Raw genomic sequence first — 72,089 nt, forward strand, 5'->3', positions numbered from 1 at the left:
AACATACACAAAAAACATGTTTGTTGTCATTCATGAAACTGACGAGGGGCTTATTGTAGGGAGGATTTTAATGACAGTCATACACAATACTTCTGTGTATTTCATCACAGAACTTTTCCAAACTTGCAGTATCCCTGATATGGTGTCACGTTCGTCTAAAGGAAACTGAGGTGCGAGGACTCAAGTGCAGATAAAGGTTTATTTTAACAAAATAACAGAAACACAAAACAAAAACCCACAAGGGGGAAAACATAAATAAACCAAACAACATACCAAACTAAGTCAGGGAGCGGAACACAGGGAAGGGAGACGTAGACATTACAACGATACCACAAAGACTGCAAACACAAAGGAACTTATGAAGGGGACAAATAAGGCAGGTAACGAGGGAACACAGGTGGAGGAAATCAAACACTAATCAGATAACAAGGGGGAGGGATCAGACAAAGACATGAGCACAGCCCAAAACAACAACACACCACATGTGCTCCACAAGACAGGACAGACATGTGACATTACCCCCTCCTTAAGGAGCGGCTACCAGACGCTCCACAAGAACAGGGCGGGACCGGGAGGACAAACCAGGTAGGAACAGACCAGGGCGGGGCGGGAGGGTCGGACCAGGGCGGGGCGGGAGGGACGGACCAGGGCGGGACGGGAAGGACGGACCAGGGCGGGACGGGAGGGCCGGACCAGGGCGGGACGGGAGGGACGGACCAGGGCGGGACGGGAGGGACGGACCAGGGCGGGACAGACCAGGGTGGGACGGGAGGGACAGACCAGGGTGGGACGGGAGGGACAGACCAGGGTGGGACGGGAGGGACAGACCTAGGGCGGGACGGGAGGGACAGACCAGGGAGGGACGGGGGAGACAGACCAGGAAGGGAAGGGGGAAACAAAAAGTTCAGGAACCAGGGCGGCCCGCGGAGTTCAGGCGGCCAGGGCGGCACGGGGAGTTCAGGCGGCCCGCAGAGTTCGGGAGGCCAGGGCGGCCCGCAGAGTTCGGGAGGCCAGGGCGGCCCGCAGAGTTCGGGAGGCCAGGGCGGCCCGCAGAGTTCAAGCGGCCAGCAGAGTTCAGGCGGCGCAGGAAGAGCAGGGCGCCGGGGCGGCGCGGGAAGAGCAGGGCGCCGGGGCGGCGCGGGAAGAGCAGGGCGCCGGGGCGGCGCGGGAAGAGCCGGGCGCCGGGGCGGCGCGGGAAGAGCAGGGCGCCGGGGCGGCGCGGGAAGAGCCGGGCGCCGGGGCGGCGCGGGAAGAGCCGGGCGCCGGGGCGGCGCGGGAAGAGCCGGGCGCCGGGGCGGCGCGGGAAGAGCAGGGCGCCGGGGCGGTGCGGGGCGCCCGATCGGCACCTCCAGCACAGCAGTGTCCGCCGTCCCTGATACCACCAGCACGGGGACCACCGGCACAGGGATCACCGGCACAGGGACCACCGGAACACGACCCACCGGAACACGACCCACCGGAACACGATCCACCGGCACAGGGACCACCGGCACAGGGACCACCGGCACACGATCCACCGGAACAGGGACCACCGGCACACGATCCACCGGAACAGGGACCACCGGAACACGATCCACCGGAACACGATCCACCGGCACACGGACCACCGGAACAGGGACCACCGGAACAGGGACCACCGGAACAGGGACCACCGGCACAGGGACCACCGGAACAGGGACCACCGGAACATGATCCACCGGCACACGATCCACCGGCACAGGGACCACCGGCACACGATCCACCGGAACAGGGACCACCGGAACAGGGACCACCGGCACACGATCCACCGGAACAGGGACCACCGGCACACGATCCACCGGAACAGGGACCACCGGAACACGATCCACCGGAACACGATCCACCGGCACACGGACCACCGGAACAGGGACCACCGGAACAGGGACCACCGGAACAGGGACCACCGGCACAGGGACCACCGGAACAGGGACCACCGGAACATGATCCACCGGCACACGATCCACCGGCACAGGGACCACCGGCACACGATCCACCGGAACAGGGACCACCGGAACAGGGACCACCGGAACAGGGACCACCGGAACAGGGACCACCGGCACAGGGACCACCGGAACACGATCCACCGGCACAGGGACCACCGGAACAGGGACCACCACCGGAATTGGGACCACCGGAACTGGGATCACTGGAACACGATCCACCGGAACTGGGACCACCGGGGCACGATCCACCGGAACACCATCCACCGGAACTGGGACCACCGGCTCTCCTACCCCCGAAGTAGGATCCTCTCCAGTGGAGGTGTCTGACAAGGTAGGCCTGCTCTTCCTCCTCCTTCTCCGTTTCCGGGTCATCGGAGGACTGGGGCCTCCACTGACAGTCGATGGAAGGGAACTGTCAGTGGGCTGGGATTCTGTTAGCCGCAGATGTTCCGACTCACCAAGATGGTAGATGTGGTGGACAAAGTCCCAGAATCCCAGATGCCCCAGCTTTTCCATCTCCCCCGGGCTGAGAGGCATGTCCAAACAAATGTTCAATACCTCCTTAATCTCAGCCTCAGTGTAAGTCATGTGGTCTACTTTAATGAGGAGACTGCAGGCGAAGTCCCTCACGTCAGCCCCCTGCTGACGGATGTAGTTGAAACTCACATACTTGGCAATTTGCAGGTAGTTGGAGGGAGATGAAAAAAGGAAGCTACCCATCTTCTGCTGAGTCCTCTAGTGGTGGTATCGTTCTGTCACGTTCGTCTAAAGGAAACTGAGGTGCGAGGACTCAAGTGCAGATAAAGGTTTATTTTAACAAAATAACAGAAACACAAAACAAAAACCCACAAGGGGGAAAACATAAATAAACCAAACAACATACCAAACTAAGTCAGGGAGCGGAACACAGGGAAGGGAGACGTAGACATTACAACGATACCACAAAGACTGCAAACACAAAGGAACTTATGAAGGGGACAAATAAGGCAGGTAACGAGGGAACACAGGTGGAGGAAATCAAACACTAATCAGATAACAAGGGGGAGGGATCAGACAAAGACATGAGCACAGCCCAAAACAACAACACACCACATGTGCTCCACAAGACAGGACAGACATGTGACATATGGGTGTTCACTGTTTGACACCAACGAATGGATCATACACTTGTGTTAATCAGAATGACCTTCTGGATTATTATCCCTTGTCAAAGTACACAGTGTTTGATATGTCTGTAATAGTTCTTCATCATTCTTTTGTCTCTATTTAGAGCAATGGCCTCCTTGGTGGGAGAACTGAGGGAAATCATCCTCAGGGCTTTGCCGTCAAATGATGAGGATACCACACAGCTTTTGATTGACAGACTTGTAGACTCTGGATTGGAATCCAAAGATGATCTTCAGTTTGTTCAACAAGAAGACATCAGTGACATACTACCAACTATCAAACTCAGAAAACTTCTCAATGCTTTTAAAATGGGTAATTATAATCTCTCATTAATCTCTTTAAAATTTGTTCTAAAAAGCAAGATGATACATTATTATTATATTGTTGTTATATATATATATATATAGTTTAGAATGGCTGAAGATGTAAAAGTTGTTAAGATGGGGTGATAATTTCCAATTTATCAGGTATGAGTGTTTTTCACTCAGTTACACTTAAACAATTTGTTTACTTGCCAGCTCACTCACCCCAGTATTAACATGCATAATGTGAATAGTTTTAGACATAAACAGTGCCTACATTTGTAGAAAACCGGCCATTGTAACAGTGTGAAATTGTATACATTTTATATGACGTTGTCTGTACAGATCAAGTGGGTTTAACTACCTGTTCAATATTTGTTATTACTCATAGAGTCAGAAACTGTCACTTTGGATCTCACCATCGTGCAGCACACTCCTTCCTTATCAGCTGGGAGCTCCTCAACACAGCCATGCTCTTCTAATATGTCGGTCTCTACTGATAGAGAATCAAGCAGTCATCTACAAGACAATCAGCCATCTACATCCCATATTAGGAAATCATGGTCAGATACCTTCCAGGTACCATGGCAGCTCATGCCTGCAGAAATTCAGTCTGCTATTTCATCTGGGAAGAGACCTTCACCACCAGCAAGAAGACAGATGGTCAGGGTTCTTGCAGATGCGATGAGAAAATGTGTGCCAACCCCAACACGTGCAGAGTGTGTTACTATTTGTAAAGCTATTGTACATCAATATCCCCAGAGCTTTGCAGATCAGCTTCATGATGGCCGAATTGTTGGGGAAGGTTACAGCTCCCTTGTGGCACAAATCAAGACAAGGATCGAAAACCTCAGTCGGACCACCAGCTTCAGAGAGCACCGGTCATGTGTCAGTGGTGTTAAAAGAGGACCCACTGACACATATGGTTGCACACGGTTCCAGCCTGATCTTCCTTTAGAGGAAACTGATTACTCAATTGAGAGTAAACGTCAGAAGCTGGAGGATCTCTACCGTCGTGAAGGAGCAAAGGGAGCTGAAAAGGCGGAAGTAGAACAACTGATGGCGACAACTTTCTGCCTGCAACGAAGCCAAATAAATAGTGTTCCAGCACCATCTGTCACTAATTTAATGGAAAAGTGGCCATACCTGTTCTTTCAGAAAGGCCTATTTGCACATTTTGAGCTTCTTACCGACATCAATGTGCTGCGTGCAATCGAGCTTTCTATGGAGGAGTGTGGAAGGAGCATTGTAGAATTTTTTAAAAGAAAGCCTACCAACTCCGAAGTAAAATCAGTCCTTTCCAAAGATGAAGCCAGTGATTCTTCTTACCTAGTGGTTCAACTCCTAATGGCTCACTTCGCAGAAAAGCAGGAAGGACTCATTCTACAAGAAAATGTAAGTTTGTCTTTGTGTTTGTCTTTCATTGTGGTTGTTAGTTCTTAAAATTACACCTGTATAGGAATGGTTCAGCCAAAAATTAAATTCACTCATATTTACTCACCCTTATGCTTTCTTAAATTCATAAGAATTTAAGGGGCACAGATGAAGATATTTTAATTAAGAAATTATGTCTGTTTCCCTATAAAATGCAAGCAAACTTGAACTTCAGACTCCAAAAATGTCATAAATTGTTCTCTTTGACAATAGATGTCTGCCACTCCTGCTGACCTCGAGAAGACGGATAACCTGCCTGTGACTCCTCGTTTGATCCTGCTTGGTAAGTATATCATATTAGACATATCTGCAATTTGTTTTACTAAAACAAGGCTCACACAAGTTTTACTATTAGAAGTTCCAAATGCCTTACATTTACATTTATGCATTTGGCAGAAGCTTTTATCTTACATTGCATTCAAGGTACACATTTCACCTTTGATCAGTTCTTGCTTTCCCCTGGGAATCGAACCCATGACCTTGGCATTGCTAGCGCCACGCTCTACTGTTTGAACAACAGGAGCTACAGGAAAGCCTTATTATAGCCTTATTCTATAATCCACTGTCTTTGAATCATGTTTTATTGCACTGTGCTGGGCTACGTTTCTCAAAAGCCTAGATTTATCTTATCTAGATAATCATTGCCACCAATTGGTCTCTACGATCAACTTAGGCATATGATGCTTTTGAGAAACGCAGCCCAGGTTTGAATTTAAAATATTTATTCAACTAAGCCAAGTCTTATTCTTAGTTTGAGAATTTAGTTCACCTATAGAAACCTCATAGTTTTTTTTATCACTATACACTTTATTGTGTTTGACCTTTTTTCCCATCTTGAAAGATGGCTTGCCGTTAAAGTGTTAGTTCACTCAAATATTTTAATTCTGTCATTAATTCCTCACCCTCATGTCGTTCCAAACCTGCAAGAACTTTGTTAATCTTCAGAACACAAATTAAGATATTTTTGACTGAGAGCTCTCTGAGTTCATTAAAAAATATCTTAATTTGTGTTCTGAAGATGAACAAAGGTCTTACGGGTGTGGAAACGATACGAGGGTAAGGAATTAATGAAAGAATTTTTGGTTAAACTATCCCTTTAAGTAAAAGAGACTAGAACAAGGTTTGATGTTGTCATCCTGTACTCGCAGTCAGGTTGTTACAAATCCATATAAAACATTTTGTCTATGGGTCAGCAATGTCACTTAGCATTCAAAGACATGACATTGTGTGCCGCTGTCAGGTTATGAAAGAATTTTCTCACTGCCTTTTCTACACTTTCTAGAGATCATAGAATAAACATTGTTCTATCCATTCCTTTATGGTGTAGGTGAAAATCCGGGGCAATGGATGAAACGGTGGATGATCAGCCTGGAAGGCCGAGTAATCTGCGAGGGTGTGCAGCCAACTTTTCTTACTGGACTTGCTGCATTATTCTCTTTGTATTATATATTTAATTTGCAGTACCAGGAGGAAGCAGCATCCACACTGGAATTCCTTCAAAGGTAAATTTGCACTTATATTATTTATTTCTAATTAATATGTTAGTATTAGTTTGGTGACTTAAAGGAATAGTTCACCCAACAATTTTATCATCTCATGATTTACTCATCCTCAAGCCAACCTAGGTGTATATGACATTATTCTTTCAGCCAAACAAAATCTGAGTTATTTTGAATAATATCCTGGCTTCTTCCAGCATTGTAATGGCATTACATTTTGTCCAAGTTTTGGAAGCCCAAAAAGTGTATTCATCCATTACAAAAAATAATCCATACGACTCCCGGGGGTTAATAAATGTCTTCCGAAGTGAAGTGAAGTGATAAGTTTGTATTAGAAATATATTTGTATTTATAGCTTTATAAACTATAATCACTGGCTACTGGCAATGGCTGTATGCACATTCATGAGAGAGTCGAGTTCTGGCAGAAGGGTGATCTCTGACCCCATGTAGGACGTAGCTCCCCTTCTCTTACAATTGAAAACCGCTGACATTTTTATTTTAACTTCTAATTTATGACTACCATTTTGTTTTGTTCTATCCTCTGTACAACCTACTTTGGGTCAGAGGTCACCCTTCCGCCGGAACTCATATCTCTCGTAAACGAGCATAAGGCTTTTGCGGGAAGCCAGTCATTATGGTTTATAAAGGTTTAAATATGGATATTTTTCTTACAAGACCCCGTTTCTTGACCTCAGAAGGCCTTTATTACCTTTATTAATTTCACACCCGTAAGACTGTTTTTCATCTTTGGAACACAAATTAAGATATTTTTGATGAAATCCGAAGGTATCTGATCCACACATAGACAGCAACGTCATTGCACCTTTTGACGTCCAGAAAGGTAGTTGAAAACATGGTTTAAAAATTGTCAACGTTATTGCAGTAGTTCAACCTTAAATTTTATGAAGTGATAACTTTTTGTGCACCAAAAAAGCAAAACAAAAATAAAGACTTTATTTAACAATATGAACCGTTGTCATACGTAGTGAACTCAGTGCAGGATTCCTTGTTTACATCCGAATGCCAACTCAGTATTGGCCGAAGCTGAACACATTAGCAGACATATACATGTGATTTTGTCACAGGAAAAATATCTTAATTCGTGTTCCAAAAATTAACAAAGGTTTTACGGGTGAGTAATTAATGACAGGAATTTTATTTTTGAGTGAACTAACCCTTTAAGAAATAGTTCCACCTAAAATAATGATATAATTTACTTAACTTTGTTCTCTCAAACTTGCGACTTTTTTTTTATTTAAAAGGCCATAGAAACACAATACAATAATATATAATTTGGCAACATTTGTGAATGCATTAAGTAACATGAACTAACAAAGAGATATACATTTGTTACAGTATTTAATATAGTTCATTGATTATGTTAGTTCAGTGAATTAACTAATGTTAACATATACACCCTTTTGATTTTAACAATAATAATGCAAATGTTGAAAATAATTAAGATTAATACATGCTGTAGAAGTATTGTTCATTCTTAGTTCATGTTAACTAAAATTGTTAAAAGAACACGTCAACTTTTTGGGACTTTAGCTTATTCACTGTATCCCCCAGAGTTAGATAAGTCCATACATCCCATTCTCATCTCTGCGTACCATAACTCTGTCTGACGCACCCGCCGCTAGCCTAGCTTAGCACAAAGACAGGAGGTAAACGGCTCCAGCTAGCCTACTACTCAATGAGTGACAAAATAACGCCAACATTTTCTTATGTACATATTTTGATGTGTATAGTTACATCGTGTACTAAGACCGACGGAAAATGAAAAGTTGTGATTTTCTAGACCGATATGGCTAGGAACTATTCTCTCATTCCTGTGTAATAATCAATGAACTTTGCTGCCGTACCATGAGTGCAGCGGCACATTAATATTACACAGCACCTGAAAATAGGCTAACTTCTGTCAACATAACCAACGTGACAACCTGCTTACACAGAGAGCGCTGGGGATTATTTTCAGGCGCTGTGTAATATCATTGCGCCGCTGCATTCATGGGATGGCTCAAAGTTCCTTGATCATTACGCAGGAATGAGAGTATAGTTCCTAGCCATATCGGTCTAGAACACGATGTAACTATACACATCACAACATGTAAATAGGAAAATGTTGGTGTTATTTTGTCACTTATTGAGCAGTAGGCTAGCTGGAGCCGGTCCAGTCTTTGTGCTAAGCTAGGCTAGCGGTGGGTGCGTCAGACAGAGTTATGGCACGGAGATGAGAATGGTGTGTATGGACTTATCTAACTCTGGGGGATACGGTGAATAAGATAAAGTCCCCAAAAGTCGGTGTGTTCCTTTAACAAATGACATTTTATTGTAAAGTGTTACCAAAATTTTGATAATCAAAATCATACCATATAAAATCATTGTTCACTGAAAATATCTCTCTCTTATTTTAAAGACGTTTTGTTGGAATAAATCCTGAAAAGGGGACCAAGGCTGCACGAGGAAAAGTGACATCCAAAAAAACTGGGAAAACGGTTCAAAAGAAAACCATAACTGTAAACACCAAAGTGTCAAACCTTTTAAAGAGACTTATGGACTTTGAGTGGGATTTCATTTAAAAAGTGTAGTTGACACACCCCACACCCATGCAGGTTGGTTTCTAAAAAATGTCCTGGCCTGGTGAGTTATATTTTGTTTATACCAAGTAGGTATTAAAAATGCTGATGCTTTGTTAAAGCCTGTTCGAGTGTTTATATTATTTTTTTTTTAAAAATTGGTTTGTTTCAGTGCAATTGTTTTTTTGGAGTAATGTTTGGTGAAGCCTGATTCGATTTGTATTTTATATACTGGAAGTTATTGTTTGTTTTTGTTTGTATGTTTGCTTTTTCATTAGCCATTTTTGCATTTTGATATGTTGATGGGTGTTTATTTTTTATATGCACTGAATATTACTTGAATACTTTTATATTTTTTATCATAATAATAAAAAAAAAGACTAACTTGGCTTTATTCCTTTTTGTTACCCATAGACAAGAGTTATTAGTTATTATAGCATTTAAAATGTGAATTATTGGGTTGTAACTAGTATGTCATTTAACAGATATCCATTAACCAAATCAAAGTATTTTCATATTGAATGACAGGTGCAGCTTCAAATCTGTTCATAGTCAATACAGGTTATAAGTAAACTAATAAAACTAATGGACAACGTTTTGATTATATGTTTTAGATAGCCTATACTGTGTGTTTTGTAAATGTATATGTTTATTATATTGTTTTCAATTTGAAAGTAAAGTAAATTACAATATTAATTTATGTTAGGCTATATCATAATCTGCACCCGTCGTTGCCTTTCTTTGATGACGTTGCAGGGCGTTCCAAATGAGCGATTATTGTCAGCGAAGTCCACTTCAACTGATATACCATGCTCAGGGAGTAGGGAGCATTAATCGTTCATTTGGAACACCCTGCAACGTCATCAAAGAAGGCAACGACGGGTGCAGATTATGATATAGCCTAACATAAATTAATATTGTAATTTACTTTACTTTCAAATTGAAAACCATATAATAAGCATATAGCCTACATTTACAAAAACACACAGTATAGGCTATCTAAAGCATAATCAAAACATTGTCCATTAGTTTTATTAGTTTACTTATAACCTGTATTGACTATGAACAGATTTGAAGCTGCACCTGTCATTCAATATGAAAATACTTTGATTTGGTTAACTGGGTCATTCTTACTATTCGGTGCCATTTCAGCTTGGTAACTTTCTATTCAAAAATGTAAAAATTTCTATGATTTTATCATTTTATCTGAAGAATGGCTTGTTACACTACAGTAAAAATATATTGGTCCAGCTCAGGATATTATTGTTTAATAATTTTGACCAAATTCTTCACACATGCAAAGGCAAAATGTCCACCCTGTTACCGGACATTCTCATCTCAATTAATATGTGTTTTAAATGCATAATTATTGCAATATTTACATATTCTAAGAGCTAAAATGTCCCTCACTCTACCCTGCAAATGTTTTAACAAAGTGTTCATAAACAAGCATTATCTTGAGAAAAGTTTTTTTTTTTAAGGCACAATGGTAATTTCAACATATTTCTTTTAGAACAAAAATACATTTAATTGGAATTTTGTCCCCAACTTAAATAATTTAATTTTGCCATTTCATTTTCTACAAGTAACCACAAAGATATGCATGACATTTGTTGAACTTATTTTATTAACATAAAAAAACTGAGGTAACAGGGTGGACAGGACATAACAGAGTGGACATCACGGCACTGAACAACAGGACATCACATCACAAATCAACTAATTTACCCTGCCACCCCCTTTTTTATTCCTTCCTCTCTGTCCTTTCTCCATCTCTCTTTCTCTTTATTATGGTATATCTGCCTTCTTTCTGGGTCTGCATCACAACGTTCCCTGTAGCGTCGCTGCTTTTCTGCAGCAGACAGCGGCGCCATTTCCTGACAAATACATGCATACTATTTAAGCTACTATTTCTTGAGATTATATAAATTATTAAATTATTATTAAAATAAATTCCTTATAAATTGATTATAAATACAAATAAATGCTATAAACACTTATTTATCTAGGTATTATGTCCACTCTGTTACAATATGTCCACCCTGTTACTGCAAAAAAAGTAACAGGGTGGACAGTAACAGGAGGGACATTTTATGCTAAAGTTAGCCATTGCTACTTATGTGATGAACAACAAGCTAGTGCGCAGTGATCACAGAGGAAGATTTTTAACATGTTTATTAACCATATTTTCAAAATTACAATCAATTATCAGTTTCCACTATAAATAAGCATAACAGGGTGGATATGTTATGCTTTACCACATGAATGAATTGTTGTAATACATTGAAAAAAAGTGTAAATTAAGGAAAGAGACTTACTTTGATTCTTGTGGATAGTTTGCCGCCAAAAGGTATTCTACTTTCTGAAAATCATGTGATTAGAGGAACAGTCAAGGGGAGTGTTCAGATGGATTTTCCATTAGAGTAACAGGGGGGACATTCAGTTCAGGGACACAACATATTTTACAGACTTTAAGCATTAAAAATGTTTTAATAACAAAAAATATATATTGGTGAGGAATATTATAAATAAGAATATACAACAATATTGAAAAATTTGGAATTTGTTTGATTTTTATTACTTATATTTGTGGCTGAAGTTAGGCAAACCTACTTGGGGACATGGCAGTTTAGAAAACTTGCACTAAAATCAGAGTAATTATTTTGAATTAATTAATCCTGGGTACATATTATTGTGTTCTATGGTAAAGGGGGATTAACTCTGTAAGATGAGCCTTTAAATACAATTATTAGCCCATTTTTACTCAAAATATACCACATTATGTCATGGGGACTCAAATGGCACCGAATGCTAGGAATGACCCAACTATGTAGGCTATTCTTAATGGTCTTTGTAGCGGTCTCATCTCGTGCGCTTTCTTTCCCAAGTGCAGCTGCACAGTTAACATTCCTGAGGTAAATAAAGTAAAATATAAAACATGACAGCCCTCAGGTGCTTCTCAACACTTTTAATTTGTTTACATTTTCATAAAATATAATATAGCCTACAAATGTAACAGTTATTGCCATGACCATTCATAAATACTCTAGTTTGTATAATAACTATGAATATTCAAATGCATATGTAAACTCCTTAATCGCAGAGCTGTTTAAAAACTCTTCCAACCAACGGCTCTGCACCATCATTAGTTCAGACAGGTGATGCACGCGACGCGCAAAGCCATTTGGGTGATTTTCACTCTCTACTTCCTGTGAAGTGATGTATCGATGTTCCCTTCTTCCCTGCGCCGTTCGCAGTACCCTTCGGACTGAACATGTTCGCTCCCTTTGGATTGGAATCACACTTAAAATGGCGGAATACCCTCTGAAGTCCACTTCGCAGTCCACTTACGGTCGAAGAGGCCGGGCAGGAACAACGAATTTAAGCGTGATTGGTTCTGCCCGGATGTACCATTTGCTGAGGTTGCCCGGGGGAGGAGGTAAAGTTGACGTCTTTATTAATAGATTTATTTAGTTGTACACTTATGGTATTTAATTACATTTTGCTTTTCTTTATCTTGATTTAATATATCTCTTTGTTTGGTTAAATTTTGATGTACTTGATTTGTTATGTTCAATGTAAAGTTTAATTGTTTCCCTCTTAATTTGTAATGGGTCCATCTTTTCCTTTATAAGCTGTTGCTTTTGTTCATTTGGGTTGGTCAGTTGTAGCTTGTAGGTTTGTTTGTGGGTGGGTGGTTCTTTCTTTCTGTTTGAACTGTTTGACCTGTTTGACCTCATTTTCTGTTTGTTTTTTTTGTGTTAAGAAATGTATGAGTTTGTAAAGTTTAATTTTGGGTTCAAATAAAGACCCATTTTTCAGTGGAAAGCTTGTGTGCCTTGTTCCTGACTTCTCGGTCCCTCACAGATGCTAATATACTTGTTATATGTTTAAAGATGGTACATTTTTTTACAATATACTATTGGAAAAAGAGAATATATTTGAAATACAATAAAGTATACTTTCTTTTCACCAGGGAAGCATCATTGAAAATGTACATATTTTTGTTTGTGTACATGACTACAAAATGTCATGCCTTTGAAAAATAAATAAAGACACTGTAGCAGATCTAAAACTTGATGCAGTGTCAATTGATTTATTTTGTTAACTAGCACCATATGTAAAACATAATTTGAGTAGGATTTTCAAAGGCTTTGCTGAATATTAGATAATTTAATATTCACAATATATTACCATCTGACAATGTGAGAAAATCAGACTAATTAGCCTGACTTTGTTCCACCCCTTCTTGACCTGATTGGTGTCCTGACTTGATATTATTGGCTATGTTCTCAATCATTCATCCATACTAATTATGTCTATAAAAGTGCTGTTTCAGGTTATTTGTATTTGACATTCAAAGCTGAGTTACATTTTTGGGATGCTTCTTTTTCTTTACACACTCCTGCTCTTCCATCAACTTCATACGAAGGCAGGAAAAACTGTTTGCCGAATAATGGGAGATCCTCGGAATCCACTGCTTTCCAAAGATGGAGACATAACCATTGGAGCACTTTTTCCAGTCCACAGCATAGAAACATTACCTTCATTTGAGTTTACGAAAAAACCTCAGCTGCTATCATGCTCCAGGTTTGTTATATTGGAAACATTAGAGAAGATGATGTATTTAAAGCAGAAACACATTTTAAATTAAAATGAATTACACCTATAAATGCATTTTATTAGAATAACTTATTAATGGTATTTCAAGCATAATGTTTTTTTCATAATTTAATTTTTAATTTCACAGCGTGTATCTGAGAGATTTTCGAATGGCACAAATTATGATCTTTGCCATTGAGGAGATTAACAGAAGTGAAAGTTTGCTCCCAAATGTCTCTATTGGTTATCGGATATATGATACCTGTGGTTCAAGACTCTCTACCATGAGTGCAATTATGGGACTGATGAATGGTCAGGAGATTGTAACAGGACACAGATGCAATGGACAGTCTCCTTTACATGCTATCATAGGCGAATCAGAGTCTTCTGCAACAGTGATTCTGTCTAGAACTACAGGACCTTTTAAGATTCCAGTGGTAAGGAGCAATAAAACCAAATGTTTGACACAATCACCATACTGATGATTGTTTCAATGTTTCCTGTTCTCTTTTTTGTTTTTCTCAGATAAGTCACACAGCCTCATGTGAATGTCTGAGTAATAGGAAAGATCACCCCTCATTTTTCAGGACTATTTCTAGTGATTATCACCAGAGCACAGCACTTGCATACATAGTCAAGCACTTTGGCTGGTCTTGGGTAGGAGCTGTGAACAGTGACAATGACTATGGAAACTATGGAATGGCCATATTTCTGAAAAAAGCCCAGGAGGAGGGGATTTGTGTGGAGTACTCTGTAAAATTCTACAGAACAGAGACAGAAAAACTCCAGAAAGTGGTAGACACAATTAAAAAAAGCACTTCAAAAGTCATTGTTGCATTTGCTTCATTTCCTGAGATGGGCTTACTTATTGATCAGTTAAGTATTCAGAACATTACAGACCTCCAAATTATTGGTGTGAGGTCATGGATAACTGTAAACTGGAGTTTGATCACTCCAAATAGTTTCCGTGTGCTTGGAGGGTCACTGGGGTTTGCAGAGAGAAAAATCAATGTTGAAGGGTTTGCAGAATATGTTATAAAAGAATTTTGGAAAACAGCTTTTCCATGTTCACAGAGTAAGGGGAATTATTCTCAATATGCCTTAAATTGCAGCAGATATGAAGATCTACTTTTGCTAAGAAATTACAATGAAGATGTGCCTGAACAAAGATATGTAAGCAATGTCTACAAAGCAGTTTATGCTGTGGCTCATTCACTACACAGTCTACTTAAATGCAAAGAACAAGAAGGATGTGAAAAAGGCCTGACAATACAACCACAGCAGGTAAAAGATTATAAGACAATTTAATAAATTGAAAAGAAAATGAGGGAACATGCCTCAGTGATAATGCCATTGCCTTTTCCTGCTAGCTAGTTGAGGCTCTGAAAATGGTGAATTTCACCATAAAGTCGGGAGATCATGTGTGGTTTGACAGCACTGGTGGCGCAGTTGCCCAATATGAAGTTGTCAATTGGCAGCAGGATTCAGATGGATCAATACAGTTTAAATCAGTGGGATACTATGATGCCTCACTGCCCCCTGACCAGCGCTTTGTGCTTAACACTCAAAACATAATCTGGGCTGGAGGACAGGTAGAGGTAAATGCAAGTAATCTGTTTGTCCAACAGGGTTTGTTTTAAAAAAGACACTCAGGAGATTATTGTTGAAGTGAATGCATGGAAAAGTTATGGAAGTGTACATTTACTGCGAATCAAATGTACTAAATATTTATTTTATATAAAATACGTATTTTACAAAATCATTTTATTTAAAAATACTATCAAATCAAAGCCATATTGTCTAAGCAAGTTGTGTTCCAAATTTGATGTTGATATTATAAAAATTTAAGTTACTATGAGGTTTTGTTTTGACACTGAACCAAAAAAAAACAATGTTTTTTTTGTTTTTAACAATAAACTAATACATTTCTGTCCAAATATCACTTCAATCAAAAAATAATTAAACCTTGCGACTTTTACAATATGTTTTGTCAAGATTAGAAAAGATAAGAAAAAAAGTTTTGATTATAAAGAAGTTAAAATAAATATTGTAATATGAGGCGGAACCCCTAAAATAATTTAAAGTGCCATTTTCATGGGAAGGCAACGTCCATTTAATTATTTTTTTTATGGTTTTCACAGAATTAATTTTGAGTTTGTAAGCTTTCGAATGATACCTAATTTATGATGAATACTAAAATATGTAATATGAAAAAAGGGCGATAAATAAAAAGAGTGTGGGACAGTGACAGTTAAGTGGTTTAACTAAGGAAACATAATAAGAAAAATTTACCTATTTACCTGAAAGGCATGAACTACATATAATTATATGGCTAAATATAAAACCCTATTCTCAAAGCTCTGCACTTAATGAAAGTTTAGGACAGATAATATGGTTCTACCACACAAAACTATTCAAATTTTTGCATGTAATTTGGTTTGAAAGTTCAACTGCCATCAACTTACCGTTATGAGTCACATCTATAAGTCAACACTTTACAATATTTTTCAGTTCATTATTAGTTAAGTTATTAGTTAAGGCTTAAGACTATCTTGAACAATAAACAACTAATCATAAATAAGTAATATTTTAATAGCATTTATTGTTTATGTTTGTTATAATACTAAACTTAATTTAAATGTTAACTTCAATGATAATGATAAAAATATATTAATGAAGGTACATACCTAATCAACTAATGATATACTTCATTAGTAGCATCAACTAATGTAAAGCTTATTGTAAAGCGTTGCTGAATCAATATGAAAATTAACATTACATAAATTCCTGACAGGGTTAAACATTCTTCACATGTCAAATTTATGGCACTTCATGACATTAATTAGCACTAGAAATATGGCAATACGTTTTTTATTACACTGTCCCCCAGTTTCACAGACAAGGTTTAAGCCTGGTCCCAGATATTTTTTGTTTTGTTTTGTTTTACACCTTTTAGATGTTTTAACTTAATCTTAAAATATGTCAGTGTCATTGTTTTGTTTCAAGATGCACACCAGATTTTTTTTATAAATATTTATAAAAAATACTTAAATGTCCTTATTGAACTATGGCCTAATCCTGGTTTAATCTAAGCCATGTCCGTGAAACCAGGCCCGTATAACATTTCCAATTATACTACGGGGCCGTTGAATGCTTGAATCTGATTGGCTGATGAACGTTCTGAGGTGTGCAATTATTTTCTGGGAAACGCACAGCGAACGTAGTTCCAGGCAGCTCTCTTGACTGCATTACAGTTCCATATCACTTCGCATAGTTAACTGTAATAACGGAAATTACAGGACTAAAAAACAACAACATGACAGACCGATTTTCTTAAAGTAAATCTTAATATTTACGGTGAATATAAAACGTTCAACAACTGGGCGGCAGCAGTATTAGACAGTCCAGATGAAAACCAACAAAAGGAAGCGGACATCAAAGGCAGGCTTTTCTGTCTCATTACTGCAATCACACGTGCTCGCACACGCACTACAGTTTGCACAAAAAGGTGTTGTCAGCGCTGCCCTGACGATTTTATCCGTTAGCCTATATAGTGTAGCAACTTAAAGGCTACACATGACATTTTTTCACTAGCGAGGTAATAACAGCGCTGTTTAGAGACGCACAGAGGTAGCCTAATTCACACAAGTGCTCTCTCTCTCTCTCTCTCTCTCTGTCGCTCTCTCTCTCTCTCTCTCTCTCTCTCTGTGTGTCTCTGTCGCTCTCGCTCTCTTTCTAATAACTTCATTAATAACTGCAGTAGAATGCTATCAATGGCTCAAGCCTCCACTAACAGCTTTAAAATGACGTTTCAGAACTAGCAAAAGAGCCGTTGGATGAGACGCGGAAGAAATAGTCCTACTCACAATAGCGATTTAAGTACAAAAACAGGACGAATCCCTTTACATATATCATCGGATCGATGTCTTGAGGTGTGGTAACCGTAGTATAAGCAGAATAATTGACTCCGGGCCGTTGAATTATCAGAAAAATAATGCACACCCGAGGTGTAACGGCCACTCCGCTTCGCATCGTGACCGCATCACCACCTCGGGTGTGCATTATTATTCTAATAATTCAACGGCCCGTCGTCAATTATTCCTTACTTAGTTAAACTTAAAAACAAAAGTTTGCTTGCTGCCTTAAAAACATGCGTTTCAAAATTCAAAATGATTACTTTAAGTTTATTTTTTGAATATGTATAAACTTGTGTTCAAAATCCAAAACTTATCATGACATTTGGAGTTAAAGAGAATAAATAAGTTTAAATATCTCAATGGGGCCAACAAGTTTTACATTGTAGGTACAAACGCAACAGTCTTGTGTGTGTGTGTGTGTGTGTGTGTGTGTGTGCGTGTGTGTGTGTGTGTGTGTGTGTGCGTGCTCAACCTCTATAATATAACTTCTACAGCATTCACAATACACTAGCTCACAATACATTATCATAATTCACTATTCAAAGTGGCAAAATTCTGTAATCACTATTACTAATAAATTAAAAAAATTTCAGATTCAGTATAAATATATCAAGGTATTTTTTTTATGCAGAAGCCAAGGTCTGTGTGCAGTGAGAGCTGTCCTCCGGGCACTAGGAAGGCTGCACAGAACGGTAGACCTGTCTGCTGTTATGACTGTATTCCATGTGCAGAAGGAGCAATCAGCAATGAGACAGGTAATCTTTAGTCCACCTCAGCTTCAAAGAAAATGGCTAGTTGCTCTTTTACTGATCATAAATGAAATTGCTATCCTATTGTTTGTGACTAGTAATTACAACTTCCTTTTCCAGATTCAAATAACTGCAAGCAGTGTCCAAGTGAATACTGGTCTAATGCTGAGAAAAATAAATGTGTGTCAAAAAATGTAGAGTTTCTGTCATTCACAGAAGTAATGAGTATAGTGCTAGTATTTTTCTCAATGTTTGGAGTAGGATTAACTGTGATGGTAGCCATCCTGTTTTACAGCAAGAAGGACACTCCCATAGTAAAAGCAAACAACTCAGAGCTGAGCTTCCTGCTGCTCTTCTCATTGTCTCTGTGTTTCCTCTGTTCACTTACTTTCATTGGACGGCCCACTGAGTGGTCCTGTATGTTGCGTCACACAGCATTTGGGATCACTTTTGTCCTCTGTATCTCCTGTGTTCTGGGGAAAACAATAGTAGTATTAATGGCCTTCAAGGCTACAATTCCAGGAAGTAATGTCATGAAATGGTTTGGACCTTCACAACAGCGACTCAGTGTTCTTGCATTTACCCTTGTACAGGTTCTTATCTGTGTCATTTGGCTAACAATGTCCCCTCCATTTCCTCACAAAAATATGACATATTATAAGGAAAATATAATTCTTGAGTGCAGCCTGGGTTCTATTATAGGATTCTGGGCTGTGCTGGGTTATATTGGCCTACTGGCTGTGTTGTGCTTCCTTCTAGCTTTTCTGGCTCGTACGCTGCCTGATAACTTCAATGAAGCCAAATTCATCACATTCAGTATGCTAATTTTCTGTGCTGTATGGATCACATTTATTCCAGCTTATGTAAGTTCTCCTGGAAAATTCACTGTAGCTGTGGAGATATTTGCCATTTTAGCCTCAAGCTTCGGTTTACTATTCTGCATATTTGCACCTAAATGTTATGTCATCCTGTTTAAGCCTGAACAAAATACTAAGCAAAATATGATGGGGAAAACAACATATAAGTCCTGCTGAGTAATAAACTAACATGTCTTTATTAACATCGCAATGTTGTTGTTGTTTTTGGGATTGTTTATTCAAAGACAAAAGATAATGTTTTTACTGATTTATTACGTTTACAAAAATATTTACATATGAACTGATACAATACAGACTTTTAAATTAAATTAAACATATGCAGACATTAACACCCTCAATACTGTCTTAGACATAAATTCAACATTTATCCTTTCAGAGGTTATACTATATAAACAGGATACAGTGTTGAAATTATTATACAATGTTGATTATTTTTATAATTAATTTTAAATATTTGGATCAGTTTATCTAATTAACTTTATGTAGCTGAATTAATATTACAATTAATTCATCTGTTTGTCCAGCGAACACTTATTAAGGTTATTTTTGGTGGCCACAGAAAAATAACTGAACTGTCACTCTGTAAACAAGGTCTCATTTAGATCATCAAAATAAAAATTTGCAGAGTAAGAAAAAGATAAAGCTAGCAAGCACTGAGGCTAATCTGACCAACACCATTGCAGAGGTGCTTTCAAAACAATAAATCTCACTTGAAACTATGATTCAGAATGCAATATGAATGGCTATGGAGTATGTTAAATCTTTCCTGATTGAGCTCCACCAATAAGTGCAATCTCAAACAAACACGGTACGCGACTTGGTATCAAAGGTAGACATTAAGATTCAGGGTGAAATGCGACAGATGAAGAAAGATCTAAACATGTGCAAAGCCTCACCTTGAAAATCGCAGAGTTAGAGGACAGGTCCTAAAGCAAAGTCAGGTGAAAGCCTGTATTGACATACCCATTTAATTCTCTTTTTTTTTTAAAGGCCCTATGATACAATTCAAAATTCAGATTCCCCCATTATGTTTTGCATGCTGAAGTGTTTCAAATTTCAATGGGTTGCTGACCATTCCAGATGAATTTACAAATTGTAAAACTCATTTTGTTAAAGATTCTGTTCTAAAACGTTTTAGGGGCAGTTAATGGATCTAAGAAAACTGATTCGCAGCAAAACATTAATTTGAACACTCGCTATTCTGGCATGCCGTGATAGTGGCAGTGAGGTCCATTTTTGGAGATCTTGTTCCACCCTGTTTAGAATTGGTAGATAGTTGGCATCAGGAATAACATGGAGGGATGTATGAATACTAATGCTGAAGTAACTGATTGAAGTTTGTATGAGAATATTACATGGCAGTCTAACTTTCTTAGCCATACTATTAAGTGGAAGCAAAGAGGAATTGATTTTGTAACCGGAGAGCCTACTGAACTTTGCAAATACCTTCAGTATCTGGGGAAACGTCTCGGTTACGTATGGTAACCCTCGTTCCCTGAAGGAGGGAACGGACACGTACGTCGGTAATACCGACAAATTGGGATCACTTCAGAGAGCCCCTATCAGCTTCGAGAACTTAAGAACAGGCCAATGAACAATTGGCGTGCGAGATTTGCATCTCGCGCTCCGCCCCGCGCCGCGGGTATAAACAGGAAGCGAGAGCATCGCACTGACGTTTTTCACTGAGGAGCCGAACCAGTGACCCGGCCAACAGTGATGGAAGGAACTGTGGCGACGGGACGTACGTCTCCGTTCCCTCCTTCAGGGAACGAGGGTTACCATACGTAACCGAGACGTTCCCTTTCAGTCGGTCACTACGACGTACGTCGGTAATACCGACGAATTGGGATCCCTATGGAAAGCGCCACAGTTACTACCACTACCAGCGCCCAGCGAGAGCCCCTCAGAAGAGTCATACTGCTGTTCCGCAAGACCCATTCAGCAGACTTGATTGGATAACGCTGGGAAAGCGTGCCCGAAGGACGCTGCGGGAGCCACATCATGCCCGGAGGGAGTTACCATGTGGAGAGAACATGTATGGGCTGGCCGTGGGCAGCACAACATACGGAAGTCCCAGGGGAGGCCCCGGCCTAATGCAGGCGGGGGACGACACCGTACTAAGACGGCAGAGAACTCTGCCAAGGGAAAGACACGAGCTCGCCGTAGGGAGCTGTACCGTGGAAAATACACGTATGGGACCGCCGTAGGGGTCACGACATACGGAACCCAGCCTGACACAAGTTCCACCAATGCATACGAGTGCCAGACCTGGCGTCGGACGCTCCGCAACATCCGACTGCCGAGGGGTGCGGAGGACTCAACAGGGTTCGCCAATCCTGGGGAACTCGACTGGTGGAGTGAGCTCTAACCCCGAGCGGGCAGGGCACGTCTTGGGATTCATACGCCAAGACGATGGCATCCACTATCCAGTGGGCCATCCTCTGCTTGGAGACAGCCTTTCCCTTCTGCTGTCCTCCGTAACAGACGAAGAGCTGCTCTGAGGTCCTGAAGCTTTGCGTTCTGTCCACGTAAGTCCGGAGAGCACGGACGGGACAGAGAAAAGCTAGGGCTGGGTCTGCCTCCTCCGAAGGCAGCGCTTGCAGGCTCACCACTTGGTCCCGGAAGGGAGTAGTGGGAACCTTGGGCACATATCCAGGCCGGGGTCTCAGGGTCACCTGAGAATCACCCGGCCCGAATTCCAGGCACGATTCGTCGACCGAAAATGCCTGCAGGTCCCCTACCCTCTTAACTGAGGCCAATGCAATCAGGAGGATTGTCTTTAGAGACAAGATCTTAAGCTCTACTGCCTGTAAAGGCTCGAAGGGCGCCCTCTGCAGTGCGGTCAGCACCAGAGTCAAGTCCCAAGAGGGTATAGAGGAAGGGCGAGGAGGATTTAGTCTCCTCGCTCCCCTCAGGAACCTGACGATCAGATCATGCTTGCCTAAGGACTCACCATTAATGAGGTCATGGCTTGCGGCGATAGCGGCAACATATACCTTGAGGGTGGAGGGAGACAGCCTTCGCTCCAACCCGTCTTGAAGAAAAGATAGCACAGATCCGATCGAACACTTCCGGGGGTCTTCTCGGCGAGAAGAGCACCAGTCGACGAACAGGTTCCACTTCAACGCATATAGCCGTCTCGTAGAGGGGGCTCTGGCGGAAGCGATGGTGTCGACTACCGCTTGCGGTAGGTCACCTAGAACCTCCGCGTCCCGTCCAGGGACCAGACATGGAGTTTCCAGAGGTCTGGACGCGGGTGCCATAGCATGCCCAGTCTCTGAGACAGAAGGTCCTGCCTCAGAGGAATGGGCCAAGGAGGTGCTGTCGCGAGGAGCACTCGTTCCGGGAACCACGTCCTGTTGGGCCAGTACGGAGCTACCAAGAGGAGATGCTCCTCGTCCTCCCTGACCTTGCACAGTGTCTGTGCAAGAAGGCTCACTGGGGGAAACGTATATTTGCGCAGAGCCCGGGGCCAGCTGTGTGCCAGTGCATCCGTGCCGAGGGTCCCCTCGGACAGGGAATAAAACAACTGGCAGTGGGTCGTGTCGTGGGCGGCAAACAGATCGATCTGTGCGGCCCCAAAGCGACTCCAAATCAGCTGGACCACCTGGGGGTGGAGTCGCCACTCTCCGGGAAGCACTGGCAACCGCGACAGCTCGTCGGCCGCACGGTTGAGCAGGCCCGGAATGTGAATAGCACGAAGGGACCTCAGATGCTTCTGACTCCACAGGAGGAGATGGCGGGCGAGTTGGGACAAACGGCGGGAGCGTAGACCACCTTGTTTGTTGATGTACGCAACGGCCGTCGTGCTGTCCGTCCGGACCAGAACGTGCTTGTCTTTGAGCGACCCTTTGAGGCGGCTGAGAGCAAGACGAACTGTCAGCAACTCTAGGCAATTGATATGCCATTGCAGTTGGGGCCCCGTCCACAGACCCGATACTGCAAGCCCGTTGTACGTGGCACCCCAACCCGTGGGTGAGGCATCCGTGGAGACAACATGATGCCTGGACACTTGTTCTAGAGGCACTCCTGCCCGTAGAAATGAAGGGTCCGACCACGGGGTGAGGGTTTGGCGGCATCTCGGTGTCACTTGGACACGGAGGGACCCGCTGTGCCACGCCCATCTCGGGACTCGGTCGTGTAGCCAGTGCTGAAGCGGTCTCATATGGAGCAGCCCTAGCGGCGTTACTGTGGCTGCTGCTGCCATATGCCCCAGGAGCCTCTGAAAATGTTTCAGTGGAACCGCTGTACTGCGTTTGAGTGTACTCAAGCAGCTCAGCACCGACTGGACGCGCTCCTCTGTGAGGCGCGCAGTCATGGCGACCGAGTCGATCTCCATCCCGAGAAAAGAGATCCTCTGTACGGGACAGAGTTTGCTCTTCTCCCAGTTGACCCGAAGACCCAACTGGCTGAGGTGCCGGAGCACCATGTCCCTGTGTTCGCACAACTGCTCCCACGACTGGGCAAGAATCAGCCAGTCGTCGAGATAGTTGAGGATGCGAACACCACGCTCTCTCATGGGAGCAATGGCCGCCTCCGCGACTTTCGTGAAGACACGGGGCGACAGGGACAGCCCGAAGGGCAGGACTTTGTACTGGTATGCCCGTCCGTCGAAAGCAAAGCGTAGAAACGGTCTGTGTCGAGGGAGAATCGAGACATGAAAGTACGCGTCCTTCAGGTCGATCGCTGCAAACCAATCCTGGCGACGGATGCATCTGAAGATGCGTTTCTGGGTTAACATTCGGAACGGCATCCTGTGGAGGGAGCGGTTCAGATAACGCAGGTCCAGGATCGGTCGTAACCCGCCACCTTTCTTGGGTACAATGAAGTACGGGCTGTAGAACCCGGACTTCATATCGGCTGGAGGGACCGGCTCTATCGCGTCCTTCGCCAATAGGACAGCGATCTCCGCCTGAAGCACCGGGGCGCCCTCCTTCGGTATAGATGTGAAGTGGACACCCCTGAACTTCGGGGGACGCCGGGCGAACTGAATCGCATAGCCGAGTCTGATGGTGCGGATGATCCAGCGAGACGGGCTGGGGAGCGCTAGTCAGGCCCCCAGAGACCGAGCAAGCGGGATCATCGGCACCACGGACGTACCCGGAGCGGGGCAGCGCAGCGGAACGCAGGGGCCCCAGGACGACATGGGAGTGGTCCGTGCAGGGGTCTGGGTCTGACACACGACCTGCATCCGCTGAGGGGACGGGCGAGCGTGGGGAGGCACATTGTGTGCGTCCGCACAACCGACGCCCCCTGTTGGCGAGGAGAGAGGTGTCTGAGGGGTACGAGGCATGGTAGCGTCGCATACCGCCAGACAAGCTCTCTTGGCACCCAGAGATGTTGGAAACTGCTCTTTTATTGAAAATTTGGGTGCCACTGGCACTGGGGCCAGTGGCGGAACAGATAAATAAATGGGGTTCCCCCGGCCCTCCACCGGGGGAAGGAGTGGTGCTGCAGCCATCTCCTGAAGAGCAGTTTCCTCCATCTCTGGGCGGCCCGTCTCAGGGTCTCTTCCGACGGCGCTTGCCACCTGGCTTGGCAGCGGCCTGAGCGGGCTGGACGTTCTTCCCGCGACCGGCTCCACGCCCACGGCCGGTGGAAGGCTGCTGCTGGGCTGGGGCGGGAGCGGGGGCGGCCGCAGGAGGACGTCCTTGGCGACGGGCAGGCGGAGGTGCTGCAGCCGGCGGCTGGGTGGAGGCAGCAGCGGGCCACCGGTGCAGGATATGTTTGATGGCCTCCGTCTGCTTCTGGGCGGCCGAGAATTGCTGGGCGAAATTCTCGACCGCGTCGCCGAGCAACCCGGCCGACGATATGGGGGAGTCCAGGAACCGGTTCTTATCAGTCTCCCTCATGTCGGCCAGGTTGAGCCAGAGATGCCGTTCCTGGACCACTAAGGTGGACATCGCCTGACCTACGGAACGGGCGGTAACTTTCGTCGCCCGGAGGGCGAGGTCCGTCGCCGCCCGGAGCTCCCGGAGGAGCTCTGGGTCAGACCTACCCTCGTGCATGTCCATGAGTGCCTGGGCCTGGTGCACCTGGAGCAACGCCATGGCATGCAAGGCAGACGCGGCCTGTCCGCAGGACCTGTAGGCCTTCGCAGTCAGACTGGACGAAAGCCTACAAGCTTTGGCCGGGAGACGAGGATCACCACGCCACTCGGAGGCGGTCGCCGGACGCAGCTGCATCGCGACGGCGCGTTCGACTGGCGGGATCCTCTCGTAACCCTTGGCCTGTCCACCGTCAAGGGTAGTGAGGAGGGAGGAGCCTCCAGGTCTGTTTCTGGCACTGAAGGGTGTCGTCCACGACCTGGAAAGCTCCTCATGCACCTCCGGGAAGAATGGCACTGGGGCGGGATGCTGAGAACCAGCGCGACCCCCCCTCCAGAAACCAATCATCCAACCTAGAAGGTTCGGGACGTGGTGGAGGGTTCCACACAAGCCCGACCTTTTCGGCGGCCCGGGAAAGCATAGCCGTCAACTCGGGGTCCGACTCAACCGTTGCCACTCTCCCAGAGGGAGGCAGTACAGCCGAGTCCTCATCCTCCGAGGACTGGAACTCCCCCTCCGATGCTGCGATCGACATCTGCTCATCCGTGGGCGCTCTGAAAGAGATGACTGGGCGCCCGTGGGCGGGACCAGCGATCTCTTCCGGTGGCGCCACCGGCAGCGGTGCTTGTGAGGGTTCAGGGACCTGCGTAGGGACACTAGGCGGGTTTGTCCTGAATGTTATCCTCAGATCACCCCGGTCATCCGTCGAAGTAGGTCTATCCTGGTTAGGGATAGCTCTAGATCGAGGTATGGGGAGGGGGACTCCGCCTTCCCGGAGGTAGGTGAGTCTCGATCTAAGTACCGCAATAGTCATGTTCCCGCAGTGAGAACACGAGCTATTCACAAACGCTGCCTCAGCGTGCTGTAAGCCCAGGCACGTGATGCAGTGAGTGTGGCCGTCAACGGGCGAGAGGGAACGACCGCATCCAGAAACGCACGGGTGGAATGACATCTTGAAAAAGACGCAGTCACACCCGTGTTGCTCTTTTTGTGAGGAAACGCTCTTTTAGAGAGTGCTGAAGCACCCAGGGAAACCGCGGCAACACACAGGGGATAGTGCAGCCTGTGTTTGCACTCAAAAAATGGAACGCCCACCGATACCAACAGTTGTGTTTGCTGTGATAACAGCAGTTGTTCCTTGCAGCTGAGTTTGCGGTCCCGCTGGAAAGTGCCGTCACACCAACACACGATCCTCTTCTCTGTTCTCTGTAGTATTCTCGCTGAATAATCAGGAAAGCAGTCCGTACTCTTCAAACGCCGGTTCGGCTTCGAAGTGAAAAACGTCAGTGCGATGCTCTCGCTTCCTGTTTATACCCGCGGCGCGGGGCGGAGCGCGAGATGCAAATCTCGCACGCCAATTGTTCATTGGCCTGTTCTTAAGTTCTCGAAGCTGATAGGGGCTCTCTGAAGTGATCCCAATTCGTCGGTATTACCGACGTACGTCGTAGTGACCGACTGAAAGGGAATGAAGGTTGAATATCCCAAAAAAAACAGTCAATTATCATCAGCATAAAGAGATATATCTTGTTTGTAAGAGTTAACTGAAATTGAACAGACATTTTCCTACCTTATCAGTTGGGCTAGCGGCTCGAGTGACAGCGCAAATAGCATTGGGGATAAAGGACACCCTTGCCTTGTGCCTCGTAAACTATAGGGTAGAGAATGCACTCCAATAGTTACAACAGAAGCCGTAGGGTTTTTATATAAAACCCCTAGTATGTTCACAAAGCCTTTGCCAAAGCCATACAAATCTAAATACGACCAGTTCCACTCCAGCCTGTTAAATGCTTTCTCTGCATCCAAGTAAAGAACTGCAGCTGGAGTGGGACAATGACGTGCAGTAGTCTTCGAATGTTATCTGCGGCTAATCTACTTGGCATAAAGCCGGTCTGATCTGGATGAAGTAATTTACTTATATACCACTGTAATCACAAGGCCAGAATTATGGCATATATTTTTATATCCTGTTTAACAAACTAATGGGTCTGTAATTTGCACCAACTGAATTATCTTCTTTGGGTATCAATGTTATAAGCACTGTATTCATCTGTGGGTGAAAGATACCAACCTCTACCGCTGCATAGATGGCCGTCAGAAAGACAGGCAGAGTAGATCAAAATATTTAAGAAATAACTCTGCCGGGATCCCGTCTAAGCCTTTTGCTTTGCCTTTCTTAGCACCTTGTAGCGCCCCTTTAAGTCCCTCCAAGGTAACTGGAGTCCTTTAAATGGGTGATTATGTCAATGCAGGCTTTCGTCTGACTTTGCTTCAAGACCTGTCCTCTAACTTTGCGATTTTCAAGGTGAGGCTTTGTTGCTCTGTTGCGCACATGTTTAGATCTTTCTTCATCTGTAGTGTCTCACCCTGCATCTTAATGTCTACCTTTGATACCAAGTCGCGTACCGTCTTTGTTTGAGATTGAACTTCTTGGCAGAGCTCAATCAGGAAGGAAATTTACATCCCCCATATCCATTCATATTGCATTCTGAATCGTAGTTTCAAGTGATATTTGTTGTTTTGAAAGCACCTCTTCAATGGCGTTGGTCAGATTAGCCTCAGTGCTTGCTAGCTTCATCTTTTTCTTCCTACACAAATTTGTATTTTGATGATCTAAATGAGACCTTGACTACACTCTGTTTAAACAGAGTGGCAGTGCACATTTATTTTTCTGTGGCCACAAAAAATACCCTTATTAAGTGTTAGCTGGACAAACAGATTAATTTATTGTAATATTAATTCAGCTACATCAAGTTAATTTGATTTATATTATGATTTATCAAGTTATGATTAATTATTCATATTTCCCTTTTGTGCTCATTTTATACAAGGGTTAGGCATTTCATAAATTTGTCAGGATTTCAACACTGTATCCTCTTTATATAGTATAACCTCAGATATGATAAATGTTGAATTTATGTCCGAGACAGTATGTAGGTTGTTAATGTCTGCATATTTTTGTTAAAAGTCTGTATTGTACCAGTTTATATTAAATATTTTTGTAAATTTAATAAATCAGTAAAAACTTTATCTTTTGTCTTTGAATAAACAATAATAATAAAAAAAACATTCCAATGTTAATAAAGACATGTTAGTTTATTACTCAGCAGGACTTGGATGTTGTTTTCCCCATTATATTTTGCTTTGTATTTTGTTCAGGCTTAAACAGAATGACATAACATTTAGGTGCAAATATGCAGAATAGTAAACCGAAGCTTGAGGCTAAAATGGCAAATATCTCCACAGCTACAGTGAATTTTCCAGGAGAACTTACATAAGCTGGAATAAATGTGATCCATACAGCACAGAAAATGAGCATACTGAATGTGATGAATTTGGCTTCATTGAAGTTATCAGGAAGCATGCGAGCCAGAAAAGCTAGAAGGAAGCACAACACAGCCAGTAGGCCAATATAACCCAGCACAGCCCAGAATCCTATAGTAGAACCCAGGCTGCACTCAAGAATGATATTTTCCTTATAATATTTCATATTTTTGTGAGGAAATGGAGGGGACATTGTTAGCCAAATGACACAGATAAGAACCTGTACAAGGGTAAATGCAAGAACACTGAGTCGCTGTTGTGAAGGTCCAAACCATTTCATGACATTACTTCCTGGAATTGTAGCCTTGAAGGCCATTAATACTACTATTGTTTTCCCCAGAACACAGGAGATACAGAGGACAAAAGTGATCCCAAACACTGTATGACGCAACATACAGGACCACTCAGTGGGTCGTCCAATGAAAGTAAGTGAACAGAGGAAACACAGAGACAATGAGAAGAGCAGCAGGAAGCTCAGCTCTGAGTTGTTTGCTTTTACTATGGGGGTGTCCTTCTTGTTGTAAAACAGGATGGCCACCATCACAGTTAATCCTACTCCAAACATTGAGAAAAATACTAGCACTATACTCATCACTTCTGTGAATGACAGAAACTCTACAGTTTTAAACAGACATTTATTTTTCTCAGCATTAGACCAGTATTCACTTGGACACTGCTTGCAGTTATTTGAATCTGGAAAAGGAAGTTGTAAATTACTAGTCAGAAAAAAAGGAAAGCAATTTCATTTATGAGCAGTAAAAGAGTAGCTAACCAATTTTAAAGATTACCTGTCTCATTGCTGATTTCTCCTTCTGCACATGGAATACAGTCGTAACAGCAGACAGGTCTATCGTTGTGTGCAGCCTTTCTAGTGCCTGGAGGACAGCTCTCACTGCACACAGACCTTGGCTTCTGCATTAAAAAAATTACCTTGATATATTTATACTTAATCTGAAAAAATATTAATTTATTAGTAATAGTGATTACAGAATTTTGCCACTTTGAATCATGAATTATGATAATGTATTATTGTGAATGCTGTAGAAGTTCTATTATAGAAGTTGAGCACATGCACACACACACAAAAAAACCTAAACTTTTTAACCTCTTAACTGTCACCCCCCTTTTTGAGAATACACATGAAAATGCACTATCCAAACTTAAAGGGCTGTAATTCAAGAATGCTTTGGAATATAGACCAAAGTTTGGTCTCGTTTTAAAGACGACGTTCTGCAGATTATTGCTGAAGTAAAAGCAATTCAAAATATGAAAGTATGAAATAGTTATGGAAGTTTAAATTTACTGTAAATGAAAAATACTGTACTAAATATTTTTTATTTCATATAAAATATATATTTTACAAAAAAGCATTTACTCTAAAATTACTATAAAATCAAAGCCATATGTCTAACCAATTTGTGTTCCAAATTTGAAGTTGATATCACCAAACTTGAAGTCCCCATGAGATTTTGTTTAGGGTGCTGTACCAAAAATAGCCCCCGGGTGTCATTCAAATTCCATTTATTGTTGTTTTGATGCATCTTCCTGTAAATTTCTGTCCAAATATTACTTCCATCACAAAACAGTCACCAAATATGGACCCTTGAGACTCAGACCTTTCCGACAATATGCGTTTTGTCAAGATTGGAAAAGATTTTGAATATAAAGTAGTTAAAATAATTGTTGTAATATGAAACATGACAGCGCCCACTAGGGGAGGAGCCCACTAGAATAATTTAGAGTAACGTTTCCATGGCAACACAATGTCCGATTTCAAAACGGTTTACACAGGATGAATTTTGAGTTTGTAAGCTTTCAAATGATACCTAATTTGTGATAATTACTTAAATATATGATATGAAAAAAAAGGCGATCAAAAAAAGAGCACCAGCAGTCAAAGGGTTAAGGAAGCAACTGATATTTTGTTTGTAAGTTTTACTAATTGAATTGTTATACAGGCCTGGTTTCACGGACATGGTTTAGAATAAGCCATGATTAGGCCTTAGTTCAATAAGGACATTTAAGTATTTTTTATAAATATATAAAAAAATATCTGGTGTGCATCTTGAGACAAAACAATGACAGTGACACATTGTAAAATATACAGTTAAAATCGCTAAAAACTGTAAAACAAAAATAAAAAAAAATAGTCTGGGACCAGACTTAAACCTTGTCTGTGAAACCGGGGGACAGTGTAATAAAAACCTTATTGCCATATTTCCAGTGCTAATTAATGTAATGAAGTGCCATAAATTTGACATATGAAGAATGTTTAACCCTGTCTATCAGGAATGTAATCTAATGATGTAATGTTAATTTCCATATTGATTCAGAAACACTTTACAATAAGCTTTACATTAGTTGATGCATTAGGTATGAACCTTCATTAATACATTTTTATAATAAAGTAAAGTTAAAGTTTAAATTAAGTTTATTTAATGCATTATGAACAAACATAAAAAAACAAGAAATGCTAATAAAATATTACTTATTTATTATTAGTTGTTTATTGTTCAAGATAGTCTTAAGCCTTAACTAATGTTAATTAATCAAAAAATCTTGTTAAGTGTTGACTCTAGATGTTGAAGTTAATGGCAGTTAAAGGTGTCATGAACTGGCTTTTTTTTTTTTTATACTGTTGTCTGAGGTCAACTTATGACGTTCGCGTGGTTTTTACATTCAAAAACATCATAATGAATAAGTAATAGGCTACTTTCTGCCTTGGTTTTGAGGCTCTCTGAAAAACGGTCGGTTTTGGTGGGCTTGCCGCACTGAAGACTTGGAAGTAAACGCCCACGGCTAGGATTGGATAAGATTTGCATATTTAATGAGCTTCTGCTCACCTGTCAGTGACAGCGTGTGGTAAACGGCAACCGGAATGAATCACCCAACCCACAGCCAGGGCTCGCAAAATGTCCCTATCAAACAAACACAATGATTCATCTCTCATCCACCCGTGATTGATTGGAATGTTATTTCTGTATAATTTCGCCCGATCATCAGTGGATATAACTGCGAACCGTACACACACACGCGCGTGTATCACCCAATAACACCTTCTCCAGCCTGTGACAGCGTGCTAAGGTATGTAATCAATAGATATCAAACGATCTGTAACAATGCAATACTAACACATGTACAAAAACATGTTTTACTCACTGTGGCGGGGTGGGCGTGGTCCCGCGAGGTCTGTAGCGGGAGAGAGAGGGCGGAGCCGAGCGGTCGGTAAGTAGGTCAAGTGCAAATGACGAACACCTGTCTCTGATTGCAGTAATTGGCGTGGAGAGACCGCATATAAGCGGCTGCTGGGAGAGAGATGGGAGAGAGAGTTCGACTGGGACTTGCCATCTGAGCTGCCAAAGCAGAGGAGAGTGACTGTGCTGAACCAGAGAGATCAACTAAAAGAGAGAGGAGTGAACCATTGACGATTGATGCGCCCTCGTGCAAGTCCCAGTCACGCCGACCCCGCCTTCTTCCTTCCTGTCCAAGAGTACTCTGAACCGCATTACACTGGTGCCGAAACCCGGGAAGGAAGGAAGAAGGCGGGGTCGGCGTGACTGGGACTTGCAACTTTATTAAGCAGTCTTTCTCATAAACAAACATAAATAACGCACGAGGGCGCATCAATCGTCAATGGTTCACTCCTCTCTCTTTTAGTTGATCTCTCTGGTTCAGCACAGTCACTCTCCTCTGCTTTGGCAGCTCAGATGGCAAGTCCCAGTCGAACTCTCTCTCCCATCTCTCTCCCAGCAGCCGCTTATATGCGGTCTCTCCACGCCAATTACTGCAATCAGAGACAGGTGTTCGTCATTTGCACTTGACCTACTTACCGACCGCTCGGCTCCGCCCTCTCTCTCCCGCTACAGACCTCGCGGGACCACGCCCACCCCGCCACACTCACATAAGTGTGTTGCACCGTTCCTGTCGGATCCAATATAGAAGGCACACCATTGTGTTTAATTTCAATATGTCTGCAAATCCAGTCTCGACCTCTATCTTGTTTACAATCGATTCCGCATTGTTTAGCTCCACGAGTCGGTGGGCGGGCTTGAATCGGTGCTTCTGCGTCCTACTACGTTACGTCAATTGGGTCGACATATTCTGAGATCTCTCGTTTTCTGGGCCTGGCGTCTATAAAAGCTTTTCTTTGACTAACAAGGACGTTTTCAGGTCTGAAACTTACAGGATATTCTTATATCACAATGAACTTTTATATACCAAAGGCTCAAAGGAGAGTGGATTTCTCAATTCATAACCACTTTAACTTATTTCAAACCAAATTGCATGCAAAAACTTGAATAGTTTTGTGTGGTGGAACCATATTATCTGTCCTAAACTTTCAATAAGTGCAGAGCTTTGAGAATAGGGTTTTATATTTACCCATGTCCTTCATGCCTCTCATAAAGGTCAATCCAAGTATTTCCTTTTGTAATTTTTCTTATTATGTTTCCTTAGTTTAAATCACTTAACTGTCACTGTCCCGCTAGTGGGGCACTTGGCACTCTTTTTATTTATCGCCTTTTTCATATTACATATTTTAGTAATCATCATAAATTAGGTATCATTCAAAAGTTTACAAACTCAAAAATCATTCTGTGAAAACCTTTTTGTTTTTTAAATTGGACATTGCGTTACTATGAAAGCGGTACTTTAAATTATTTCAGGGGCTCAATTTTAACTTCTTTATAATCAAAACATTTTTATAATATTTTCTATTCTTGACTAAACATATTGTAAAAGTCTCAAGGTTTAATATTTTTGATAAAAGTGTAGACAGAATTGATAGACAGAAATGTATTAATTTATTGTAAAAAAAAGAAATAATAATAATTAAAAAATGAAATGGAACGTGGGGGAAACCCAGTGCCTTTTTTTGGTACAATGCCAAAACAAAACCTCATAGTAGCTTCAATTTTTGTGATATCAACTTCAAATCGGACACAACTTGCTTAGACAATATGGCTTTGATTTGATAGTAATTTTAAGTAAAATGATTTTGTAAAATAAGTATTTTATATAAAATAAAATATTTAGTACAGTTGATTCACAGTAAATGTACACTTCCATAACTTTTCCATTCTTTCGTAAAAAGTAAAAAAAAATTCAACACTTCAACAATAATCTCCTGAGTGTCTTCTTTAAAACAAACCCTGTTGGACAAACAGATTACTTGCATTTACCTCTACCTGTCCTCCAGCCCAGATTATGTTTTGAGTGTTAAGCACAAAGCGCTGGTCAGGGGGCAGTGAGGCATCATAGTATCCCACTGATTTAAACTCTATTGATCCATCTGAATCCTGCTGCCAATTGACAACTTCATATTGGGCTACTGTGCCACCAGTGCTGTCAAACCACACATGATCTCCCGTCTTTATGGTGAAATTCACCATTTTCAGAGCCTCAACAAGCTAGAAGAAAAATACAATGACATTATCACTGAGGCATTTTAATATATTGTTCCCTCATTTTCTCCATTTTTATTAAACTGTCTTATAATCTTTTACCTGCTGTGGTTGTAATATCAGGCCTTTTTCACATCCTTCTTGTTCTTTGCATTTAAGTAGACTGTGTAGTGAATGAGCCACAGCATAAACTGCTTTGTAGACATTGCTTACATATCTTTGTTCAGGCACATCGTCATTGTAATTTTTTAGCAAAAGTAGATCTTCATATCTGCTGCAATTTAAGGCATATTGAGAATAATTCCCCTTAATCTGTGAACATGGAAATGCTGTTTTCCAAAATTCTTTTATAACATATTCTGCAAACCCTTCAACATTGATTTTTCTTTCTGCAAACCCCAGTGACCCTCCAAGCACACGGAAACTATTTGGAGTGATCAAACTCTTTACAGTTGTCCATGATTTCACACCAATCATTTGGAGGCCTGTAATGTTCTGAATACTTAACTGATCAATAAGTAAGCCCATCTCAGGAAGTGAAACAAATGCAACAATCACTTTTGCTGTGCTTTTTTTTATGGTGTCTACCACTTTCTGGAGTTTTTCTGTCTCTGTTCTGTAGAATTTTACAGAGTATTCCACACAAATCCCCTCCTCCTGGGCTATTTGTAGAAATATGGCCATTCCATAATTTCCATAGTCATTGTCACTGTTAACAGCTCCCACCCAAGACCAGCCAAAGTGCTTGACTATGTATACAAGTGCTGTGCTCTGATGGTAATCACTAGAAGTAGTCCTGAAAAACGAGGGGTGATCTTTCCTATTACTCAAACATTCACATGAGGCTGTGTGACTTATCTGAAAAAACAAAAAATACAAAACAAAAATGAGAACAGTAAACAGTGAATCATCAGTATGGTGATTATGTCAAACATTTGGTGTTATTGCTCCTTACCACTGGAATCTTAAAAGGTCCTGTAGTTCTAGACAGAATTACTGTTGCAGAAGACTCTGTTTCACCTATGATAGCATGTAAAGGAAACTTTCCATTGCATCTGTGTCCTAGTACAAACTCCTGACCATTCATCAGTCCCATAATTGCACTCATGGTAGAGAGTCTTGAACCACAGGTATCATATATCCGATAACCAATAGAGACATTTGGGAGCAAACTTTCACTTCTGTTAATCTCCTCAATGGCAAAGATCATAATTTGTGCCATTCGAAAATCTCTCAGATACACACTGTGAAATTAAAAATTTAATTATGAAAAAAAACAAAAACATTATGCTTTAAATGCCATTAATAAGTTATTCTAATAAAATGCATTTATAAGTATAATTCATTTTAATTTTAAATCTTTTTTGCTTTAAATACATTATCTTCTCTAGTGTTTCCAATATAACAAACCTGGAGCATGATAGCAGCTGAGGTTTTTTCGTAAACTCAAATGAAGGTAATGTTTCTATGCTGTGGACTGGAAAAAGTGCTCCAATGGTTATGTCTCCATCCTTGGAAAGCAGTGGATACAGAGGATCTCCCATTATTCGGCAAACAGTTTTTCCTAACTTCGTATGAAGTTGATGAAAGAGCAGGAGTGTGTAAAGAAAAAGAAGCATCCCAAAAATGTAACTCAACTGTGAATGTCAAATACAAATGACCTGATACAGTATTTGCACTTTTATAGACATAATTAGTATGGATGAATGATTGGGAACATAGCCAATAATATCATAAGTCAGGACACCAATCAGGTCAAGAAGGGGTGGAACAAAGTTTACAAAGGCTAATTAGTCTGATTTTCTCACATAGTCAGATGGTAAAATATTCTGAATATTAAATTAGCTAATATTCAGCAAAGCCTTACATATGTTGCTAGTTAACAAAATAAATCAACTGACACTGAATCACGTTTTAGATCTGCTACAGTGACTTTCTTTATTTTTCAAAGGCATGACATTTTGTAGTCATTTTGAATGTACACAAACAGAAATAAATACATTTTACCTTTTCAATGATGCTTCCCTGGTGAAAAAGGGTATACTTTATTGTATTTCATATAATATATTATCTTTTTTTACATCTTTAAATATATAACAAGTATATTAGCATCATATTTTCACAATACAACTTTTAACACACTTTAAAATAATTGTATTTTAGTATATTTTCTACAAATATGTTTTAGAAAAATATACTTAAAATTAAAGTTCTGTGTACTTTTTTAAAGTGTACTTATTTGAACATTATTTTAAAACATATTTTTAATATTTTTTACCCTGTATTTGTCACAGGCAGAGGGCACTTGCCTCCACTCTTATTTCTGTACCACTCTGAGGAGCAAACCATATACCCACAGTAGAAAGTAGAAAGCTAGCTAGCATCAGCACAGCCGTTTCTCATTCTCTCCAGCTTAGGCATGAACATTGAAAGGCTAGTTAACATCAACACAGCAAGTTCTCGTTCTCTCCAGCAGGGGCTCTGGTAGTGTGTAGCTAGTTAACATCAACACAGCAAGTTCTCGTTCTCTCCAGCAGGGGCTCTGGTAGTGGAAAGCTAGTTAACATCAACACAACAAGTTCTCGTTCTCTCCAGTAGAGGCTCTGGTAGTGGAAAGCTAGTTACCATCAACACAGCAAGTACCTGTTCTCTCCAGCAGGGGCTCTGGGGCAGTGGAAAGCTAGTTAGCATCAACACAAGTTCTCGTTCTCTCCAGTAGAGGCTCTGGTAGTGGAAAGCTTTGTTAACATCAACACAACAAGTTCTCGTTCTCTCCAGCAGGGGCTCTTGTAGTGGAAAGCTAGTTAGCATCAACACAGCAAGTGCCTGTTCTCTCCAGCAGGGGCTTGGGGCAGTGGACAGCTAGTTAGCATCAGCACAGCAAGTTCTCGTTCTCTCCAGCAGGGCCTCTGGGGCAGTGGAAAGCTAGTTAGCATCAACACAGCAAGTACCTGTTCTCTCCAGTAGGGGCTTGGGGCAGTGGACAGCTAGTTAGCATCAGCACAGCAAGTTTTCGTTCTCTCCAGCAGGAGCTCTGGGGCAGTGGAAAGCTAGTTAGCATCAACACAGCAAGTTCTCGTTCTCTCCAGCAGGGGCTTTGGTAGTGGAAAGCTAGTTAGCATCAACACAACAAGTACCTGTTCTCTCCAGCAGGGGCTCTGGTAGTGGAAAGCTAGTTAACATCAACACAACAAGTTCTCGTTCTCTCCAGTAGAGGCTCTGGTAGTGGAAAGCTAGTAACCATCAACACAGCAAGTACCTGTTCTCTCCAACAGAGGCTCTGGGGCAGTGGAAAGCTAGTTAGCATCAACACATGTTCTCGTTCTCTCCAGTAGAGGCTCTGGTAGTGGAAAGCTAGTTAGCATCTCCAGCAGGGGCTTGGGGCAGTGGGTGGCTAGTTAGCATCCAGGCAGCCACTGATTATAACACTCAGGGTTAACTCAAGTTACCAACATAACCCGCCCAAATCACAGGTGACTGATCATCTGGAACTGTAGTGGCTGTGACCAAACAAGAAAACACAGTCAAAGCACACATGTACACTCCAAACAGCAAGGGACTTCCCAATGTGAACACTTCAAAGAAACAGGATACTTCAAACAGTAAACTCACTGTGACCAAGGAAACAAAGCAGTATCCAGGCAAACGTCTCCCCGAAGTTGGGCTGGTTAACTGGTGTTTTAAGAGAGCAGCAGAGCCGTAGAGCAGTACAGCCGAGGGAACACAGGTTTCTAACGCTGACGCGAAACTGACGTTTCGGCACTTTGCCGAGATCCCGAAGCGCAGATGTTTCGAAACACTGCTCCGAACAGCAGGGCCGTGCACAGGGGGGGTGGCCCGGTGGCTAGAGCCACTGCCCCTCTGCCCTCATCGGCTGAGGTGCCCCTCTTGCCCCCTTCCCTCCCTCACCCCCAGAGGATTCCCATAAAAGTGTTCTGTTCCACTAAAGATCTACTAATTCCGCTCCGTGTTTTCCCACTCACGCCGCAGCATCGCTCACAGTCTGTGGCAGTGCCCGCTCAGCCTCTCTGTGGCGATGACCGTTCCAGAATATCGTCCCAGGTCGATTACAAACTACAATCCACATTACAGACAGTGGTTGATCCGTGGATTTAGTAATTTGGTCGTTTGTTTTTGTATTTCTGTCTGTAAACTCCTGTTCTAATAGTGCTAACAACTTGTGCAAAATATCCACGTTCTTGGAAGATAATTAATTGTCTAATCAAATTATTGTACCTGATCTGATCTAATATAAATAACACCACATTTGCTATTGCTGAAACACTCTGTTGACAAAAACTTCACAAAAAGAAAGACAGTGAGAAAGAGCAAAGAACGTCAGTTCAACATTGCCAGGCCTTGCCTGGTTAAATTACAAATATGGATTCATAGCTCCAGCATATCAGCGGGTAAATCATCATATAGAATATTTAGCAGACAGTTTGTCACATTTTAACTCCTGAAAGTACATCATATTTATAATGTTTTATTAAGACCATAGCCTATACATCATTAAAAAAGGTAATATACTATAAATGTTCTAAATGAGTTGTATCTTGGCATAGTAGGATACAATGGGGCTTAATGCACACCCTTAGAAAAAATATATATGTTTGTATTAAACATTGCTGGAGCAACAGATTTTCTGTGAAAATAAATCATAAAAATGGTTTGTTTATTTGTTTGTTTAAAAATCTTATAAATGTATGAGGTGGCAAGGGGGCCATTTTACCCCACAGACACACAGGGTCAAACCAGCATGGGGCAAAAGACACAAAACATCATCATCATCATCATCATCATTTCTCTTCATCCCCTATGGGACATAAGGCTTCAATGAGCACTCTCCATTGTATTCGGTCCCTGGCAGCATGTTGGGCCTCTCCCCATGACAGGCTCATCCGTTCCAGAAGACACAAATACTTCAGCTAAAATAATGTTATAATCATGTCTTAGTTAAACCTTGTTCAAAACTATCACTTTAGCAAAGTATGTACTATTTTCTGTTTATTTTGATAAATAAAATAATTAATTATTGTTCAATAAATATACTGCCATTAGAATATTTTAGTATACAAATATATTTAAAAAATACAGAAACAGACATTATTATTTAAAAAAAGTAACTTAATTAAATATATAATACTTTATTAATAAAGCTTTAGTAACAAATAATTCAAATATGATATTTTATTATATGATATGGTTAATATCATATTTTTAAATATGATTTTCATTATAAATATGATTATCTCTAAGGTGGACACCAAATATAATATATGATATTTCCCATCTGAATCTAACCATGTCATGTCAACAAACGTTAAAGTCAGCCGCTGTTTATTATTGTGCTTTTCTTCTGTTATTGAAAAACTGCTTTAATTAGGCTACAAAACTGAAAATCATTAACAAGACCTTTGTTTCAAAATATATTCAATAGTTTTAGCGATGCTCATTTGCTACATAAATCTTCACCATTTTAAAACACATTAAATATGAGATCAAATTAGTGCAGAATCAACTTTTTGGAGGAGTAATTACAACAACATAAATTGAATTGGCACTAAAACCTAACAACTGTTTTTACCAGAGGTGGACAGTAACGAAGTACATTTACTTGAGTACTGTACTTAAGTACACTTTTTGAGTATCTGTACTTTACTGGAGTATTATTTTTTAGGGATACTTTTACTTTAACTTCACTACATTTGGAAGACAAAAATCGTACTTTTTACTCCACTACATTTCTATCAAGGTCCTCAAAGTCGAAAGTCGTTTCTGTAGCAGCTTTAAAAGTCAGTGGATGATTTTTTTTCTTCTTTAAAAGTTTTTTTTGTTGTTTTTTTGCAGACAGCCTATCAGTAATCACTCTTGATAGGGTCATGTGAAGTTTCCCAAAAAAGTTTTAACACTGATCAGTTTACAGCAAAATGGAAGAAGACGGTTCCTTGGCACAGTGTGTGCACCCTTGGCCACACTTAAAAAGTATGTTTCAGTTTTCTCAAAAGATTAAAGATTAGTTTAGTTGGCATACAAGAGAAGAGTAAACAGTTGGGAGAATATCAGATGCGTATTAGAGTATAGGGTCCATGCATTCAGCCTTAAAGTGACAGCAGCTTTGTAAAGAGCTTTGTAACTTTTATACAAGAAATTGAAAATTTCAATACTTGTATAAAGGTTACAATGCTCTATACAAATGTAAAGAAATTAGTTTAAGGTGGTCGTATGCTAGCATGTCGGATAGAGCATCACTGACTGGCTTAAACCACCTTGGTGGCATAATGTGCATTTATACAACAATGCAACAATAATAAATTAATGCATTGACATAAAAAAGGAAATTTACTTTTGATACTTAAGTATTTTTAAAAACAAATACTTCTGTACTTTTACTTAAGTAAAAATCTGTTTTTAGAACTTTCACTTGTAACGGAGTAATATTTGACTAGTAGTACTTTTACTCTTACTCAAGTAATAGAGTTGTGTACTTTGTCCACCTCTGGTTTTTACAATATGATTGTAAAAGGTATGTTATTAATTCTCTATATTAAGATGATATTATAGTGCCCCCTTTTTTTAGTGTGGGCCACTGCCCCTCAAAATGTCTAGAGCCATTGCTCCTCCACATCGAGAGGAGCCAGCTGAGGTGGCTCAGGCATCTATTTCGGATGCCTCCTGGACGCCTTCCCAGGGAGGTGTCAACCCGTGGGCGGACCCCTTGTTTCTCCGGGCCAGAGTGTCCTTAGAACAGATGTCCAGGCATGCTGTGGTCTTCACGAATGCCTCATCCACGGGCTGGAGGGCCACGTACAACGGGCACACAGTTTTGGGTCAGTGGACGGGGCCCCAAGTGCGTTGGCATATCAATTGCCTAGAGTTACTGGCGGTACGTCTCGCCCTGGGCCGCCTCAAAAAGCCGCTACAGGGCAAACACGTACTGGTCCGTATGGACAGCACTGCGGCCGTTGCATACATCAACCGACAGGGTGGTCTACGCTTCCGTTGCATGCTCCGGCTCGCCCGGCTCACCCGCCATCTCCTCCTGTGGAGTCAGAAGTTTGTGAGGTCACTTTGTGCCATTCACATCCCAGGTGTGCTGAACCAGACAGTCAACAAGCTCTCTCTTGTCAGCCGACACCTCCGGGCGAATGGCGACTCCACCCCCGGAGCGTCCAGCTGGTAGACCTGTTCGCCTCTCCGGACTCAACCCGTTGCCAGTTGTACTATTCCCTGACCGGGGGCACCCTCGGCATGGATGCACTGGCGCACAGCTGGCCCCCGGGATCAACGCAAATATGCGTTCCCCCAGTGAGCCTTCTTGCACAGACTCTGTGCAAGGTCAGGGAGGACGAGGAGCAGGTCTTGCTAGTTTCACCCTACTGGCCCAACCGGACCTGGTTCTCCGAACTCACACTCCTTGCGACAGCCCCTCCCTGGCCAATCCCCCTGAGGAAGTCAGTTTGTAAACTAATGAATTAACTAATGTTAAATAATGGAGCCTTATTGTAAAGTGTGTGACTAAACAATAAAGAATCAGATCATATTTAAACAATATCCAGGGCATGTAGTCCAGATTAAAATATAAACAAATATTTAAGTTTGAAAATGAATAGCCTTAAGTCATCAGTCTGATGATTAGCATTAATGTGAGTAGTAGCACGATTCTGTTTTGTTTACGAGGGTTACCGGGGAAACGGCTGCATTTCTGCTGTCCCATCAGCGCCATCTGTTGTCAGAGAGTAAATGTGCATTTTCATTCAGCGCATCTCCTTCACTCGTTCCGCTATGCGCTGCTCATACAGGTTGGGTTTGTTTACATCAGTGCGTGTTCCTCTTTGACGTGTTGTTCATTTTAAATGGTAGATAAGTAAAGTATTCTTAAAATGCATTCTAAAAATCGGAAAAATTCGTAATAAATAATTATTCACTGTATTTTGAAGTGCCCACGATAACAATATTGTGCATGTTCATTTTCGTGATATATCGTATTACCGTATACCGGCACATGTCTAGTACAGAATGATTCAGAAGGTATTTCCCAGATAGCAAAATACACTCGGGCCAGTTCCGGTTTGATTCTCGACTGCCGGAGACTTACCCGTCGGCCCGCTTCCGTCTGCCGCACTCGGGCCGTATGCATGTTTACTCACTGCCCGATTCCGGCCCGAATCAATCGGACCAGATGCGGCAGCCGTTAACTTGCCGACGCTGCCGCAATCAAGCCGGAATCGGGCCGTCACTAATGCGTACTGCCCGCCAAAGCTGGCCCGATTAATTCTTGCCATGTTATTATGAAATGTAACCTTTATACCACTTTTGTGTTGATATGACAGCAAATGGATAATGTGATACAAAACATTTAGGCTATAATAAAACTTTTGAAGAAAATGAAAACATAACTTAAAACATATTTTTAATCCGAATATTGTTGCAAATGATATAAAAACAAAGGACAGAAATATGAAGAAACTATATTTATTTAGAAAATTGCACATTTATCAAGAAACAACTTTAAACACAACCAAAAAAAAATATTAAAGTGCACAAGTATAAGTTCAAAGAAACTTGAATACAAAAGTTTTGTAAAAAGGCACACATTTTAAATAATAATAAAAAAAAATGGATATATATATTTAAAATTATACAAGTATGAAGAAAAATCTTAAAACGATACTCGGTTACTTAACGTAACCTCGGTTCTCTCTAGAAGAGGGAACGAGTATTGCGTAAGTTCCTTACGCTACGGGAAAGTATTCTTTCTTCGAGATTTCTGAAAAACCCAAAATTATCCTTAATTTTGTAACATTGTCAACACAGTGCGGCAGCCTGGCAGACCATAGCAGGCTATTCCAGCGTGCCATTGGCTGCTCTGCTGGCAACTGCAGCAGCCTATCGGTGAGCCCGCGTGACGTGGCGACCAATGAGGGCGCTTCGCGCCCACCTGGCTTCATTTGCCTACAGGTGGGGCGTGGCCACGTGTATATAAGCAGGGCTCACGGGCTGCATATTCGGTTTTCGTAGTTCTGAAGCGTAAAAGCCCGCGGGGCGCACGGCAAGGAACGCAATACTCGTTCCCTCTTCTAGAGAGAACCGAGGTTACGTTAAGTAACCGAGTATCGTTCTCTTACGAGAGGTTCTCTCGTATTGCGTAAGTTCCTTACGCTACGGGAACATATTGTCAACGCCGTGCGCGCCTCGCATACAGCATATGTATCCCAGGGAACCGGGGACCATAACACTGCTCGGGCAGGGTGGCCGGTAAAGGAAACGGGCCACCACATATACGGACACTTCGTTTGAACTGACGGGTGGTTACAACGGGTGGTTACAACACCCTGCCTTATGAATGAGGGAACGGCACCTGCCGGTCGCCTTCAAATTCACCACACCTTGTCTCATGAATGAGGGAACGGCAAGGCCGGTCGCCTTCAAATTCACAATATCTTGTCATATGAGTGAGGTAACGGCACCGCCGGTCACCTTCAAACTCACAATAGCTCTTTTCGTAAATGAGGGAACGGTACCGCCGGTCTCCTTCAAATTTACATAAGCCTTGTACCGAACTTACTACCAGTATGTGAGCTATGTCTGCGCAGAATCACCGGGCAGAACCAACAGCCTTATTGAACTGATAACACTTTCGCCTGTAAGGCAGGAACTTCCAGATTGTGAAATCTCACGAACGTAGACGGGGAGGCCCAGCCTGCCGCCACGCAAATATCGTGGATGGAAATCCCTCTGGCCCAAGCCCACGAAGAGGCCATGCCTCTGGTGGAGTGTGCTCTGACACCTAGCGGGCACTGCAGGTGTTTGGAAGCGTATGCAGTTGCAATCGCGTCCACTATCCACCTGGACAGGGTCTGTTTCGAGGAGGCGAGACCTTTAGCGCGCCCTCCAAACGAAACAAATAGCTGCTCAGAACGCCTGAAGGCGGCGGAGCGTGTGACATAAACCCTCAATGCCCTGACAGGGCAGAGGATATTGCCACCGTCCCCCTCGTCGGATGCTGGCAGAGCCGAGAGGGAGATAATCTGCGCCCTGAAAGGAGTGCCGATCGCTTTGGGGACATAACCATGCCTCGGTCTGAGAATGACCTTAGAGTCATTAGGACCGAACTCCATACACGTCGGGCTCACTGAGAGCGCGTGTAGATCCCCCACGCGTTTCACTGAAGCCAGAGCTATCAGGAACGCGGTTTTTAGCGAAAGGAACCTTGGTTCCACAGTCTCGAGCGGTTCAAAGGGATGAGCCTTCATGGCCTCTAGGACCAAGGCCAGATCCCAAATAGGAACCGATGGGAGCCGCGGGGGATTCATCCGTCTAGCTCCTCTGAGGAAACGGATGATGAGCTCGTTCCTTCCTAGCGTGCTGCCTAGCGTCGTCTGGGCGAACGCTGCTATAGCCGCTACATACACTTTGAGCGTGGAAGGGGACCTGCCCAGTTCCAAGAGCTCCTGGAGGAAGGAGAGCACCCGCTGGACCCCACATTGCTGCGGTTCCAATCCCTTGGAAGCACACCACTCAGTGAACACCGACCACTTAGAACTATATAACCGCCTCGTCGAGGGGGCTCTAGAGTGTGAGATCGTGTTCATAACCCCTTCGGGCAGGTCAACGGGTATCCGTTGGTCACCCATACATGCAGAGACCATCGCTCTGGATGGGGATGCCAAACTGACCCTCCTGCTTGAGAGAGGAGGTCTGCTCTCAGCGGAACTGGCCAGGGGGGTGAGTGCGACAGCTTCACCAGCTCTGGGTACCAAATCTGGTTCTCCCAGCGCGGCGCTATAAGGAGCACCGGGCGGCGCGTTTCCCTGATTTTCGCTATAACCTGGGTCAATAGGGAAATCGGCGGGAAAGCATACAGCGGGAGGCTGGGCCAAAGTTGGGACAGCGCATCCTCGCTTTTGGACAAGAACGTTGAGCAGTGGGCGTTCTCTTTTGTTGCAAAGAGGTCGAGCTCCGCTCTGCCGAATAGGCGCCATACCAGCTGGACTGTCTGGGGGTGCAGGGACCATTCTCCTGGGAGAATGAGGCCCCTGGACAGCTTGTCCGGGCCCACGTTGAGGTGGCCCGGAACGTGCGCCGCTCTCAGCGAGCGCAGCGAGCTGTGTGCCCACACGAGCAGGCGTTCCGTCAGATTGCCCAGACACCTGGACCTGACACCGCCCTGCCGGTTCACGTAGGACACCACCGTGGTATTGTCCGACCGGACCAACACATGGTGTCCCCGTATAAACGGGAGAAACTGCTTGAGCGCGTTCTCTACCGCTATCATGTCCAAACAGTTTATGTGTAGGAGTTTTTCTCCGCTCGACCAGAGGCCCGAGGCCGGTCTGCCCTCGAAAACGGCGCCCCAACCCGAGGTGGAGGCGTCCGTCGAGATGACTTTGCGGTGTGAGATGGCTCCCATTGTCACTCCCCGCTGGTACCAGTCAGCTACTAACCAGGGCTCTAGGGCTGCAACACAGCCCTGAGTCACTCTGATCCTGAAACCTCCGGCAGCCCAGGCTCTGTGAGGCACTCGGGCGTTTAACCAGCGTTGCAGCGGGCGCATGCGCATTAAGCCCAGCTGGAGCACAGCTGCAGCTGAGGCCATACGTCCCAGCATCCTCTGAAAAAGCTTGAGAGGTGCGATTTTGCCCGGCCGGAAGTACGCAGCCATGCGCCGAACTTGGCGCGTGCGTTGTGGTGACAGGCGGGCAGACATAGCCACAGTGTCCAGATTCAAACCCAGAAATGAGGTTGATTGCGTGGGCACTAATGAGCTCTTGGTCCAGTTGACCGTGAGCCCCAGGCTGTCCAAATGGCTGAGCAGCATTGCCCTGTGGGCGAGGAGCTCGGCCTCTGACTGCGCCAGGATGAGCCAGTCGTCCAAGTAGTTCAATATTCGCATCCCCCGGTTTCTCAGGGGAGCGAGGGCCGCGTCCATGCACTTCGTAAATGTACGGGGTGCTAGTGACAGGCCGAACGGAAGGACGGTGTATTGATAAGCCTGGCCGTCGAAGGCGAATCGTAAGAATGGCCTGTGACGCGGCGTTATCTTGATTTGAAAATATGCGTCTTTCAAATCTAGGGAAATTAGCCAGTCTCTCGGGCGAATATGCGCGAGGATCTGCTTGGTCGTAAGCATCTTGAACGATCTCCTCAAAAGAGCTTTGTTCAGACGCCTCAGATCCAGAATCGGTCTGAGCGACCCGTCCCTTTTTGGCACGAGAAAATATCGGCTGTAAAAGCCTGACTCGCTCATAGAATGGGGAACCGGTTCTATAGCCCCTTTGCACAGCAGCGTGGCTATCTCCGCTCGAAGTAGATGTGCTACTTCTTCGCTCACTCTCGTCTCTATACGCGCACAGAAGCGCGGAGGGCGGCGAGCGAACTGCAGAGTGTAGCCGTGCTTCACTGTTCTCAGCACCCATTCTGATACACCTGGAATGGCTTCCCACGCTTTCGCGTGTGCCAAACGGGACAGAACGGCCTCTGGGCTCGAAACGCCGTGTTTCGCGGGTTTGACGGCCCGTATAAGAGGGGCGGGCGCGGTGCGCGCGCTCTCTGTGCTGTGGGCCAGCCGCTCGCTTTCGGTGGCTGGCCGCCTTACACACTGTGTCTCTACCGCTCTGAGCGGGGAATGTCTTGTGTGTGGCCCTACACTCATCGCTTCGGCCACCTTGGGCGGAAAACAAATGGTGTGTGGCGCGGCGCGTAGCGCCTGGGGCATAATGTTCGCGAAAATGTGTGAGCGCGTTTGAGCGGGCACAACTCTTACGCGTGGAACATGACCGGTTAAGAGTGGCTGTGTGACAGCGCGTGTGGTGGCTAGGCGTGGACGCAGACAAGCGGACACGTGACCTAACTCTAGCACTCGAGCGGCCGGAGGCCGCTTTATGTGAGTGGGGGACACGGGGTTTATTGTGCTTATGTGCAGGGGTGAACACAGAAAAGTGGGCACATTTACTGCATTTGAAACACATACGGCGTGAGCCGTGCAACCAGAAATAATGCAACTTTTGTGATTTCTCTGGCTCGCCGTAAAAACGGCGGTGGTTGACAGGCGAGAGGGCGTTTTTGCCGGCTCGTTGGCTGCGTGAAATTCCTCTGCAGCAGCCACAGTGGTGGGGGCTGACAGGAAAAAGAGTTTTGACGGTGGTCCGGCCGCAGCGGGACTTAACCGTCGTTTCTTGCCTCTGGCTAGGAGGGCTTTGGAGGCTCGGACTTCAGCACGATCCTAGGCCGGGGGCCCCGAGGGGGAGGCGGCTTACCGTGGCTGGAAGAGCGCGATCTGGGGCGGCCGCTCGGTCTTCGCTGAGACGAAGGGGGCCGCGCTGGGCGCTGCGTGGAGCTGGGTGCTGGCTGGTCGCGAGGACGGCGAGCAACGGAGCTACCGCTGGCGCCTGGGCGTCGAGGCAGGAAGAGGTTCATGGCCTGCGTCGTCTTCTGTACTTCGGAGAAACGGTCGACGATCCCCTTGACCGCTGGTCCGAAGAGCCCAGATGGAGAGAGCGGGGCGTTTAAGAAGGCCGCGCGCTCTGTTTCTCGCATGTCCGCGAGCGTGAGCCAGAGGTGGCGCTCAGCTACCGTGAGGGAGGCCATGGAGCGTCCGAGGGCCTGTGCTGCGGTCTTGGTAGCGCGGAGGGAGAGATCCGTCGCGCTTCGCAAATCCGTGAACAGCTCAGCGTCACAGCTCCTCTCGTCCAGATCACGGAGGAGATTGGCTTGGAGGATTTGCAGCACGGCCATAGAGTGCAGAGCAGACGCAGCTTGACCGGAGGCAGCGAAAGCGCGGCCGATCAGCGATGACGTCACTCTGCAGGCCTTAGACGAGAGGGCAGCCTTTGAGCGCCAACCAGAAGGCGGGCAAAGGTGCGCTGCGACCGCCTCTTCCACCGGAGGGATAGCGTTGTAGCCTTTCTCAGCCGCGCCGTCAACTTGTGAGAGCGTCGAAGAAGCCTGAGACGAGACCCTCGCGGAGAATGGCGCGTTCCAGGACTTCGCGAGCTCCTCGTGAAGCTCTGGCAGAAAGGGTGCAGTCCTGGCGGTGGGCGCACGGCGGCGACTGTTCAGGAAGCATCCGTCGAGCCGATTCGGCGCTGCCACCTTAGGCGGGGCCCATTCGAGGCCTAGCTGCTCGACAGCCCGGGTGAGAAGGCGCAACAGTTCGGCGTCCTCACCCGCTCGAGAGCGTCCGGAGGCTCGGACTGAAGAGGTCGCGGAAGACCATTCCTCGCTGTCGGAAGCCATGATGGAGCAGCTGTCGGCGCGTTCCGCGGCCGCATCCGCCTCATCCCCAGAGGCGGCAACAGAAATGGCGGCCTGGGGTGGGGGCGGGGAAGGCGAGAGTGAAGCGGGCGGGAAGGGTTCCGGCGAGCTTCTCTCGGCCAACTCCGGAGTCCGCTGCGAGCGGCGCTTTTTCCTGCGCGGCTTAGCAGAGACTGGAGGGATGTCATCTTCGAACTGATCGAGTCGAGCCCGCAGGGTCGACATCGTTAGTTCTTCGCACTCCGGGCATCCGCCGGCGAGAAGTGCGGCGGCGGCGTGATCACGGCCCAGGCAGAGAGCGCAGATCACATGGCGGTCCCCGGAACTGAGCTGCGCGTGACACGAGCCGCAGGTGGAACGAGACATTTTTAGAAAAACGCTCGGCTCTTTTTGTGAAAGTGTGACGCAGCGGCGACAACACTGAGCAATAAAAGGATATAATGCTGCCGGATAGCAGAGCAGGCACGGATGGCTGAAGGTGGCGCGATGCTGCCGGCTTCTTCAGGCGCTGTCCTCTGCTTGCTCGTCTGCACGTTCAACGGCGGTGGGTTCCAGATCCAGCGATGCGAAGGGCTTCGCTGAAGAAAAGAAAATCGAATATGCAGCCCGTGAGCCCTGCTTATATACACGTGGCCACGCCCCACCTGTAGGCAAATGAAGCCAGGTGGGCGCGAAGCGCCCTCATTGGTCGCCACGTCACGCGGGCTCACCGATAGGCTGCTGCAGTTGCCAGCAGAGCAGCCAATGGCACGCTGTAATAGCCTGCTATGGTCTGCCAGGCTGCCGCACTGCGTTGACAATGTTACAAAATTAAGGATAATTTTGGGTTTTTCAGAAATCTCGAAGAAAGAATACTTTCCCGTAGCGTAAGGAACTTACGCAATACGAGAGAACCTCTCGTAAGAGAACACCTATTGCAAATAAATAAATACTTAAACTAGATTATATTGAAAAAATAAAAAAAAGGTATATGTGTTATATGGTAATGGTAAACTAAAATGGTATCAAGAACTATCTTTAAACACCTATTTGTCAAGAAAATGTAATCTAAAAAAAACCCCCACAATAATACTAATTAAAAAAACACGCATATAAATAAAATAGTGCAAAAAAAAAAGAAAAAGAAAAAAGAAAGAAATACTTAAACACCTATTTTTATACCTGTCATTACAAATATAAAAAAAGAAAAGAATTGATCAAAGTAATTTACACATTAAACACGTTAGCCTTCGCTCTTTCCTTCCTTCCTCCATCTCTGTCAGGAGCAAGATGTAGCCATCTTGTTATATACCTTTCCACCTCTTTATCAGTGGAGCTCTTGGTATGGGCATTTGTCCTCACTGCATCATCATCACCATCACCATCACCATCACCATCACTCTGCGACTGAGCACTGTTCTGTTTCTGCTGATTCTTCAGAATGATGGCAAGTTGTTGCTTGATGACCTCTTGTGCTTTTAAAACTTCAGTCAGCAGGGCTGCCAAAAAAAAAAAAAAAACATAAATAAGCGTACATGCACTTGAAGCTTGTTTTTTGTATATTTTTTGTATAGTGTTTTGGTAGGTAGTCAGTTAAATCTTAAATCCCTTGTTGAATTAGGCCTTTAAAATGAAGTTCATACTTACAAACACATGATGAACTGCAACATGTTCTGTCTCCATCTCCAGCTGCACTGGTACATAGACGTAAATTATTCCTAGAGGTGGTAGGACTTGCAATACCATCTGTGTGTCTGGATGGAGTTCTCAGAGGTTCTACCATAGTCCGTGGTGGTGACGGTATTTGAGGTGCTGCAAAAACCTCTGAGTGATCCTCTATTCTGACAGTTTTTTCCAGTCTCTTGCTTGCAAAGTAATTATCGTCATCATCCTCACTAGAGTGGTTTCTTTTATTTCCCCTGATCGTGTACATGAGGAAAAAACAACAACGTTAAAATAGTGCCGTAGCAAAACTTGCAGATTATAATGTATCAATGCAATATATGTACAATTTACATATAAGCTAGTTAACCCAAAATGAAAGTTCTGCAATCATCTATTCCCTCATTCTGTTGTCGCTAACAGACTTTTCATTTTGGGGTTAACTACACCGTTTATATGAAAAACACCTGTGGTAAAAATACATGCTTAAAATACAAACAAACCTGTTCTTTCTTTTTGTGTATGCTGGACGATCATCATCATCATCTTCTGTCTGCAAATCAGACATCAGAGTTGCCTGCGTAAGTTTGAGCCGAGCTTCCTGATACGTGTCTATAAAACATACATGGTGGTTAACCTCCCCAAAAATGTAACAATCATGAAATATTGTCACAGTTTTCTTAATATGTTAGTACCTGTGGTGTGAATAATTCGCACCCTGAAGGCAGACCAAGTACGATTAGGAGATTCATGGAGTGTTACAGCCTTCTGGATCTTAGCCACAGATTTGTAAGTCGGCCAAGCACAGGTACCATTCTGCACCCATGAAGATGGCACAACTTCCACTTCAGATGACTCGATGAACTCCACAATATGGAACATTTTCCAAAAAAATCTTCAAAAAACAAAACAAAAAAAAGAGCAATTTGTTGCATTTTACACATTTTTACACAATTTTTATTCACATTACACAATAATTTACACAATAATAATCAAGTCAAGTTGAGCTGTCATTCCGCTTATTATTGCACAATAATCCTATTTTCAAAAATACTGTTATGTTACACTCCACAAGCCTGTACCTGAATGTGAGATTTTGGTGAATTATGTTTAAATATATCTATGCTACATTAAAAAACCTAAGACCAACACACAGTTGAACTGCTGTTGTTGTCAATTTAAATGCAGTAAAGGTAGACAGGCAAACTTGGTTTGAAAAGGAAGTATGACATATTTTTTAAGCGTCTCATCAATTTTGGCACATTTAAATTCTTTAGAAAGATCAGATACGAGATAAGCTCCAAGCCTGCAAGAATCAATTGGGTAGTCATAAAATCTACGAACAGACTCAAACTCAGCATATACGATGTAAGCATCATTGTTCTGAATATAGATGTTCTGTACCAACCCAATATTGGAACCAATTCTGACACAGTTATCGCCTTTTGAAATTTTTAGACAAAAATCAGGGAAATATATTTCTTTATACTGTCTCACTTCTCCATTAACAAACTGCAAAATAGGACCATCACAATGCTCTTTTCGCACATAACTTTTGGAAGGGTCGATCTTAGAACCACCACTAGATATTTCAGATATCCTGCGTACAATCTGGGCAACAGGATGACATGGACGTCGGACCAATCTTTTTAACTGCCCTAAATAATTCTCGAATGGAAATGCAGAAATGTGGTCAAGTGGACCATGGCATTTCACATCATCAGCTAAGTGAACAAGGCCATGCACATTATACACCACATATTCCTTGCCATACAGCTTCACAAAGTGCTCCACAAAAGCCACTAGTAATACCTTTGCATATTCACACATTACAGAACACAGGGTTGGATCAATAAGAATTGAAATCGCAACTGAGAGAAGCATAAAGTTATTGTAAACAGGAGTGCATACAACATCATGAAGAACTACTGATCCTGTGTAGAGTAAAAACTGTCTTAGTTCAGTTGCCTTCCACCTGTTTTTTTCTTCAATCGACCTTGGTTTACGAGCAAATTCTGATGGGACATAATTTTTAATGGAGAGTAAGTACTGAGATAATTTAACTACTTTCTGGTCTATCTGTGATAGGATTGCTGTGACCTGTGTGATCGATTGCTCGCTGATCGATTGCTCCTGTCTGCCTGCTGTGTCTGTTGCTCTGTAGCTCAAGTCTGTAGCTCTGTAGAGCCTTGCTTACGTTTGAATCTTTATTTTGATATTTCCTCTTTCTTCTACTGCTAAATATAACTTACTCATCACCATACATTGTTTAAAAATTGCCTATCACGTTAAATTTGACATCGCTAGCTTTTAATCTAAATCACCATCACACGTTAGCATTTTGCTAGCCTGTTAGCTTGTTATCTCTGCACCCGGGCCTCCCCTTTTTCTGAGTTCATAACTTGGATTAGTAAATTGTGTCCAGCAAACGATTGTGGTAAGTGGTAAATTGGATTAATCAACAAACACGGTAAGTCATGTCTTCTCCTGTCATTATCACCTGCAGTGCATGCCACATGTTCAGTATAGGCTTCTCCGCTGGCGAAAAGGGCTTCACATGTGATAAATGTAAGGAGATAGTTAGGCTGACGGAGAAGATTTCAGAATTAGAAACACGCATCCATACTTTATCTGAGAGTAGTGAGGATGTAACAGCTTTAGACACTGATTTGGATGCGAATAGCTTAGTGAACTCTGTACATTCTTCGGTTCCGGCTGCAGGGCCCTCGCAGCAGGGAAACTGGGTAACAGTGAGGCAGCATAGTCGCAGACCAAAGAACCGCTTTTCCGTTCCGGTTAGAACATCAAACAGGTTCTCCCCTCTCAGTGAAGCACCCACTGAGTATCCTGTTGAAAGTGCCCTAGTCATTGGCGATTCTATTACACGGAACGTGAAGATAGAGACACCAGCTACCATAGTCACTTGTTTACCGGGAGCCAGAGCACCTGACATCAAAGCAAATTTAAAAGTGCTGGCTAAAGCTAATCGTAAATTCTCTAAGATTATTATTCACGTCGGCACTAATGATGTTCGACTTCGCCAGTCGGAGATCACCAAAATTAACATTAAAGAGGTGTGTGAACTCGCTAGTACGATGTCTGAGGCTGTTTTTTGTTCTGGACCGCTCCCGGTAAAAAGGAGTGATGAGATAGTTAGCAGACTATCATCACTCAATGGCTGGTTGTCTAAGTGGTGTCTGCAAAATAACATAGGGTTCATAGACAATTGGAAAAGTTTTTGGGGCAGACCTGACCTGTTGAAGAAGGATGGCATCCATCCCTCTTGGGGTGGTGCCGCTCTTCTCTCTAGTAATCTGGCACATAGTCTTAGAGCTAAACCTTGACTCACTAGGGCCCAGGTCAGGAAGCAGACAAACTGGCTAAACCGACCGTCTGCTAGCTGTCTCACGTTACCGGAGTCAGATAAATACCAGCACATAGAGACTCTTTCACCTAGATATTATCATATAGAGACTGTGTCTGTTCCCCGAATTAGTAAATACAAAAAAACATCAAAACCATTCAACAGTAAAAATTTAATTGACGTCCAACAAATAAACAAAATATATAATACAGATGAACAATTGATAAAGCTTGGGTTGCTGAATATTAGATCCCTTTCCCCAAAAGCGCTTATTGTTAATGATATTATTACAGATAATAATCTAGATGTGCTCTGTTTGACAGAAACCTGGCTAAAACCTGACGACTACATTACCTTAAATGAGTCCACCCCCCAAGATTATTGTTATAAACATGAGCCGCGTCTGAAAGGTAAAGGGGGAGGGGTCGCTGTAATTTATAATAATATCTTCAGTATTACTCAGAAGTCTAGTTTCAAATATAATTCCTTCGAAGTTTTGGTGCTTTATGTAACGCTATGTAGTGTACATGATAAAACCCGTTCAACATTTGTGTTAGCTACTGTATACAGGCCACCTGGGCATAATACAGACTTTATCAAAGAATTTGCTGATTTTCTATCAGAGTTAGTACTGGCCGTAGATAAAGTACTAATTGTTGGTGATTTTAATATCCATGTTGACAACGGAAAAGACGTATTGGGATTAGCATTTAAAGACACACTAAACTCTATTGGAGTTAGGCAACACGTGTCAGGAGCCACTCATCGCCATAATCATACTTTAGACCTAATATTGTCACATGGAATAAATGTTGATACCGTTGAAATTCTGCAGCAGAGCGATGACATCTCAGATCATTACTTAGTATCATGTATACTTAATTTAGCTAAGGTTGCAAAGCCGCCCCCTCGCTTTAAAAATGGCAGGACAATCACTGCCGCTACTAAAGATTGCTTTTTAAATAATCTCCCTCATCAGTATCATCTGCTCAGCATCCCAGATAGTATAGAAGAACTCGATGTTGCAACAGAAACTATTGACTCTCTCTTTTGCAGTACTTTAGACACAGTTGCTCCTCTGCGCTTAAAGAAGATTAAAGAAAATAGTCCAACGCCGTGGTACAACGAGCACACCCGGGCCCTTAAAACAGCAGCCAGAAAAATGGAGCGCAGCTGGAAGAAAACAAAATTAGAGGTATTTCGTAATTCGTGGAAAGAGCACATGATCACATACAGAAAGGCTGTAAAAACTGCTAGATCTGCTTATTTCTCAACTCTCTTGGAAGAAAACAAACACAACCCAAGGTATTTATTCGATACAGTGGCTAAATTAACCAAAAATAAAGCTTCAACTTCTGATGATTGTAAACAGCACAGCAGTAATGACTTTATGAACTTCTTCACATGTAAGATTGATAATATTAGGAAAAAAAATTTAACCATGCAGCCGTCTAATACAGCATCACATCAGACAGAGCATTGTAGTGTCACTGAGGAAAAATTACACTCATTCACTGCTATAGGAGAAGAAGAATTGGCTAAACTCGTTAAATCATCAAAATCGACAACATGTATGCTCGACCCTATACCAACTAGGCTATTAAAAGAGATGCTACCAGAGGTCATAGATCCTCTTCTTAATATCATTAATTCATCTTTGTCATTAGGATATGTACCGAAAACTTTTAAGTTGGCAATTATTAAACCACTTATTAAAAAACCGCAACTTGATCCTACAGATTTAGTCAATTATAGACCAATCTCAAATCTACCCTTTCTGTCAAAAATACTTGAAAAGGCAGTGTCTTCACAATTATGTTCCTTTTTAGAAAGAAATGGTATCTGTGAGGATTTCCAGTCAGGATTTAGACCGTATCATAGCACTGAGACTGCTCTCGTCAGAGTTACAAATGATTTGCTCTTATCATCCGATCGTGGCTGTTTCTCTCTATTAGTGTTACTCGATCTTAGCGCTGCATTTGATACTATCGACCACAACATTCTTTTGAATAGACTCGAAAATTATGTAGGTATTAGTGGAATTGCATTATCATGGTTTAAATCATACCTATGCGACCGTTATCAGTTTGTAGTAGTAAATGAAGATATGTCACACCGATCGCAAGTTCAGTATGGAGTACCGCAAGGCTCAGTGCTAGGACCGCTACTCTTCACCCTGTACATGCTACCACTGGGAGATATCATTAGGAAGCATGGCGTTAGTTTTCATTGTTATGCTGACGATACTCAGCTCTATATTTCTTCACGCCCTAAAGAAACTTACCAATTCACAAGATTAACGGAATGCATAGCTGATATAAAACATTGGATGACTGGTAATTTCCTGCAACTCAATTCAGAAAAAACTGAATTTTTAATTATTGGACAAAAAAGCTCCACAAGTAGTAACCTAGAATACTGTCTAACACTTGATGGCTGTTCTGTCAAGTCCTCGTCGTCAGTGAGGAACCTGGGTGTGCTCTTTGATACCAATCTTTCGTTTGAAAGCCACATTTCTAGCATCTGTAAAACTGCTTTCTACCATCTTAAAAATATATCTAAATTACGGCACATGCTCTCAATGCAAAATGCTGAACAGTTAGTTCATGCGTTCATGACCTCAAGGTTAGATTATTGTAATGCTCTACTGGGTGGTTGCCCTGCTCGCTTAATAAATAAACTCCAGCTGGTCCAAAACGCAGCAGCTCGAGTTCTTACTAGAACCAGGAAGTATGACCATATTAGCCCAGTTCTGTCAACACTGCACTGGCTGCCTATTAAACATCGCATAAATTTTAAAATCTTACTTATTACTTACAAAGCACTAAATGGTTTAGCTCCCCAATACTTGAGCGAGCTCTTAACATATTATACTCCATCACGTCTACTGCGGTCTCAAAATTCTGGCCAGTTGATCATACCGAGAATACCCAAATCAACTGCAGGCGGTCGATCGTTTTCCTATTTAGCACCTAAACTCTGGAACAGTCTTCCTAACATTGTTCGGGAAGCAGACACACTCTGTCAGTTTAAATCTAGACTAAAAACACATCTCTTTACTGTGGCATACACATAAAACACTTTTTCAATGAAATGATTGTTAGGCTGCATTAACTAGGTCAGCCGGAACCGGGAACACTTCCCATAACACCTGATGTACTCGTTACATCATCAGAAGAATGGCATCTACGCTAATGTTAGTCTCTCTGTTTTATCCCGAGGTTTACTGCAGTCAGCTGGATCCGGGCCGTATCCAGATCAGATGGTGGACCTGCGCCCAGAGAAGACCAACACAGGACCCCGAAGTGTCTGGGAGACCGTGATTAGACTCCCCCTGAAACTGCCTCATCGACACGGCATCTCAATAAACCCGTCTCCTGCGTGTTGCCTCCGATCATTCGAATATTGCACTTTAATAATTATTTAATCAACATCATCCTCAATAAACCCGTCTCCAGCATGTTGCCCCCGGTCCCTCGAATATTCTGATCTATTATGACCTCTGAGCTGTAAAACTGCCAGAATAATAATAATAATACGCTGTTTGTTAATTGGCCAGAGGAGAACTGGCACCCCGACTGAGCCTGGTTTCTCCCAAGGTTTATTTTTCTCCATTAGGTCACCTAATGGGGTTTTGGTTTCCTTGCCACTGTTGCCTCTGGCTTGGCGTGCTCAGTTGGGGACACTAAATTTTTCAACTAAACATCGAAATACATCTAAATAATAAACTAAATTAACCATTTAAACTAAATTACTGATCAAATTATTAATCTAAAGCCCACACTGTCACTGTATGATACTTGAAATTTTTCCAGAATGGCTATACAGCTGAATAAAATTATGCTGCATTATTTTCCTGTTTAACACTGTAAAGCTGCTTTGAAACAATCTACATTGTTAAAAGCGCTATATAAATAAAGTTGACTTGACTTGACTTGTGATGCCAAACGAGTCTTGAGAGGACCACTTGTCCATAGATCTAATAACCTTCGCATCACACCAAGACAGACTAAATGCATATAATCATGAGGGAAACATGATACCATGTTTATATCAAGTTCAGTAAATGGAGATCTAGTTATGTGGTGGTCTTCATCACACATGCTTCTGAACGTTTCATTCGTTCTTAGGGCAGCATTAGTCTCAGGGAAAGTCATGCGCTTTTGTATGTGAAGAGTTTCGTTGCAAAACGAGATATATCCATTTTGAGAAATGTTGGTTATTTGACATTATTATTTAAGACATCAACAGACAAGTTCATTCACAATTTTTTGTACATTAAACTATTACTTGAGCTCAGTGAAGGCCGGGACACAATATTCTTCAAATCCAGGATATTTTTTATTTAATTTTATGTCCATAAATAAGACAAAAACCATGCCAAAATGCAACATATTTATCTTAACATTGTCAAACATCTTAAATTGGTTAAAAAAACAATACATCATAAATATATGGAATAGTATATACAAAGATTGATTAATAATAATAAGATTCCGAGTTAGTTTTGGTCAGAACATACACAACATAACGTTTTTTTTTTTTTTTTTTTTTGCAAAACGCTATATATCCACCTTATAATCTACTACGTAATACCATTAAGAAAAGCTAGTGAATCAATGTTTTGTGTGTGTGTGTGTGTGTGTGTGTGTGTGTGTGTGTCGGCATGAAGGACCAACATTACTCGCAGTCGCACGATGACAACAATTAATCTTTGGATGTTTTCCCTCCCCTGAATGCCTTGCCCGTTTGGTCTTCTCCCTTTGATGATTTTCTTAAGATGCCTTCCTCTTTCTCCCAACAGCAGCTGGAATGACCGGCTCCAATCCGTCATCGAAATCCATAACGTTAGCTTGACTCTGAAGCTTTGATTCTCTGACTGACAGACAGCTGTTGATCAGTGACTTAGCCTACGTGACTGACAGCTCGCCTACAGTATAAACTGGTAAACGTTTTTTAGTTAGCCTATTGAATCCTCTTTTTAAAAATATGTTTTTTGTTTTGATATTATCGTTAAATCACTGAGCAAACTCGGAGCACTTCACCGGCGGTGACTCTCTCCTCGCGTGACATCCTGAGCTCGCGCAGCGTCCTAAACGTTCTATATCGCACTTTGTAAAGAAACTGGGCTGGCGGATATCGCGTTTTGTGAAAAAATACATTTTGTAGTTGGCTTAAAATGTACATTTTCAAATCTTATTAATGGCAGCAATTCACACATAGATTAAGGTACATCTAAACAGTGATTTCCAATAATAAAATCCAAATGTCAAAAAATGGCGTTTATCGCGTTTTGCAACCAAACTCTTCATGTACTCACCAGACTGTACACATTTACCACATGACGAATAACCTGTATGAGATTTAACTCCCTTAATTCCTACTACAGTTAGGTTTTTTTAATTGAGTCATTTTTGAGTCATTTTGGCATGGAGTGATTGTATTGTTGTTTTAAGGCTAGACACTACAGGTGAATAGGATTTTTTTTTTTAAATTACAAGATATCACTGTGTTTTCACGCACAACCATTTCTAGGGTTTACAAAGAATGATGTGAAAAGGGAAAAACATCCAGTATGCGGCAGTCCTGAGGGCGAAAATGCCTTGTTGATGCTAGAGGTCAGAGGAGAATGGGCCGACTGATTCAAGCTGATAGAAGAGCAACTTTGACTGAAATAATTGGGCATCGTTTAAATGCCACGGCCTACCTGAGCATTGTTTCTGACCATGCCATCCCTTTATGACCACCATGTACCCATCCTCTGATGGCTACTTCCAGCAGGATAATTCACCATGTCACAAAGGTGAAATCAAATCATGTCTCAAATCATTTCAAATTTGTTTCTTGAACATGACAATCAGTTCACTGTACTAAAATGGCCCCCACAGTCACCAGATCTCAACCCAATAGAGCATCTCTGGGATGTGGTGGAACAGGATGTGCATCCCACAAATCTCCATCAACTGCAAGATGCTATCCTATCAATATGGGCCAACATTTCTAAAGAATGCTTTCAGCACCTTGTTGAATCAATGCCACGTAGAATTAATGCAGTTCTGAAGGCGAAAGGGGGTCAAACACACTATTAGTATGGTGTTCCTAATAATCCTTTAGGTGAGTGTATATTGGATCCAACAGGAACGGTGCAACACACTTATGTGAGTAAAACATGTTTTTTATATGTGTTAGTATTGCATTGTTACAGATCGTTTGATATCTATTGATTACATACCTTAGGACGCTGTCACAGGCTGGAGAAGGTGTTATTGGTTCATTCGTGATCAGAATCCGAATTGTAATGCCAGTGCTCGCAAAGGCCAACGTCCCGGGGCTATGTGTTTTTCAGACGGGTTACGAAAACGTTTCACCGGCCTGCCGACGAACTATCTTAAATAGTGAAATAACATTCCTTTTTTTGCGCGCGCATGAGCGTGTGTGTGTGTACGGGTCGCAGTTGTTCACAGATTGGGCGAGCCAAGTAATACAGAAATAACATTCCAATTCATTGTGTTGGTTTGATAAAGACATTTCGCGAGTCCTGTGAGCGTTTCCCCAGACGCTTTCAAAACAATCCCCACATGTACTGAGGGAGCCGAAGCTCATTAAATATGCAAATCTTATCCAATCCTAGCCGTGGGCGTTTACTTCCAAGTCTTCAGTGCAGCGCCCATCAAAACGAGCGTTTTTCAGAGAGCCTCAAAACCATGGTAGAAAATAGCCTATTTCTTATTCATTATGATGTTTTTGAATGTAAAAACCACGCAAACGTCATAAGCTGACCCCAGACAACAGTATACAAAAATATTTTTTTTTAAATAAAACCGATTTCAAAACGGTTTTCACATGCTGAATCTGAGTTCGAAAGCTTTCGAATTATATATAATTTGTCAACATTAGATCAGGTAAAGTATAGGATATAATTGTTTTAAACATGCAGTGGTAAGTGGGCCAGAAACAGTTAACAGATTAACCCTTTAGGCGCCAGAGGTTTTTTCCTAAAACGTTCGATTTTGACATCTTTATTTCAAAAGCCTATATCTTAAAAGTGATAAAAGATAGAGACTTCCTGTAAATTAGAGAAATATTAAGGATGACTCAAAGTCTATGTAGGGATTACATTTTACCATCTAATTTGCATATTATGACGTCATGTAAAATCCCCTTAACCACTGAAAGAATACTATGACAAAGATATAGATAAACAGCAAATGTGGGGGGGAAGTATATTTCACACTGGGGCACGAAATAGATGTATTATAGCAAACAAAGTTTAGTCATGTTCCTGAGTAATATCTGCATGCACCTAATTCTGCAGAGAACATATAATATGACAGCAGACAGCAATCCATATGAGAGAGAAGTCTGGTGTGGAAGGTGGATCTGGAACCGACTTCTGTCCAGGTTGTCACAACATCTTGTTTATCTGTCTTCACAAACTGCCCTGAAATACAATTCAAATATCAACAAGGATAGTTATAAATATAACGTGAGGTTCTTAATTTCAAAATGCTCAACTGGCCTCTGTGGTAAAGTGTGCAGAGAGTTCTGCCGGACTGAAATGTAGTCTTCTAGTCATTCATACCCTTCTTATACTAATGGTAACAAATTTACCATCACAAGGTGGGCTCGAGTCCTCTGAGGATGATGACTCGGCTGTGCTGCCGCCTTCGGGCGCGCCAGCATTGCCCGAGTCGGATCCAGAGTTAAGCAATGGTGTCTTGGGCAGCCGCGAGTCTCGGGATAGAGTGGAACCCTCCACCCTGTCCTGAGCGCTCGCGGCTCGATGATTGGTTTTTGGGGGCCTGCGCTGACACCCGTCAGTCCCCACCCCCAATACCTTTCTTTCCAGAGCTGCATGAGGAGGTTGCGCGGTCCTGGAAGTCCCCGTTGTCTTCCCGTGACCGTTCGGCGACCTCCACCGCCTTCTCCACCCTTGATGGGGCCGCGACCAATGGGTACACTGGGGGCCCCCCAGTTGAACGTTCTGTTGCGATGCAACTGTGTCCGCAGAGCGCTTCAACATGGCGACCCTAAGCACTCCTCCAAAGCCTGTCGATTCACATCAACCTTGGTGGCGAAATCGCACAGACCTGCGGGGCAGGCTGCTGCCTCTTTGCATGCCATGGCGATCCTTCAGGTCTACCAGGCCAGGATCCTCAAGGACATGCACGAGGGTGGAGTTGATCCGGGGCTCATGGACGAGCTGCGTGCCGCCACCGACCTCGCCCTCCGGGCGACGAAGGTGACCGCATGCTCCCTGGGTCAAGTGATGTCCACAAATGTGATCCAGGAGCGACATCTGTGGCTAAACCTGGCTGATATGCGGGACAGCGAGCTACGCTGGGTTCGCGCAGGCTCCTCCCTGCTTCCGGGGAGTCCGCTTTACTATGGTCGGGGCCAATGCCCCTGTCATGCGAGCGGAGGTTGCCACCCTACTGGCGAAGGGTATGATCGAGCCTGTCCCTCCAGCCGAGATGAAGTCCGGGTTCTACAGCCCCTACTTCGTTGTACCCAAAAAGACCGGTGGGTTTAGGCCAATCCTGGACCTGCGCATCTTGAACCGTTACCTACACAGCCTTCCGTTCAAGATGTTGACAGCGAAACGCCTTTTCGAATGCTTTCGTCCGGACGATTGGTTTGCAGCGATCGACCTGAAGGACGCCTACTTCCATGTCTCCATCCTACCTCGACACAGACCGTTCCTACGGTTTGCTTTCGAGGGGTGGGCATATCAGTATGCGATCCTCCCATTCGGGCTATCTCTGTCCCCTCGCGTCTTTACAAAGATTGTCGAGGCAGCCCTTGCGCCTCTCCGGCAGCACGGGGTTCGCATCCTGAACTACCTCGACGACTGGCTCATAATGAGTCACTCTCGAGAGCAGGTTTGCGGACACAGAGATCTAGTGCTCCATCACTTAGCCCGTCTGGGCCTTCGGGTCAACTGGGAGAAGAGCAAACTTTGCGCCGTGCAAAGGATCTCTTTTCTCTGTATGGATATCGACTCGGTCGCCATGTGCGCGCAGCTTACGAGCGAGCGCGCGCAGTCTCTGCTGACTTGCCTCCGTCAAATCGAGAGCAAGAGTGTGGTTCCACTGAAACAGTTTCAGAGGCTCCTGGGGTATATGGCATTTGCAGCCGCGGTGACGCAGCTCGGATTGCTACTTATGAGACCGCTTCAGCACTGGCTACGCGATCGAGTCCCGAGATGGGCATGGCGGTCTGGCACGCTCCGGGTACAAGTGACTCGGGCCTGCTTACAGACGCTCACCCCGTGGTCGAACCTCAGTTTTCTACGGACCGGAGTGTCCTTAGAACGAGTTTCCAGGCATGTTGTTGTATCAACAGATGCCTCCTCCACGGGCTGGGGTGCCATGTGCAATGGACAAGCAGCCGCGGGCTCCTGGACAGTACCCCAACGCCTTCTGCATGTCAATTGCCTCGAGTTGCTGGCAGTACGGTTCGCCCTGCACCGTTTCCAAGCGTTGCTGAGGGGTCAACATGTACTAGTCCGGACAGACAACACAGCCACAGTAGCATACATCAACCACCAGGGCGGTCTACGCTCCCGCCGTATGTCTCAACTCGCCCGCCATCTCGTTTTATGGAGTCAGAAGTACCTGAGGTCCCTTCGTGCTGTCCACATCCCGGGAGACCTGAACCGTGCAGCCGACGAGCTCTCACGGATTCAGCCACTTCCTGGAGAATGGAGACTCCATCCCCAGACGGTCCAGCTGATTTGGGAACAGTTTGGCGACGCACAGGTAGATCTGTTTGCCTCCCACGACTCTTCCCATTGCAGCCTGTACTATTCCCTGTCCGAGGGCACGCTCGGCATGGATGCACTGGCGCACAGCTGGCTGCTGGGCCTACGCTTATATGCGTTCCCCCCAGTGAGCCTTCTCGCACGGGTACTGTGCAAGATCAGGGAGGACAAGGAGCAGGTCATGTTGGTCGCCCCGTATTGGCACGGCCAGACCTGGTTCTCAGAACTGATACTCCTTGCGACAGCCCCTCCCTGGCCTATTCCTCTGAGACCGGACCTCCTCTCTCAGAGACGGGGCACTCTATGGCACCCGCGTCCAGCGTTCTGGAAGCTCCACGTGTGGCTTCTGGATGGGACGCGGCAGGTTTGAGTGGCCTGCCACCTACGGTGGTCGCCACCATCACTTCCGCTAGGGCAGAGTCTGCTTCCACCTGCTTCCATCGTCTTCGACATCCATGACCTCCTCATTCATCTTCAACAACAAAGACAGTATTCCCATTCTCCGTTCATCTACTTTCCATACCATCATATATACTGATGTGGCGAATGGTAAGGGGCGGCAACAGAATAATTAAAATACTAATAATATTGTTGCGATTAACCTAAAATATCAAAGTAGCCGACTACGCCACCTAGGTTGATTGCTGAGACCCAGGACTCAATTGAACCCGCTTTAACTCTCTTTACTGAGGGATGGACACTATTGACACTCAGACAGTAGAATGAATTACAACAAATCTTTTATTCTCATAAAACCCAAGATAACTAGGTATTAAAAACAGACAAGTTCTCAAAAGTGTAGTCCTTAACACAGTCCGGTATGGTTTCTTTTATGGCCAGTAAGGAATGTCCTGGGTTGGTTGGTTCCACTGCCGTTGAGCGCACAGATCCGGTCTGTAGTTACTGGGGGAACATAAGTAACAAACTGCAAGTATCTCCTGTCTGATGCAAGCACAAAACTAGCCTACTACCACTCACTCATGCACAACAAATACCCACACCAACCAATATACACTGCAATCCAAATAAATCACAACACTTCAAGGAAACCACAGCTATGGCTAGTGTACTGGCAATTAGTTCCTATAGTCACTTCTAGTGATGAATCAGCACGTAAACTGGTCACAACAATATCCTTCAATGGTCTTCAATGTTAGTTACTGAGTTGTACTCACAATATGACCGGGTAGCAAGTCCCACAACCAGTCTGGTCAATATCCAGCGTTGGGATTACTCTGTTCGTCGTGTTGTCGTCGCGCTCACCGTGCTGCTTCACTCATCTCTGGATCAGTGATTACTCTGCGTTGTCGCCGTGCTCACCCGCGCTGCTTCACTCGTCTCTGGATCAGTGATTACTCTGCGTTGTTGCGTGCTCACCCGCGCTGCTTCACTCGTCTCTGGACAGCTGTATCCGTGATTACTCTGCGTTGTCGTCGCGCTCACCCGCGCTGCTTCACTCTTCTCTGGACAGCTGCCAAGTGTTGGTTGTGAGCAGTGTTGGGGGTACTTGAGTTACGTAATATTACTTTTTCCAAGTAACTAGTAAAGTAACGCATTACAATTCAAATTTACAACAAAATATCTGAGTTACTTTCACATACAGTTCACATTAATTTGACTGACAGCTCTCCTGCACCCATGTTGAGAAAAATAAGTGCAGAGGCGTTGTGTGTAAACATGATGGTTATTGTAGTTCTAGACTAAATGTGAGCATTTATTTATCTCACTTGCACAATAGATTCTGTACTCCTCAAAATGAATAAAATCAGTCAAATGCAAAATCAGAGTACTATGCAAACCTCCAATAATTAAATGTTAAATAAAACAGCTATTTTTATGCATAATCTACCTTTTATATTTAATTTACCAATGTCTGGTTTTGATGATGAAAATTACTAGATTTTTTGTTTTTATTGGTAAAACTTTTCTCCTGCATCCTATTCTACCATTATCCAGAATGGCAGCAGAGCTGCGCCCTCTACTGTTCATGTATGAATTAGCATTTTTACCTCAGCCTGGGGCTTATTTCAATTTTGGTATGAAGAGGTTCCCTTTCGAGAGTACTCTCGTATTGCGTTTAGCTTAAACGCTAGGGGATATTTCCTTTCCTCGAGATTTGAAGCAAACTTTTATCCTAAAAATACCATGTAAAACGCAGTGCAGCTGCACAGCTCTCAGCAGGAAGCAGCTGAGTGCTGATTGGCTGTGTCGCTGCAACTGCAGGAACCTATGGCGAGCCTGCTGGGCGGGAGGACCAATCAGGTCCCTCTAATATTCCCGCCAAAAGGGGCAGCAGAATTTGCATAGCCAAGGGTATAAAAGACCCTGTCTCGCCAGGTTCGTCAGATTATTTCTTCTTCAGCGACTCACCTCGCTGAGCTCTGGATTGATTGAAGCCCGCCGCCGAAACGCTACCAGCGGAATTCCCTGCAGCCCTGAGGACGCCGGATTCCAACCTGGTCTCTGCCTTCAGCCGCCTGCTGTTCCAGCTGCGCCATCCGGCGTTAAAATATCCTTTATACTGTGTATGTGTGTGTGTGTGTGTGCCTTGCTGGCAACGCCACTTCTAAGAGCTTACTAGCTCTCCACCTCTCTTCTCTCGCGTCCGCCGCGTGTGTGAAGCGCCGCGGACAGAGAACGTTATGCTTCCGCCGTGCTAAATAGACCTGCGGACATACGGAGCTCTCCTCTTCTCTTGCTTCCGTCGCGCTGATAAGCGCCGCGGACAGGGAATGTTATACCCCCGCCGCGCTAATGGCGGCGCGGACATACGGAGCTCCCCTCTTCTCTCGCTATCAGCGCCACGGACAGGGAATGTTATACCCTCGCCACGCTAATGGCGCCGCGGACACACAGAGCTCCCCTCTTCTCTCGCTTCCGCCACGCTGATAGCGCAGCGGACAGAGAATGTTATACCCCCGCCGCGCTAATGGCGCCGCGGACATAAAGAGCTCTTCTCTCTTCCTCCTTTCTCGCTTCCGCCGCTCTGAAAATGGCCGTGGACAGAGAATGTTATACTTCCGCCGCGCTGATAAGCGCCGCGGACAGAAGACGAGTGAACTCAAGCTTATGCTCTCCTCACTCTTCCTCCTTTCTACTCTTCTTCTTCTCTCGCTCCCGCCGCTCTGATAATGGCCGCGGACAGAGAATGCTAGAGTAGACAAGCGAACTCAGGCTGCTGGATATATCGAGAACGCGCTTACGTCACAGCCGTTCTCGCTGCAGCGCGCGTTTGCTGCCAAGGGAGTTATAAAACTGCCTTATATGCCAGCGCGCGCACTCTCTCCACAGCGCGCGTTCGCTGACTAGAGCGCGTCCTACGTCATAACACACGCTCTCCGTCTAGAGCATAACGGTGTTGAAAATGGCGGCCAAGCCTGCGCCCTTTTTTCACAATATCATTTCTCCCAGTCCCCTCTATTCAGGTGGCTGGAGTGGTTCAACACTGTAGGTAATGTGTCCACTACATAGTGTGCACTCCTGCACAAGCACTGTTAATTCAGTGCCACAAAATCACTCAATAAACCTGATATTCTATTCCCTTGGTTCAGGTGACTGGAGATGTAAATATTGCAATTAACTAGCCTGTGGTCAAACATGCTCGGTTGCACACTAACGCTGTTATGCGTTTACCTCTGTGAACTCGCTCGCCGGCGTACGCCGCGAGTACTCTAATGTAAGTGGCGCCCACTACACAGTGCGCGCCACCACACATTATTTACAATGAATCAGAGCTTTTTCTAGTGGCTAGGCAGACCCGCGCCTGCAGAGCATGCGCTATCCATGACGGCCAGAGCCCTGCTGCTGAGTGTGCACGTGGACTATTCTTGCAAGAATGCGTCCACTTTACAGTAACACTATCCTAACACAGTGTGACGAGTTCATCTGTAGGCAGTGTGCCAACATCAAAGTTGTACCCCTACACTCAAGCACTTCCCTATGTTCCCCAGCTCCCTGCACCCAGGTGGCTGGAAACATTATTCCCACAGTCGACGAGCCCGTAAACAAACGCGCTCGCCTGTACACAAGCACCATTTCCCCGGCGACACAAATAAAGCGTTTGCCCGCTATTCTGCGTTCCCCGGCCCCCTGCACTCAGGCGGCTGGGAACATTATTCCCACAGTCTATGAGCCTGTAGCAACAATGACCCGATTCAATCAGACTTTGGCCGAGATAGTCACCGGATGTGCCTCTGCACACCAACTCGTTACTCTCCTAATCAAATCAGCCATAAACAAAGGACTCTTTATTTGTGTTAGGGCTATCAAAGTTAATTAACAACCCGAGGAGCCACGATGTCTGCTGTCGCAAAGAATGGAGTCTGTCCAAAAGAATGGAGCATTGAGTGGTATAGCCTAAAGACATGCACATGACTTCACGTCCGCAAACACACACACATAGCGGAGAACGCTGGGACACAGACGTCCACACAAACACACACGCGTTTCTTGAACCATGTGGATTAAAAACTGTCTCAATAATGTTCAAATATATATAATTCGTTGATTTGATGTCTTTATACAATGTATTAGAATAACTAGGATGTTTACTGTATGTAAATCAAAACCTGTATGCCAGTAACTGTGATAATCTTGTATATCTGTACTCGCAAGTCGCAGAATGACCGTTCTTGGTATCTCTGTTATCGCAGAATAACTGACTGTGCCGAATCTTGTTCACAAATTACAACATGATGCATTATTATAGAAATACCACGTTTCTAAGAATTAGAAGCTTAAAATTTTCACCCTATTGATTAACTAAGAGGAGGGGGGGGGGTACAGAAACAATGAAACACTCGCGCCTTCTCTCTCCACGGACGTGATTGGATCCTTCCAACTCTCTGGGCTCGGCCACTCCATCTATAAGAACAAGGAGCTTATCATTAACTCTTTGCACTCCGCCACCACGAGGAAGACCACCCTGGCCTTCGCCCCCCTGAGAGAAGGATCCCTTTGGCATCCCCAGCCAAGGAAGAGAGACCCGCAAACTTCTGGAGCGACTTTCCTGAACTTCACAGAAATTCTCCCGGACACGCAACTCCTTAGTGAACTTCCAACTCAGACACGTACACGAGAGAGCTTAATGCAAGTATTATATTTCACCTTTAAACTGCTTGTAAAAGGTTGTCTTAATTAATCCTGATTCACGAAATCATAAATGTCTGGAGGGCTCTGGTGAAGTGCTTGGAACTGTCTTTCTTTCTCTCTCTCTCCCTCTCTCTCTCTCAAGATTCAAGATTCAAATAGCTTTATTGGCATGGTGAAAGAAATCTTTACATTGCCAAAGCATTCATAACACTATACGATTAAAATGAATAAATAATAAAAATAAAATAGAAATGACATGAAAATAAACAGCAATAAAAAAGTCTAATCTTCTAATATTTCCCCAGTTGGTAGCTCTGTCCTGCTGGAGGCTCTTTTGTCGTGGCAGGACCTCACGTATCGGGCAGCCAGGTGTGCGTTCGCTGGGTTTTCTCCTAGCAGGAGTGGGAGTTTGTCCATGTTTGATTCTCTCTCTCTTTCTCTAGATCTCTCTCTCTCTCTCTCTCTCTCTCTCTCTCTCTCTCTCTCTCTCTCTCTCTCTCTCCCTCGTGGATTCTCTCTTTCCATCATTCTTTTCCCTTTGATTTTATTTGTTAAGTTTGATTTTTCCTTGTTTGTACCATATCGTTTGTTTTCTCCTACATATGCATATTTACCCCCGTGTGATTCATAGCTTTGTATTCTGTAGTTGTTTTATTAAAACCCAATAATTGCATTAAATTGAATCCGTATTGTTTTGCTCACAAATATCGAAGTCAATGAAACGAAAGATTTTAGCTACCCATCTAAGCTTGATTTTCCTGTATTACTACTTCAGTAATACAAATTGTACAAACATAAGAGATATTATTTGTCCTTATCAAACAGATCAATGTTTGTAAGATTGATAATTGATGAAGAAATCAATTTGGATAAAGGTTACTTTTAAATGATTAAAGGTTCCGTTTTACGTTAATTTTTGTCTGTACAACAAGCAAATCCTATTCATAGACCATTTGAATTAATTATTCCCCGAAACTTATTGTTGTTGCAAGCCCGTGAGCAAACGTGCTCTCCTGTACACAAACACAATCTCCTTGGTAAGCGGCACTTCCACGGCGACCCAAATGAAGCGCGCGCCGCCATTCAGTGCACGCCGCCTCTCACAGTGCCACTAGCACAATGCAACCGGGCTAACAGGTCCCTGTTACTCAGTGACCCGCCCCAAAAATTAATTCAACCCCTGGCTTTGCAAGCCGAGGCCTGGCAGGCTATTTCCGGCATTTCGACATGGGTGTTGAACATAATAAACAAGGTTACTCGCTACAGTTCGCTCGCAGACCACCATGCTTTCGCACCGTGGTAGAGACAATGGTGAGAAGCGACATGAGTCACATGCTTTGAACCGAAATATCAAAGCTGTTAATAAAGGGAGCGGTGGAAACCGTGCACCCCTCACAGAGCGAGTCAGGCTTTTACAGTCGCTACTTCCTTGTACCAAAAAAAGGGCGGTGGTCTCAGGCCATTCTAGATCTCAGACATCGGAACAAGGCCCTTATGAAGCGCCTTGAAAATGAAACAAATCCTCGCGCACATTCGCCCGGGAGAATGGTTTTTCACTGTGGATCAAGAAAGTGCCTATTTCCACATACAAATAGCCCCCCATCACAGGCCATTCTTGAGATTCGCCTTCAAGGGGAAAGTTTACCAATACAGGGTGCTACCCTTTGGTCTATCTCTGTCTCCCCGCACGTTTACGAAGTGCATGGAAGCGGCGCTAACCCTGCTGAGACTTCGGGGAATGAGAATTCTCAACTATCTCGACGACTGGCTCATAATAGCTCAGTCAGAGATACAGTTATTGAACCACATATCTTGGCTTCTCAACCATTTGAAATGCTTGGGCCTCAGAATCAAAGAGCTCATTGTCTCCCACACAGAACGTTTCGTTTCTGGGAACGGTGTTAGACTCACTACAGATGAACGCGCGACTAAAGACCCAGCGCGCGCTCTCTGTTCAGGACCGAGCGGTTTCCCTCAGGTCTGGTGCATACACTCCACTCAAATACTTTCAGAGGATGTTGGGTCTCATGGCCTCGGCGGCACCAGTCCTACGGCGCTGGCTGAATCGCCGCGTTCCAGCTCACGTATGGCGCTCGGGCCGATTACAAATCAAGGTAGACCACAGCTATGTGTTGGCTCTGGGTCCTTGGAAAAATCCTGTCTGGTATCAGACGAGCGTGAGTTAGGGCACTGTTACGAAGTGGAAAGTTATCTCGGCAGATGCATCCAACCTAGGTTGGCGAACCCTTTACGAGGGCAGGCCAGTCTCCGGTCTCTGGTCGGACTCGGAAAAGAGCCTTCACATAAACTGTCTAGAGATGAAAGCGGTCACACTATAGCTAAGAGCTTTCCTTCCGTACATAAAGCACCACCATGTCCTGATCCGTACAGACAGCAGTGGTAGCCTATATAAATCGCCAGGGCGGTCTAAGATCTATCGGTCTACGCACAATGGCGGAAAAAGTCCTAATATGGGCGTGGACATGGTGTTGTATTTGAGGTAAAAAATTATATAAATACTGTTTGGTTTATCGCACAAACCGATCGTTTCGTGTCTTAAGACATTAATGTGTCGTCACGAGCCGCATGGATTAATTTGAAGTTGTCTGTGCATGTTTTTTTACACTAATAGATTTAGTCACCATTGACATCCATTATATGACTGACACAGCAACGGTTGAAGTTAAAATTCTCCATTTGTGTTCTACTGAAGAAACAAAGACATCTACACCTTGGATGGCCTGGGGGTAAGCAGATAAATGTAAAATTTTCATTTTTGGGTGAACTATCCCTTTAAAGAAAAAACTCTATGGAAATACAAGATGGAGTCAAAAGTCTTGGGAACACATATCTATTGTGTGTTTTGAGGCCTTAATTTTAAAACAATTATTATTTTTTTAATCTGTGCATAAACATTTTTCTCTCAAAAATACAAGCATGTACATACATGTTGCTCACATATTATGGTAGCCCAGTTTGTGCTGAATACAGTGTAATTACACTTTTGCCATTAATGTGTTTATAAGCAACTGAAAAAAACACAAATGTCAGAGCATGTCAAAACTTCTAAAGGGCCCCAAAAGAGCTCAGACACCAGAGTTAAGCGAGTGGGTGATCTGCACGCGCTCTCAGTGAGCGCCTCTTGTCTGGAATTTGGGCCAAATGACTCTAAGTCGTCCTCAAACCAAGACATGGATATGTACCTAAAGTACTTTCAACTCCGTTCAGAGCACAGGTTATTTCACTTTCAGCACTCTCATCATCGTTAGATGAGGAAGATGCTAATTTGCTCTGTCCTGTCAGAGCGCTGAGAATATACATAGATCGTTCTGCTGCTTACAGGCAAACTGAACAGCTCTTTGTGTGCTTTGGCGGCCGCATCCGCGGGTGCGCGGTTACAAAGCAGACCTTGTCACGATGGATAGTGGATGCTATCTCGCTGGCTTATGAGTCCAAATATCTCAGCTGCCCTATAGGCATAAAAGTCCATTCTACTAGAGGCATGGCCTCGTCGTGGGCTTGGTCTACTGGCATTTCACTGAATGATATCTGTGCGGCGGCAGGCTGGGCCTCCCCGTCCACTTTTATCAGGTTTTATAATTTGGATTCCCCTGCCTTACAGGCTGGGCTTCTCGCTGGGTAATACATATTAACCACTTAAGGCCCGACAGTCTGGTCTAGGTTAAGTATTGTATAAGTCATAAGCACATTCCTTACATGACTTGAATTGTCTGGTCATTCAATATTCTTTGTCCCGACTATGTCTGGTCTATACATATATATATATATATAGAAGTGATTTCTAAATTTACTTTGACTTGTATTTCATTGCAGACAATATGAACACAAAATATTTCATGTTTTGTCTGGTCAACTTCATGTCATTTGTAAATATGCATCCTTTCCTGTCATTCAGACCTGCAACACATTTCAAAAAAAGTTGGGACAGGAGCAATTTAGGGCTAGTAATGAGGTAAAATGGTTAAATAATGATGTGATTTGAAACAGGTGATGTCAACAGGTGATTGTAATTATGATTTGGTACAAAAGCAGCATCCAAGAAAGGTCTAATCCTTTAGGAGCAAAGATGGGCCGAGGATCGCCAGTTTGCCAA

At 43.7% G+C, this 72,089-nt stretch overlaps 2 protein-coding genes across 2 annotated transcripts; one reads left to right on the plus strand and one right to left on the minus strand.

Moving 5' to 3' along the window:
- Positions 1-13,325: 13,325 nt before the first annotated feature.
- Positions 13,326-19,246, plus strand: LOC307131989 (extracellular calcium-sensing receptor-like; the record flags this gene model as incomplete). The annotated part of the gene is made up of 6 exons (XM_079826123.1): positions 13,326-13,534; positions 13,695-13,983; positions 14,072-14,830; positions 14,917-15,144; positions 18,095-18,218; positions 18,333-19,246. The coding sequence occupies 6 exons, from the start codon at positions 13,326-13,328 to the stop codon at positions 19,244-19,246; spliced, it is 2,523 nt and encodes an 840-aa protein (XP_079682249.1).
- An 8,991-nt stretch (positions 19,247-28,237) lies between these two features.
- Positions 28,238-35,479, minus strand: LOC307131990 (extracellular calcium-sensing receptor-like; the record flags this gene model as incomplete). Its single annotated transcript, XM_079826124.1, has 6 exons — positions 28,238-29,151; positions 29,247-29,370; positions 33,639-33,866; positions 33,963-34,718; positions 34,816-35,104; positions 35,271-35,479. The coding sequence occupies 6 exons, from the start codon at positions 35,477-35,479 to the stop codon at positions 28,238-28,240; spliced, it is 2,520 nt and encodes an 839-aa protein (XP_079682250.1).
- Between the last annotated feature and the right edge of the window lie 36,610 nt (positions 35,480-72,089).

This window comes from Gobio gobio (genome assembly GCF_949357685.1).
Source record: "Gobio gobio genome assembly, chromosome: 9".
In the NCBI taxonomy this organism is placed as follows: Eukaryota; Metazoa; Chordata; class Actinopteri; order Cypriniformes; family Gobionidae; genus Gobio; species Gobio gobio.